This window comes from Mesoplodon bidens, assembly GCF_964165515.1.
Source record: "Mesoplodon bidens genome assembly, chromosome: 1".
NCBI lineage: Eukaryota > Metazoa > Chordata > Mammalia > Artiodactyla > Ziphiidae > Mesoplodon > Mesoplodon bidens.
Window position 1 is genome coordinate 97,001,562 of NC_138176.1, and position 72,089 is coordinate 97,073,650.

Below are 72,089 nucleotides of genomic sequence, written 5' to 3' on the forward strand. Positions count from 1 at the left end.
TGAATAACCAACTTGTAAAGAAAATGAACTAACTACAACCACTGTCAGTGATATATATGATTCTTATAAGTATAATATTAATTAAAGGAAGCATAACATAAGATATATGTTTCATTTATATAAAATTCAAAAATATGTAAAACTGTATTATTTTACCACATGAGTACAATTTTAAAGAAAAGTGAGAAAGTGATTCCCATAAAGTCCAGATAATCCTAGTGAAGAGGGATGAGGAAATGATTATTAAAGGAAACAGTGTATTTTCAGAGTGCTGGGAATGTTCTTTGTCTCCATGCAGGTGGTGGTTACTCAGCTGATCACTTAATAATTATTAATTACATTGCATATTATGTATTTTTCTGTACTTTTCTTATATTTCATAATTTTAAAGTGCTTTAAAAATTCATCCTTCACCACTGTAGTTGGTTAAATAGTGGTGTCCCAAAAGATATGTACACCCAGAAACTCATAATGTGATCTTATTTGGAATAAAGGGTTTTGTAAATATAATTAAGATAAGGATGTTGAGATGAGATCATCCTCGATTAGGGTGGGTCCTAAATCCAATGAGAAGAGTCTTTATAAGAGACAAAAAAAAAGATGCAGACGTAGAGTATGGACTTGAGGACAGGGGGAGGGGGAAGGGTAAGCTGGGATGAAGTGAGAGAGTGGCATGGACATATATACACTACCAAATGTAAAACAGATAGCTAGTGGGAAGCAGCCGCATAGCACAGGGAGATCAGGGGTGGGACAGGGAGGGTGGGAGGGAGGGAGGGGCAAGAGGGAAGAGATATGGGAACATATGTATATGTATAACTGATTCACTTTGTTATAAAGCAGAAACTAACACAACATTGTAAAGCAATTATACTCCAATAAAGATGCTAAAAAAAAAAAAGAAGAAGAAGATCAAACTCCAAGTTTCTAAATCTAAACATTAATATGAAGCTGGGGACCAAAAATTTTCACACACAAAAAAAAAAAAAAGAGAGAGAAAGACAAAGGAAAAAAAAAAAAAAAGAGGAGAGACACAGAAACATAGGGAAGAAGGCCATCCAAAGATGTAGTTGGTAACTCGAGTTATGCTGGCAAAAGTCAAGGAAAACTGTGAGCCACCAGAAGCTGGAAAAGGCCAGAAGCCGTTAGAAGGAACCAACACCCTGATTTTGGACTTCTGGCCTCCACAACTGTGAGAGAACAAATTTTTGTTGTTTTAAGCCACCAAGTCTGTGGTAATTTGTTAACAGCAGCCCTAGGAAACAAATATATGCATTCTGCAGACAACATTGTAGAGTGAGTCCTTTAGATTTCAGGCTGTGGAATTGGCCTTGGTTCCAATTCTGACTCAACCATTTACAAGCCTTGGACAATTCATAGTACCTTTTAACCTCAGTTTTCTCATGTGTATAATAAGAATATTATTATCAACTTGAAAATGTCACAGTAGGGTTTCCCTGGTGGTGCAGTGGTTGAGAGTCCACCTGCCGATGCAGGGGACACGGGCTCGTGCCCCGGTCCAGGAAGATCCCACATACTGCAGAGCAGCTGGGCCCGTGAGCCATGGCCGCTGAGCCTGCGCATCCGGAGCCTGTGCTCCGCAACGGGAGAGGCCACAATAGTGAGAGACCCGCGTACCGCAAAAAAAAAAAAAAAAAAAAAAAAAAGTCACAGTAAAGGGTAAATAAAAGTAATTTAAAAAGCTCAATATTGTCATATGTGCAGGGCCCACCACATAATTACACACATTTATACCCTCTCCTCACAATGAGCTACAAATAATGGACTGCTCTTGAGGTAAGACCATCGTATAAGGAGATGAACACATTAGATAATTGTAGTGATGCTATAAAATTAAATTCAATTAACTTGCCTTAGACTCATTTCAGGAACACCAAGCAACTGGTCCCAGCAGAAGCTTAACTCCATGAAATAAAGGGGCTTCTCTAGTCTAGTTTACACTTATTTGACCCTCTAGTGTAATAACATGGTTCTAAAGATTAAAACTGTCAGGTGGTTTTAATCCCTGCTCTGGTATTTAGCAACTCTGTGTCTCAATTTAAGTTATTTAATATTTCTGGCCTAAGTTTATTCACCTAAAAAATGAAGATGGTAATAATACCTACAGCAAATGGTTAGAGCATAGAAAAGCATTCAATTCAGCATCAACAGCATCACTTAACAAATATTAATTGGTCATCAGTCTTATCATGTCTTTCATTTTTGACTCACCTCAGCATTTTTTTTTTTTAGCTGAGTTTCAGTCTTGGAATTTATTTTTTAAACAAGAGAGGCATATTATATATTATAAGAAAACACAATATGTGAAAATTAAAAATTCCAAATTAAATATAGAGAAATACAGCATCTTACAAAAAGATTTGTTATAGAGCCTTTTTTTTTTTTTTTTGGTGGTACGTGGGCCTCTCACTGTTGTGGCCTCTCCCGTTGTGGAGCACAGGCTCCGGACACACAGGCTCAGCAGCCATGGCTCACGGGCCCAGCTGCTCCACGGCATGTGGGATCTTCCTGGACTGGGGAATGAACCCATGTTCCCTGCATTGGCAGGCAGACTCTCAACCACTGCGCCACCAGGGAAGTCCTGACTCACCTCTTTCTTTTCTTCTTTTCTTTTCTTTTTCTTTCTTTCTTTCTTTTTTTTTTTTTGTCTGCCTTCTTGGGTCTTCATTAGGGCAAGCAGGGGCCCCTCTTTTTTGCGGTGCACAGTCTTCTCACTGCAGTGGCTTTCTCTTGCTGAGGAGTACAGGTTTTAGGCACGTGGGCTCAGTAGTTGTGGCTTGTGGTCTCATAGAGCACAGGCTCAGTAGTCGTGGCACACGGACTTAGTTGCTCCATGGCATGTGGGATCTTTCCGGACCAGGAACCCATGTCCCCTGTATTGGCAGGCGGATTCTTAACCACTGCGCCACCAGGGAAGTCCCGACTCACCTCTTTCTGAATTCACTTTACTGTCCTATCCCACAAAACCTAAACTTTGGGCCTACTGTCCTATCACTCTCACCTTTCATCCAAGCTTCTTGAAGGATTTGTCTCTGTTTCTCTTTAGCACCTCACCTACCATTCATTGCTCAATCCACAAAAATCTGACTTAAAAATAGGTTTTTAATACACATGCTGTGGTTCACACATATCCATATTTCCAAATGCCATCTATATGTCAGTCACTTAATTTAGGACTGTGAGATGCATACTACAGTCGCCATTCCCTTATTTTTATTTCAATATAGAAAGCCAATTTTTAGCCTGCCACATAACCACACAGAATAAAAGACCACATTTGCAGGGCTTCCTGGGAGCTTGACGAGATATGACTAAATTGTGGTGAAAGAGATGTAAACAGAATGGGTTGGAGGTTGACTAAGTCTCTTTCAAATGGAGGAGCTATGCTATCTTCCTCTCTTCCTCCATTTTGCTACTGGAGACACCACTGTGACAAAGCAACTACATCAGAAATGTTGGATTCTGTGGGAGGAATGCCACACCCTGGGATGGCAGAGTGGAGATCTCCTCAATGACGTTTTAGTGCTCATTTCAGCCTAAGGTGCCTTCCACCATGCTCTTCCACATGAGTGAAATAAATTTCTTATTTAAACACCTGTGATATGGGAGTATTGCTGTTCTGTGTAGATAAGCTAATCCAGTCGATTCTATATATTTAGACCAAACCTCTGTGATGAGCTCCAGTCCCTTATTACAGGTTGCTATTTAATATTTCAAAAGAGCCTCAAGGTTAATGTATTCAAAACCAAATTCAACATTTGTCTCCTCCAAACTTCTATCTCAGTTAACCATGCCAAGATCTGTCTAATTCAAAGTCTTCATAGTCAAAGGGGAATTCCCCAGCCCATTTGTCTGCAAGAGATTAGAAGACTCTGCTCTATGAAAATTAGCCCAGGATAGATGATCTCTACACACTGATATTTAAGAATCCCCAATTAAATGACTCTCCATAATGTGAGGGAAGTACTCCATTCTCATGTTGACCTTTGCACACTGAGCATCCAGTCAACCCTTTTATTCTGAGCATTAAATCAACATGTTAGTTTGGCTTTAAAACTGAATGGATGGAGACTTCCCTGGTGGTCCAGTGGTAAAGAATCCGCCTTACAATGCAGGGAACACAGGTTCCATCCCTGGTTAGGGAATTAAGATCCCACATGCCACTGGGCAACTAAGACCACACACCACAACTATGGAGCCTGTGCACCTCAACAAGAGAAGAGAAAACCCACAGTCCACAACTAGAGAGAAGCCCATGTGGCAACAAAGAGCCCACATGCCAGAACTAAAGACCTGACGCAGCCAAAAATAAAAATAAATAAAAATCTTAAAAAAATAACTAAATGGATGAGCATTACAGAAAAAATATCCCTCTCAAAGAAAAAGAGTGAACAAAATCAATAAACAGAAATCAAAGAGAAAAGCAAAGGGGATTTGGGGACAATGTATGATGATGAAAGAAAGTTCTCAATTGACAGCCATTGCAGAATGGAATAAGCAGCTGACAGTTTAAAAACAAACAAACAAACAAAAAAACAACAAAACACCTAGATTTCAATGTGTTCATACTAAGAGAATGTTATAGCACTTTTGGAGAATTTGGAGTGATAGGGATGTACAAATTAAACACATAATAAAACCAGTGATTAACTCCAGATAAAAAGAGTTGCATAAGAAAGCAATTATATTCATAGTATATAGCATTTAGCTCAGATAGAAACGAACTTACTTACTCATAATAATGTAACAGCTGAATAATGTTTTAACCAAAAGTTATGATAAAAATCTAATGAAATAATGGAGGTAGAGGATATGTGTTTTTATAGGTATGAGCAGATTGTTAAAAAAGCTTCTACTCTGGGACATTAATGGATACCTATAGTGTAAAACCGAGAAATCAAGAAATAGAAATATCAATAAGCCATTTAGATATATAAGTACAAATACCAAAAGAAAGAGCTTCCAGAGTTCAGATACTTGGCCCTGATGATTGGGTATCTTGGGCGGGGAGAGTTGGAGCAGAGAGCTCAAGTTTTTGCACATTGTACTATTTGGTTAAGATGTATGCTAATTTATTACACTGAAAATATTAAATTAAAAAACAGTTATTTTTAAGAAACTGTAGTAACTTGAAATATGTTTTCAAAAACAGACAACTATTTCTTAGGAAGATAAATGCTATAATTAATAAGTGAGCTGAAACTGTCATATCAAAGTGATTGAAAAATAATGCTTTGAACGTTTTCAACTATTTTTAAAACTTTGAAAACTGCTTGGTCTCTAAGTGTGTATACTTTTCCTATCTAATTTTTTATGCTATTTATTTGTTTGGCATGCCTTTTTCCACTGTGTCACAAAAGTTCAATGTTAGACTCACATTTTCAGAAATTCTAAATTAATAAAGTGTGAATTAATTTATGATACATGCTAGACAGCATAATTCCAAATGCTGGCATAAATTCTGCCTTTGAAACAATCACAACTGTAAAGTAGCAAAACTGAAAATAATCTCCGTAAAAGTCCAATGTTCTACAACATAAAACAATCACTATTAAGACAAAAAAAAGTCTTCACTATCTATCTGAGGTTGAGGTAGGAAACACATAAGCAAAATGTTCCCTCACTCTATCACTTATGCATTATCAAGAGACTTCAGTTCTGCAATTTATATACCCCCGTTGTGTGTTAATTTTACAAAGTTACTCTGGTTTTTACTAAAGTGAAAGGGAAATGAAAACCTTTCTGGGACTGGCCTAGTATAATGCATTTGTAAAGGTGAAACCTTAAAGTGAAGTGGAATGGGGCACAGGAAATCAAATGAGTTTAAGGATTTAACTATAACCAGGGAATAAAAGGTTATTCATTTCTGCAAAACTCAAAGCAGTCTCTGACGAGTCTAAGAGTCTAATTAATGAATAAAATTCTTGTTTCTTTTACAATAGACCTTTAAACTATTTCTACTCAGCAGTCTCAAAATAATTTCACTAGGAGGTACCAGAGTTATTGAGCTGAAATGGCAGCTGCTGTTTTTCTCAGTTTCCTTTATTCCATAAAAGGATTGGTAACTTACTTTTGGCTTCAAAACACTTCTCCACTGGCAACTCCCCTCTGTTTTGTCTCTCCCCAAAAAGTTTAATCTAATTTAGAGTATTCAAAGAGGAAAGAATTAAGTTCCTTTCTAAAAGTAATTAAAAGCATGATGCCTTTTATTCACTTGCTTCTAAATTAGGACTGCCCTTTCAAAGAAATATTAAGCTGAAACAGATAAAGTTCATCTTAGTAAATACTACAGTCATCTAGGGAAGGAAGGATCTATTTGTGAGCCAAGCTCTCCATACCTGTGGTTTAGCAATATCCACATGAAAAGAAGATTAAGCAGCTCTCAAACTGCATTTGAACTATTCAATAGATGTCAGCATATTAACTTCCTTACTCTTAAAGATCAACGAGATATATTTACATATTTGAATACTTTCTTATCATAAAAATACATTCAATGCCTTGCTGGTAACAAAACAGGATTGATATTGATCCTAGATTTGACCACAGATTTATAGTCTTCAATAAAATATTACTTAGGAGAAATTATATAGTCTGGAATTTTTTAGTGAGTCATTTTGGAGAACAGAACTAAACCAAATAAGTGAGGAGAAATGTAAAAAGTGGAAAATACTCTGAGTCAACTAACTAAGGGAAAGCTCCCTCAGACTTTTCACAACTAAAGATTCCTCTGAGGATACAAGTAGGCTAATTAAATAGGTACCTTTATGCTTCTTAATTACTTTCATTTCTCCCAGAAAGGTATTATATGAAATTTCATAATCATTCTATAGAAACTACAATATAAAACTGAAGAAACTAAAACATTCCAACTCTATGGGATGAAATTTAGTTAGAAATTAGACATCCACAGCTAAGTATGTATAAAATAATTCTATATATGTTGTACAAAAGTAGAACTCATTGCATACAGGTGGAAGAATGATTTACACATCATTCTTTGAATGTTTAGAAGGATTAGATAATTAATTGCATTGCAACTCTATAAAGTATAAGAAATTCTTCACAGAAAGAAAACAGGTTTGCAGCAAACCAGTAAGATAAAATATACATGGAACAATTAAATAAATAGATTGAATAAAATCTGTAATGATATAATTTATCCATCCATGTCTAAAAATAAAATCATCCATTCAAAGTAATTTTCTTTACAAAAGAACTTTAAAAACTTTACAAACTACTTGAATATATAAATGTGAACAATTATTATCAATAATGTAATTTGTTTTTAATTTCACATAAAGGACCACTGTGTTGAAATAATTCTGAAATGTATTAAAATGCCTCTGCCTTATTAAGAGGAATAAAAACAACAGCATGTAACATTTTCTCTTTGTCATCATTATGACTGTCACATGTGTAGCACCTAATTGAATTAATCCAGTTTCTCTGCTTCCAAACCTAGTGACACTACTATCTATGTCTTCACTATCATCCATCTCTCCTTTCTTAATCTATATACAGCTATAACCTAGAACTAGCGGTTCTCAAGTTGCGTACTGTGACTAACAATACCACAGTCCCGCCTTTCACGTGAAAACATTTTTATCCAGATCTCTATAAGTACTTAGCACAATGTCCCAAACATAAAGGAGTTCAGTTCATATTTTTCTTAATAAGTGAGTAAATAAATGTGTGAAGTTAGTAAGCAAATAAATAAGCTTGGCAGATAGGCATACTGGTAAAAATCAAACAACGAAATTTTAGCAGGAGAAAATCATCCAGAGCACTACAAAAGTGAACATTTTGCACTTACACGTTTTGCAAGGACAGAGGACATTACTTGTTCTAAGACCACTCTTCGTCTAACTATATAACAATGAGTTGAGAGAAACCCTATAAAGTGTGTACAGGCAGAACAACTATACTATTAGCAGATAGCACATTCTAGAAGAGTCCATCATACTGACATTTAGCATGTTTAAGCATTTTCATTACAACTTGAATGCAAGTCCTATTTTTGCAAAGGTCAATGGAGGTAGGCTCTTAGAGCAGTCACATTTGACAAAGTTGTTTATCATCGGTTTCCCCGTGAAACGTACTTGCTCAAATAACAGCCACTAGATATTTCTTTGCTTTAATTTCTTTATTGTTATAATTGTTTAACTATTCCCCATGGAAGATAGGGGTTTTATCGAGGCAACCAAGAAATTCTTCTAAAGTCTCTTGCTGGGGACTTAATATCCTAAATCCAAGTTTTGCTTCCACCAACACATCTGCTTAAATCCTGCCTTATGTTTCTGGTGGGGGAAAAAAAAAGCAACTATCAAAAAACTGAAACCAACTCGACATCCCACGTAGATATACCTTTACTTTAAAAACCTTCTTGTCATTAAATGACAGAGTTGTTTTAATGGTTCTCCCACTAATTCAGTGTTAGGGGCAAATTGCCTAGTGGGAAAATATTCAGTTTAGCAGCTAATGAGAAATCTACTTTAAAGCAACTCCTGAAAGAAAACTTTAAAAAAAAAAAGTAAAGTTGTGCTTGTTTTCTCTTCTCATGGTGAAACAAACATGGGCACTTAGTAATAACCCACTCTACTTCATGTCGGAGTTCTATTACTCTCACAGATTTGAGGGGACAAAAGTCCTTAATTTTAAATTAAGAGATCCTGTTAAACCGTTCTACTTTTCCTATTCTCCATGGAACTTTTCACCTTCTAAGATACTAGACTATTTATTTATTTATTTATCACACACACACACACACACACACACACACACACACACACACACACATACACACGAAGTGGAGAACATCTGTCTATTTTATTCATAATGTACTCCAAGCACTAAATACTAAGGTACATGGGTAGGTGCTCCATATGTATTTCTTGAATGAATAAATGAATTAATCAATCAACCAAAAGTTCTTGCCATTTTTCATTTCAAATTCAAGTTACATGGTGCATTACACATTATTAGCTTCTGGAGGACCCTATAGTTAATAAATGTGAGTGCATAAAAAGTAAAAAGGTCTAAAATCTAGATTATAATATAGGTCTATGCAAGCACAACCTAAAGAAATGATCATTTTTTTCTCTTAGACCCTAGCCAAATATGCAAAATAAGTCAGCTGTACTTATATTGCAATACCCACATCTTGAAGATGTTTATTTTTTATTAAACCTAAGCATCAATAGTGCGAAGGATTGAGATCTCAACCAATATATTCTTAAAAACATTTTAGGAAGACATATCCAGCGGGATTAGGTTAGCTCTAAGCATATTTGTTTCAGGTTAAAGGATACTCATACTTAACTTCCTATTTCACTCAGAAGCTATCCAGGAGAGTAAATTATTCAAAAATAGGGAGGATAAAACCTGGGGCCCACTGCATTTCTCCAACCCAAAAAGGAGACCTTGGGTTAGTCTCCTATTTTAGCAGATTTTCATGGCTTCACTTTATTTTAAAGATGAACTTAGCTCAATACATTTAGCCAAAGTCTCCTTGGGTTTCTAAAGGTTTATTCCTTTTTTAAACTCCAAATGCCTAAGAGCGTTCAGACTTCCGAATGCTGGAGAACTTATACCTCATCAAAAAACAATAAATTTCCTTGGAAAGCACTTTAAAAACATTCAAGCTTAGAGAATTTATCTTATTGACCTTGGAAAAGGCAGTAAAAATGACATCTGAAGAAATAGTTTCTATCTGAATTTCTTTTTCTGCTTATTTCATATTGGAATTAATCATGCTTATATATCAGCTTGAGAGAACCAAATGATCCTAAAACAACTGGCCAGCAGTAATGCGAGCATATGCAAGCAAGCACATCTATTTGAAAATTATAAGCTACATATGGGCCAATAGTTGCAAAGTAATTGAGTGCATTAAGATGAATAAACAAATTATGATGGCAAAGAGGAAAAAGGCAACAAACAAATAAGAAATACAGGAGAAAACATAAATAGGAAGTTAGGACTGCTTACTTATCCATGGTAGTAATGTGTAATGTCAGCCCTACACTGAAAATTACTGACTTGTCTCTGGGTAAGTGTCTGAATCTACTCAGCTCTCAATTTTCTCCTCTATACCTGAAGAATCTGGATTAGATAGAAGGATTTTAGTTTAAAAGGGAAAGGGGTGTGGTATTTCACAAAGTTCAATAAGTAAAACAAAACAGGAAAACTTGCTTGCCTCTTGGGCTCTCACTTCCACTGTCCTTGCCCATCCTCCACCCCTCCCCCACTTGTCTGTGGGTAACGTTAAGGAAACCCTGGGTGCACCTTCTGAAAGTCTCTGGAAGGAATGGTTTCAATGTACTGCTGTAATGCCTAACTTTCTTATTCTCCATGAGATGCCACAGTATGGCTATCGATCATCAATTTAACGTTTATTGTTTTGCTACCTCATTCATAATTGTATTATTGTTCTCATGAATATAATGCATTTAGAGTAGATAGCAGGCATGAAGAATAGCAATTTTGTACTTAACATTCTCAGAGATAGCTATCACACCTCAGGACATTAAATCAAGAAGGTATTGCATTTTTACCACTTAGCAGTCAAATCATATTTGCCTGTAACTTTTAAAACAGAAAATGTAAAGAGACAGAATAAAAATTTCTCTGTCTTCGGTTTGAGATATAATTCTAAAATTCCTTTCAGCTTTAAAATTCTGATTTTAACATTAAATCAACTGGTCAGTGAATACTCTTTCTAATGTATCTTTATTTAATAATGTTAAAAAGATACAAACTTCTTAACAATGTTTCAGAATAAACCTGGTACTTAAAATACTTCACAAGAGCCCTCTCTTATCTAAGGGAGTTTATTTTGATGTGCTTATATTAACAACAAAAAGGAAGGAGTAGTTTAAAATGGGGCTAAAATGACAAAAAGCTTAAATATAAAATTGTTAACCAACTGAAATATCTTCTATATACTTGCAATAAAACATGGAATTTAGCTGTGTATACTGCCACCTATAATTCACTGAAATATAACACATTCTTCTCAGATAGAAGGAAATGCACAGATGTTCCTGAACACAATAAAAATTCTACAGGGACTGTGTAACCATCAGCAATTTAATACAGCAGCACCATATTAAAATGATGTCCTTAAATGACATAGCCTTTATTTTTTCCTTTATCTATTTTATTCATAATTATTAAAGTTGAAATAAAACTCTAACAGCAATAACATTTCTGCCTTTACATCTAAAGCTCATCTTCATATGTGGGCAAAATTTAAGAGCACAGAAATAAATAGAGGAGTTCTTGTTACAGTCTCTGATCTACGAATTAGATCTCATGTTCCCATGCATGTCTTCAGTTTAAACATAAAAACAGTTCATAAGTTATGAGAATGCCAGCTAAACCCAAACTACTCACTTTATGGAGGAAGAAGAAGATCAGTTTTTTAAAGGGGCATTCATTTTAAAATTGTAAATAAATTTTCTCATCTCAACAGAGCTTATTTCAGATGTGCTTTCAAAAAAGAATCAGGATAACGAATAATAGATTTCAAAAATAAATCATATGTTCTAGGTTGATATCTACTCACTTTCTACCTTTCTGAGATAAACACAATTTTAAGAAATACAGTGATCAAATAAGGAACAATATACTAAAACATAAATTAGAAACAAAAAACTTTTAGAAAAATCCTAATGTGAACTTCAGTAAGAAACAACCATAAAACAACCAGTAACTTAGTTTTTTTTTTTCCCCAATCAGAAGAGATTGTCAAAACTATCTATGCATGTTAGAAATATGTCAGCATTCCAAAAGGACTCTCCACTTGGAATCTGAAAAACAGGTCTCATTATTTAAGGACTCACCAACTGAAAGAAGCCTCTTCCTAGAGTTTCTAGAATCTCAATAACGAAAATAAGGATTTTTTTTTATCCTGCTAGTGAAGAATATACAGAAAAGCTAACAATCCTAATTCCCCCTCTTCCCACACCAATGTCAAAAGGGACTCACCTTGCAGTAACATAGATGTCCAAAACTTTCAAGCCTGGATTTCTCCTTCTAGACTCTCCATCTGTTGCCACCATCAGCAGTTTCAGTTGGCGGATGCTACCTATAGGAGTAGGTCCCGACTACTTTCCACTTGACGAGCTTCACATTTCTGCCGTTTGTTAGGGTTTTTTTTTTTTTTTTTTTTTTTTTTCTGCTTTCTGGAGTAGACCTGAGCAACACAATGTTAAGCTCTTTTAAGAAACCTATCTGGATGGGTGTAAATATTCGACATGTGAAAGTATATTAAATGGAAAAGGAAGTTATGAAAAGGATAGTCTCACCAACATGCCCTCAGGAAAATAGAACATGAGTACTGAGAGACTGATTTCCCATAAACGCCTGATTTGCATAAGACGGAAACATCTCCTGGCCAATGAACAGCCGCCATCAATCCCCCTCCATACTCAAGCTAATGAATTTACAGCTTGGACTCTGGTTGGACTCCCGCTCTTTGCGCTCCTTGCTCGTAAATGCGTCCCGCTTAAGACCTTCAACAGACATCCCTGTAGGTTGCTAAGGTCTGTGTTTTCCAATAGTAATCCTCTGCTATTCCCAAATGAACTCAATTCCTGGTAATTCAAGCTTGCCTCAGTTTACCTCTTTATTTAGGCTGCCAAATACTATTACAGATCTAGTTATGCCATGGGTTTATACTTAGAGTTAATTCTGAAATCCATCTGCTGTTCATTTTTGTATATTGTATGAGATGAAAAACTTTAACCTTTCCTTTCACAACAGACATGGAACTTTTCCACTGTAAATCAAGCAAACATATAGTATCCTTCAACTTTGATCTATCCTGTTTCACTGATATGTTAATATATTTTCTTATACGAAAAACATGGTTTTAACTACTGTTCTCTTTTTTTTCTTACATGTGTGAACCTGTGTGTGTACCTTATATTTATACTTAAACCCTTTCATTCTGGTCAACTAATCCCGGTTTTATTAGCCTGTGAAAAACCTCTCAGATTACTCTGTTTGTTTGTTTTGTTTTTGTTTTTGTTTTTTTTTTTTGCTGTACACGGGCCTCTCACTGTTGTGGCCTCTCCTGTTGCAGAGCACAGGCTCCGGACGCGCAGGCTCAGTGGCCATGGTTCATGGGCCCGAGCTGCTCTGCGGCATGTGGGATCTTCCCAGACCGGGGCACGGACCCGTGCTCCCTGCATCGGCAGGCGGACTCTCAACCACTGCGCCACCAGGGAAGCCCTCAGATTACTCTGCATGTATAAAATAATTACTAGCCTAATTACAGAATTATTTCTAAACTCCATAATATCTAAACCACAAACAATACAGGTCTGTTAGTTATGAAAAAGGAAGCTGGGGGATAAGAAAAGAAAAATATATGTATAGTATGGTGATCAACAGTCCTTTTTTGGAACTGACATTCCTTCATTTCATGCAACTGAAGAACAGAGAAACTAGAATCAAGACGGTGTCCCTGGCTTTCCCTGGTGGCACAGTGGTTGAGAATCCACCTGCCAATGCAGGAGACACGGATTCGAGCCCTGGTCCTGGAAGATCCCACATTCTGTGGAGCAACTAAGCCTGTGCACCACAACTACTGAGCCTGTGCTCTATGAGACCGTGAGCCACAACTACCGAGGCTGTGTGCCACAACTACTGAAGCCCATGCACCAGGAGCCCGAGCTCCGAAGTAAGAGAAGCCACCGCAATGGGAAGCCCGTGCACCGCAACTAAGAGTAGCCTCCACTCGCCACAACTAGAGAAAGCCCTCACGCAGCAACAAAGACCCAACACAGCCAAAAATAAATAAATAAATTTATTTATTTAAAAAAAAAGTGTCCGCTCTGGCTGAAAATTCAGGACATTGCTTTGAATCTATCAAGTCAATCAACCTTTCTTTTTAACTTAACCCTGAAACACTTCTAAATTATATCTCCTGATTCTACCTAAGGCAGCAAATGCCCTCCCATATCAGCCATATTTACTTTTAACATCTAACATTCTAATTGCAGAAGACTCCTTCTTAGCTTGTCATTCTGACCTTATAAAAGGAATAAAACAATTCAGAATACTGGCCATTGTACTTACTCTGGTCATAGTTATACAGTCAATATAGTATATACGAAAGAAGATGAAAACTAGAAAACAAAGAACATTATAATATGGTACATCACTTTTGAATACTAGCAGTTCAGAGAGAGAAGGAATGCATTTCATGAGTTGTAAGTGAGAGATCAAGTGTTTTGAACACACTTGTAATGTACAGTGGATTTTCCATTTTAAATAAGGTTTCTTTGAAATAACCAACTTAAAAGACCTTTCTCAAATACAGATTATTAAAAGTATAGCCTTTGGAATTGAGTATAATATCTTAGACATATTTTTAAGATGAATACTAGTGGAAAGTTAAAAAGTCACGCATTCATTCATTTAGTCAGCACGTCTTTATTAAGCATTGATTATGCAGCCAACAAATCTATCAAAAGTGTGACTGTTCACCTGAATGTTTGTTAGGTTCATTGGGCTTAAGCAATACTTCTCTCCCTTATTCTGCCCAGCAGAATGAAAATATGATCTTGTTACATTAGATACTTGGTTAGGTAGTCTAATCAGACAAGATTCTAAAAATATTTTGAGAAAAGCAGCTATCATCACTTCACCATTAAATTAGAAGCAGCAGCCAAGATTCTCAAATATATATGCTAATGAACAAGCAATGATATTAGGTTTTATCATAATTCTAAGGCTGAGCATTGGCCGTTAGCCCAATCCATACCAAAAGTATTACTCAGGTGTGAATGTTAAATGAGGATCCCACCCATCTCTGCTGACCTTAAATCTGACCACGTTCTTGAGGGGGAGGATGGGGAGCAATAACTACAATGAAACAAAATTGAAGCCGCCTAGCATCATAGATTTAAGTAACTAGGTCCGAAGTCAGGATATTGGCCTGTAATTGAAAAGCTTAATTTGCTGTTCTTATGATCTCCATAGAAAAGCTTTTTGCTATCACTGTTTTCACTTCTTTACTGTGCAAGTTCCTTTAACCTGTTTCAGATATTTCTTTCTGCTAATCTGTAGTACTATTGCCCTTAAAATCGTTAACACAAACTGCCCTTTTCTGGAAATCTTTGCTTAATTAAATGTTTTTATTCTAGTCTTTTCTTTACTCCCCATGCACTCAGCATTCATAGTCATTATATGTTTAAATGTATTTTCCATGCTGTTTAATGAAGTTATTAAAACATTTTATGCATATTCTTTATTTATCAAATTGAGGATGAATTCTGGAGAAATATATCCATGATTTACCTTGTTTTCCATTCTTTCAGTATCCCTACAGCTAGCTGTGCTCCTATCACAAAAGCACCAATGCATGTTTTTGTTTCTAAAAGTATAAGAAGCTACCAAGGAGAATACTAATAATGGCAATGCTAGACAGAAATATAGCAAAGAGGAGAATGCTGAAGAGAAAGTCAAATACATTTGAGGCTTGAGGCTCAGAACTGGTTATTCTAATAAATTCATTCTACTTTAAGTGATTTTCACCAATTCGGTTTTTTTGTTTGTTTGTTTGTTTTGTTTGTGTGTTTGGTTTTTGCAATATGCGGGCCTCTCACTGTTGTGGCCTCTCCCGTTGTGGAGAACAGGCTCCGGACGTGCAGGCTCAGCGGCCATGGCTCACGGGCCCAGCCGCTCTGCGGCATGTGGGATCTACCCGGATCGGGGCACGAACCCGTGTCCCCTGCATCGGCAGGCAGACTTTCAACCACTGCGCCACCAGGGAAGCCCCAGGGAAGCCCCACCAATTCGTTTTTAATTTTGAGAATTTTAGTACTCATCAGCATGAACATAGTAGTAGGCATTAAGACTCTACGTCAAGGAATTGGAGGAAAAATCATGAATATGTCAAATAAGAGTCCTTTAATCCTAAAATTTTGATATAGAAATTAAAAAATGGTATTTTACATTGAAACACCATGTTTTCATTAAAATGATTTTATAAACCTACACATAAGTTTTATCATACAAATTAAAACTTACAGAAAATTTAAACTTACCTAGAAGAAAATAAAAGTGTTAAAGCAACATGATTATGAAGAAAAGCTCATTGATTTTTATGTTTTGATGCTTAATTAAAATTTAGTTAGATTGGTCTTCTTCGTTTATTACTTACATTCTCTTTAAAATTATAATCTCCTGCAAAATAAGGACAATGTAAAGTTGTCCTCAAAGTAAATACTTTAGTTTGTGTTTCATGAAGAAAATAAAACCACCAGGAAAATCAATACTAATTATTTGCAAAAAATATCTTAGTTAAGGACTATCTCATTCAAAAAATCTTGCTATGATAATAGTTAATATTTATTGAAAGGCTACTATGGGCTGAGAATTTTACTTATATCATTTCAGTTTAAGCCTCACAATGACTCAACAAGGTAAATATATCATCATATTCTAACAGATGTTTAGAGTGTTTAACACACTTTGACAGTGTTTCAAAGAAGTTAAGTAATTTGGCCAAGTTCAAATATTTGGAGAAGCAGGGATTTGAGCCCAATTTGGTTTAATTCTTCATAATTTAATGTATCATCAACTGCCACAGTTGGGTGCCTTCAGAAATGAGTCAGATATAGAACCTAACTTACAGGGCCTACATTACACATATTCTGAATAATTGGGCACACTTCTAGAAGAAATATGATATTTTTCTTCTGTCAGTACTTACTACCAAAACAATAATACATATTTTACTTATAGTAAGTAAATAAGATTCCATAATCATCTTCCTTTGGTTAATTCTTTCCATATTTAAAAATGTTTTTAAGTCATTTCCTTTCATTTCCTGCTGGCACAAGATCGTCACATAAATTTAATTGTTTAATTTGCAGCAATTTCAAATTAAAACAATTTTTTCAGAGCAACATTGAAGAAATTAGTATAAAATGATGGTTGAAATTTTGCTTAACAAAACAGTTTCCCTTTTAAAGACCAGTTCAGAAATATATTATAAAAACACTAATATTTGCTTTGTGTAAAATGGGTACACTTCTTAGTTTTTGCTGTTAACAATCTGTAATAAACTAAATGAACAAGTCAATACTTCTTGGGCCATTGATCAACATGGTGTGTTTCAGGAATGGATAAAGCAGAGGTGCCTTCCTTTTGGACATGTTTGTTTTATCAATTTCCATTTTCAGTCATTAAAATCCCTATGATTCCCATGCCAGGCACTTCAGCATGAGAAAGAGATGGATGGTTTGTAATCTCTTTCACTTGTAAGAAAATGTATTCAAGTTTTGGTTTCTTAATAAAACCTCAAAAGAAAAAAAAAGAAAAAAAAAAAAAAACCTCCTCAAATATATTTATGAATTCCTTCATGGCTCAACTCAGTAAGGTACCAGCCATTTTGACTAGCATAAAATCAGTACTTCTGTTAGTACAAAAGCTGGATGAACTCCATCTTTTTTTTTTTTTTTTTTTTTTTTTACGGTACACGGGTCTCTCACTGTTGTGGCCTCTCCCGGTGTGGAGCACAGGTTCCAGACACGCAGGCTCAGTGGCCATGGCTCACGGGCCCAGCCACTCCACGGCATGTGGGATCTTCCCAGACCGGGGCACAAACCCGTGTCCCCTGCATCGGCAGGCGGACTCTCAACCACTGCGCCACCAGGGAAGCCCTGAATTCCATCTTTAATCTCTAAATTAATTCATTTTTTGTTTTACCTCCTAAGTAAATTCAATCAGATAGACTAGGAAAACATCATGGTGTAGTAAAACGAGACTCAACCTGAGCATCAAAAGGCCTGGATCTGAATTTTGTATTAATTTGGTGAGATATTTAAATTCTGAACATCCTAGTATCCTTACCTATAATGTTGGGATGATATTACCTGTAGACATGGGGGAAAATACTACAACTTATCTAAGAATGCTTGGCATATACTAGCTGTTTAAAAACCATGAGTCACTTTCACCTAAAAAACCCCAAGAAACTGCAACCAAATAAAGCATTTTACAGTATAGCATTGCCAAGTCTATTTAAATAAGACATCATAGAAATCAAGTTTCTTATAGAGTTATAGTAACTAGCCAAACTGAGAGAGATACCTTTTTTAACTGAAGTATCTGCTTTACTATTTGTTCTGTTTACTATCGTAATTCTAATTACTAATGTAATTCTCACTCTATGTTGCATATTCTTTCCATGGTGCCTGTCTCCAATAACGTTTTTCAAACCCTTCAGAAAATAATGCTATAACTTGTAACCCTAATCACGATTTGAGTAATCTCATTCTGTATTCATAAAATCAAGGGGCTTCCCCTTAAGAAAACAATTTATACTTTCCAGACAAACACTAGTATTATGTTGACTGTATCACTGTCAAATAAGAAGCAAACTCCCTGGGGAAGAAAAAAGAGAGATTTCTAGACATCTTTTCTCTTAATCATATAAACTTAAACAGGGCTTGCAATTAATTTTTGAAATTGTTCTATATCGACCTTAATGTTTAAAGCTTCATTTCTACCTCTGGGCCCCATCAGTAAAACCCATACATCATCCCTGTTAGCAAAGCAGCTGGCTTTTTAAATGTGATGTCTTGTAGTTCTTATTTACAATCCTAATCACATCATTGATTTCAGTAATCTTCAGTAAGAGTAATTATTAATTCTCTCAAAAGCAGAGGTTGGGATTCAATTTTTTCTTTTCTTTTTTTTAATAAACCTGGATCATTAAGATTAAGGCTAATAATGTGACTCTAGAGGCCTCTGGGTAATTAGAAGTTTCCTCCGGTTGAGTATGTAATACAGTAAGGACAATGTCTTCACTTAAAATTCTACACACACCCAAAATATTTAGTTATATAAGCCACAAATGATTAAATAAAAATGCTAGGAGTAGTCACTCATCATAACACAGAAGTAACTAAAATTTTTTCAGACAGGCACTACACAAAATTTTATCTGATTGAGTATTTTTCTGTAATTTAAGACAGCCATAGATCTATTCTGTCTACTAATGCCAAAAAAACTAAGGCACATGACATTTTTACTCACTCAGGTGTGTCTTTAACACACTAAGGAATTAAACAATGTTCTAAAAAAAAAAGACAGGATAAACCAATATGAAGAGGATAAGAGACATTTTGGAGAAATCAGATATTTCACTATCCAAAGCAATTTTTAAGAAAAGGATAAGATGAGGTAATGCATTTTGATTTTCAGAAAAAGAGGTCATGATGTAATAAAGATTGTCATTCCATATCAGATCTCTTTATTTACATGTTGAAATAAGGTATGGAACAAAACATAAGTTTCCAAAGGACTACCTATTTGTCACTAAAAGACACAATACGTTAGGGAGCCGACAAGAATGTTACTGTGTCAATGTTGATCACCCACCCCATACTAAGGAAACATATATGTATTTGGAACCAGTATCAAACACCGTTGCCTAATTTAAAAATACTCCTGGACTTCTTACTGATCAATATCTCTTATAGAAAGGATAAGAGTATAGAGCATCTGAAACAGTATTATTAGAAAATGATATCGTGAGCATTTAGGATGTATAATTCATGTTGCTTCCATTTGCTCAGACCATTGTAAAAATCCATAAATCATTTTCTTGTTCATGTATTGCTTAAGTGCAATTTGTCATTTTGCATTAAAGGGCTGCTTCAGCTCATCAGTGCTTTTAATTCACTGGTTAGAGTTTAACAAAATGCTGGCCCTGTCTGATAATCGAAAAGACACTGAAATGTGAAGCCACACCAATATTAATAAGGTTAAACAAAATGGAGAAGAACGGTTCTACTTCAAATATCAAGTAACACTTAAGAGCTGGTATTCTCAGCCCGCGAAACGTGGTTTGGTTTGTTCTGTTGGGTCCAAAGGATTAGAACACAGTAACAAAAGAGTTACCTGAGTGCTTACAATAGCATGTATATGCTATAAATCTTTTCCAGAAACTCTAGTCAACACTCACTCTACTGTAGATGAACAAGAATGACCAGTGTGGCATTGGCTCCAAAGCCTTGCCTCCCCACCTCTTAAGTTAGGTTACATTACTACAAATAAACTGATTTCATGGTTACCCATTCGAGATGCAATACACTCCAGGTACTTTGCATTTGCTCTCTGCACTGTGCTTGCTGGGAATGACAAGTGCCAGGAACCACTCAGCTCAACCCTGGCAGGGGCCTGGCATTTGAAAGACTCCTTATTGACAATTTAAATTTTTTTCTTCCATTTCTTAAAAAAAAAAAAAATGTTTTTCTCTCAAAGCTCTGGGCACACTGCAATAATAAGAGGATTTAGAAACAAATTGCTTTCAAGTCAAATTAAATCACTGCAAACACTCATTCATCCAAACGCTGGTTAACAAACTTGTTTCCCTCCCGCCTTTTACAGAAAAGGGTAGGGAAGAAAGCAGCCCGGTTAGCTGCTTTCAAAGTTTGTAACTATGTACTTAAAACGCGACGGTGAGATCCTTAGCGCCCCCCTCCCCATTCGGCTGCCCTTAGAGGACAATGAAATAGACGAGGGTGCATAATCACTCACACACCTACCAGGAGTTTTTATGAAAATTGATTTTGATAACCCCCCTCCAAATAATAATAGCTACTTTCCCCATCTGCTTTAGGATACGATTTGTCTGGGCCCAGATGGTTGGCGCCCCTGGAGGGGGCGTGGGATTTGGGGGAGGGATACGTTAGGAATTGGTTCTCCAGGGCGGTTTCAATAATTTGGGGGGAGGGGGTCGAAGTACGCTGCATTGCACTGTATTCTGCACTTCAAAGAGGTCGTCCACCCCCCACCCCCCACCCCCCACGCCGAAGCTGCTATCTAAGTAATCACGGCCTCACTACATTCTGGGTTCCACCGAGTGAAAAAGGAGAAGGGGGGAAATCTGCTGGATTGACACAGCAAGGAAAAAAGTACACGGGTTTCGTTTCAAGAGCATTTTTAAAAGGCAGATTTAAAGTGTGGTTTTGTTTCGTGGGTGAAGGGGGGGTGGGGGACGGGCTGTTTAAGGTTCCAGAGTAAGGAGGCAAGTAAGGCAGTAAGGGTGCTGATGCCAACGTCTGAATCTTGGCCCGGGACAAAATACTCTTGCAATTGCCCTTGGCCGGAGCTACCCAGACGGAGGCGGACGGCCAGGCTCGCGTCTGCTCTCCCAGGCGGAAGACCCCGTCGTCACCCCGCCGATACCACGGCGCCTCGGAGACTAGAAGTCAGAGGCGAGACCTCTAGAGGACCCCGGCCGGCGTCGCCGGCGTGAATGCAGGCCTCTGCGACCCAAGAAATCCTGAAGAGCCCCCAACAGGCCAGCCCTGTCGAATGAGAGCTCCAAAGCCAAATTCTCCGGCTTGCCCTGTGTTGCTTTCGCCGCTAGGAGACGCCTGTAACCCACGTTTGCGGCGAGAGTTCCCCTTTCAAACACAACTGCTACCAAAAAAAAAAAAAAAAAAAAAAATGCAGCTCAAGCGTTAACAGTGGATGTAGTGATTATTTACAGGCAAATCTGGCCATCTCTCCACGTTCTCATCTCCACCTCGGGAAGCCCTCTGGCTCTCAGCGAACGTCCAAAGTTGGCTCAAACTTCATCTACATCTTGAGAGCACAAACCGTCTCCCGTAAACAATTTCCGGATCTGCACTGTCATTCAGCCGCATGTCTCTCACACGCAAACATGCGCGCACACGGGCACACACACAAGTGTTTCCGTATGTACAAATGAAATATTAGAAAATTACCGTCATTTAAAAAATAGTCCAGGATTCTGATGAGTCAGCTTGAAGACCTCAAAACGTGTCATTTCAATCCTTCAGATCTAAAGAAAAAACAGGGAGGGAGAGGGGTGGAAAGTACAGATGCAATGCCGTTATTAATATTCAGATACACTATAATCTCTTTTTCATTGATCCACAGGTCCTTTTATAAACTGACGCTCCATTCGCAGCCGCAGACGTGATGCTAAAGTCATTTCAACTGCAGCGGTATTCGCTTGGCTTTGGCCAGTCGTCAATTTACTGCAGCTGGAAAAGGATTAGCCATTTTTGCTGGCATCCTTTCCTTCTAACAGCTCAAAGGCAGGACCCATCTCCATGAAAGAGCCAAGGGGGCGGGGGGCTAGGGCAGCAGACACGCACTCGCAGGGGCATGCCTCAGTCTATAATCACGTCCATGGCCACTCGCCCTCCTTAATTCCCCGCCAGGAGGAAATGGCAACGTACCTCGGGGTCGGGGAAACGACTCTCCTTTTCCCGCAGGTTGTGACGGTGTTGCTCTCAGGTCATTCATTACCAGGAAGCCCCAAGGGACCTTCCCATCCTGTGGCATAAGAAGGAAACTGAACAAGGGCTGCTTGCGTTTGAATAAACAACCCCTTACAGCCCACTAATTAATACAAAATTATGTTTTGTGGGTTTTTTTTATCTTTTCTTGGAGAATTAACATTCAATCCACTCTCTCGCATTGAAGAGTTCGCGCTCTATTTCAACTTCACAGGAACTGGGTGCGTTTACGCGCCGCTTTGCCCCCGCGCCTCAGGAGTGAGCCCTCGGAGCTCGTCAAGCGCATCCTTCGCGACCAGGGAGGAGGGGTGGAGGGTACTCCGTTGGGGCTTACACAGCTGTGCGCTGGACCAGGAAGGATGGATGCGAGCACCGTGAATGTGCAAGCGCGTTCGCAGATACCCGCAGCGACACACACTCTGGCCCCGCGTGTGCAGCGACCCAGCCCATGAACCCACCCCCGCCTCCGCCCGCGCCCGCGTTCGCCGCCGCCCAGCTGCCCTCATCCAGCGGTCTTGCCCCAAGCTGGGCAAGAATCAGTGCTCCGGTCTAGCAGAGGGCGGAGGGGGAAGCTCTCCTATTGTCAGAATAAGCAGAAAAAAGACTGTGCGCGCCGCCGCGGCGTCGCACTTGGCCGGGGGGACGCGCAGGGATATCCGCGGCGCCTTGCAGCGAACAAGCCAGAGGCCCGGGAGGCCGGCGTTAGGCGGGCGGGTTCCAAAGCTAAGCTCAGATGAAACTCCTCAGTCACTGATCAAAGCGTTCACAGCTCAAACCGGGTCCCCAAGCGCATTAATCTATTTGGTAAGAATATTGTGGATGTACATTTAGGAAGGGAAGAGGTAAGTCTAACGCGGCCGCACGTCTATAGCAGCCGCCAGCCCTCAACCCTGGGCTTGAATCCCGCGGCTTTTCAGAACCTACCTAAGCTTCACTCCTTCCTACACGGCCCCTTCAGACCCTCACACTTAGTTTGACACAGTCCTTATCGTATCTGTTTTTTAAAAGTCCTGCCAATCTCCACCAGAATCCTTTAATTAGGTAACCCCTGCCAATTAGTGGCCCCTCTGCAACTTTTTCCTGTTCTCGGTGACTTATTTCCACGACCAGTAGCAAGGAAAATACCTTAAAGGAAAAAGAATGCTAGCGTCATTGGAAACCCCGCTCCTGGGAGAGGATACCGCTGCTGCTATTATGTTTTCGCATTTGCTGATGCAAACAGGGGAACCTCTCTATTCCCTCGCCATTACCTGCGGCCGGGGACTGGGAACTTTCCGTGGCAGAGTCCCAGCTAGCGCCTCGGGACCTGCCGGGCTGTGGTCGCGCTCACACTCACACTCAACCCGGCAGCCCGGCCGCGGGTTGCATCCCGCCCGGCCCGGTTGCTTGCGTGACGCGCCTGTTTGACGGTCAGGTTGGCCAATTAGCGGTGGCTCGGTGGGTGGTGCTCCTCAGCGATTGGTTGGCAGAATGAGGGCGCTGCGCAAAAACAGAGAAGCGGAGCGCCCGGAGCTCAGAAACTGCCAGCAGAGATCGCAGGCTCTGGGGCTGAGGCAGGAGGAGGGAAGGACTGGAAAGAAGAGAGACGGGTTAGAGGGAAGAAGAGGCTTGGGAAGGAAACAGCAAGAAAGAAACTGCTCTTCACACTTCCAGAGAGGCAGACGACGGTGGAGATGAGGACAGAGAGAAAGACTATGAAAGCCAAAAAATACAAATGAGCGAAAGAGGAAAAAAAATGCCAAGAAGACCATCCATCCGGAGAAATGAAGAGAATGAAAGTTTTATGCTGCAGAACCGTTCTATGCTTTTTCGGCACAAAATTCTCTCGCCGTTTTTAAGCTCTTTTGCATTTGCCAGCCGTTGACGTTAAGAGGCATGTTCAGCGGTGCCAACAGCATCTCCTCTTCCTCTTCCTCTTCCTCCTCATTCTTCTCCTCCCATCAGCAAGAAGACAAACCGAGGACAGTCTTGAAATATCGAAATTTCCTCTTTGAGCTTTGCCAGCACCGCGTTGCGCCAAGACTGTCGGAATAAAGGACGCTGACTATTGTTATTATTTTATTAATTGGTCAGTGGGAAGATTACAGATGAGGAAAGGGGACGCCTGTCACCCTTCCTGCGCTGACTGAAAAATTAGGTTGAACTGGGGGAAACCCTAAAATGAGGCAAAAGGAATTAGATTTTTAAGGACAGAAAGCCACAAGACAGCCCCCCCCCACACACAGCGCACTTTTATTTGAGATTTTTTTTTTTTTTTTCGTGGTGGCTGGGGAGGCGATTGGGTGGCTGGCTGGCTGCGGGAAGCTGCTTCCTTCCCCTTTGGAGATGATTGTGCTATTATTCTTCGCCTTGCTCTGGATGGTGGAAGGAGTCTTTTCCCAGCTTCACTACACGGTCCAGGAGGAGCAGGAACATGGCACTTTCGTGGGGAATATCGCTGAAGATCTGGGCTTGGACATTACAAAACTTTCGGCTCGCGGGTTTCAAACGGCGCCCAACTCTCGGACCCCTTACTTGGACCTCAACCTGGAGACCGGGGTGCTGTACGTGAACGAGAAGATTGACCGCGAGCAAATCTGCAAGCAGAGCCCCTCCTGCGTCCTGCACCTGGAGGTCTTCCTGGAAAACCCCCTGGAGCTGTTCCGGGTGGAGATCGAGGTGTTGGACATCAATGACAACCCCCCCTCCTTCCCGGAGCCGGACCTGACCGTGGAGATCTCTGAGAGCGCCACGCCGGGCACCCGCTTCCCCTTGGAGAGCGCATTCGATCCAGACGTGGGCACCAACTCCTTGCGCGACTACGAGATCACCCCCAACAGCTACTTCTCCCTGGACGTGCAGACCCAGGGGGATGGCAACCGATTCGCCGAGCTGGTGCTGGAGAAGCCGCTGGACCGAGAGCAGCAAGCGGTGCACCGCTACGTGCTGACCGCGGTGGACGGGGGAGGAGGGGCCGGAGGAGGCGGTGCGGGAGGGGGCCTGCTCCCCCAGCAGCAGCGCACCGGCACGGCCCTACTCACCATCCGAGTGCTGGACTCCAACGACAATGTGCCCGCCTTCGACCAACCCGTCTACACTGTGTCTCTCCCAGAGAACTCGCCGCCGGGCACGCTCGTGATCCAGCTTAACGCCACGGACCCAGATGAGGGCCAGAATGGCGAGGTCGTGTACTCCTTCAGCAGCCACATTTCGCCCCGGGCGCGGGAGCTCTTCGGTCTCTCTCCTCGCACTGGCCGACTGGAGGTGAGCGGCGAGCTGGACTACGAAGAGAGCCCGGTGTACCAAGTGTACGTACAAGCCAAGGACCTGGGCCCCAACGCCGTGCCCGCGCACTGCAAGGTGATCGTGAGAGTGCTGGATGCTAACGACAACGCGCCGGAGATCAGCTTCAGCACCGTGAAGGAGGCAGTGAGCGAGGGCGCGGCGCCCGGCACGGTGGTGGCCTTGTTCAGCGTGACCGACCGCGACTCAGAGGAGAATGGGCAGGTGCAGTGCGAGCTGCTGGGGGATGTGCCGTTCCGCCTCAAGTCTTCCTTCAAAAACTACTATACCATCGTGACCGAGGCCCCTCTGGACCGAGAGGCGGGGGACTCCTACACCCTGACCGTGGTGGCTCGGGACCGGGGCGAGCCTGCGCTCTCCACCAGCAAGTCGATCCAGGTGCAGGTGTCCGATGTGAACGACAACGCACCGCGATTCAGCCAGCCGGTCTACGACGTGTATGTGACCGAAAACAATGTGCCGGGCGCCTACATCTACGCGGTGAGCGCCACAGACCGTGACGAGGGCGCCAACGCCCAGCTAGCCTACTCTATCCTCGAGTGCCAGATCCAGGGCATGAGCGTCTTCACTTACGTATCCATCAACTCCGAGAACGGCTACTTGTACGCCCTGCGCTCCTTCGACCACGAGCAGCTCAAGGACTTCAGCTTCCAGGTGGAAGCCCGGGACGCCGGCAGCCCCCAGGCGCTGGCTGGCAACGCCACTGTCAACATCCTCATCGTGGATCAGAACGACAACGCCCCTGCCATAGTGGCGCCCCTTCCGGGGCGCAACGGGACTCCGGCGCGCGAGGTGCTGCCCCGCTCGGCGGAGCCCGGTTACCTGCTGACCCGTGTAGCCGCGGTGGACGCGGACGACGGCGAGAACGCCCGGCTCACCTACAGCATTGTGCGGGGTAACGAAATGAACCTCTTCCGCATGGATTGGCGCACCGGGGAGCTCCGCACGGCGCGCCGGGTGCCGGCCAAGCGCGACCCCCAGCGGCCTTACGAGCTGGTGATCGAGGTGCGCGACCACGGGCAACCTCCCCTGTCCTCCACCGCCACCCTGGTGGTGCAGCTGGTGGATGGCGCTGTCGAGCCCCAGGGCGGGGGCGGGGGCGGGGGGTCAGGGGAGCACCAGCGCCCCAGCCGCTCCGGCGGCGGGGAGACCTCGCTGGACCTCACCCTCATCCTCATCATCGCGCTGGGCTCGGTGTCCTTCATCTTCCTGCTGGCCATGATCGTGCTTGCCGTGCGTTGCCAAAAGGAGAAGAAGCTCAACATCTACACGTGTCTGGCCAGCGACTGCTGCCTCTGCTGCTGCTGCTGCAGCGGGGGCGGCTCGACCTGCTGCGGCCGCCAAGCCCGGGCGCGCAAGAAGAAACTCAGCAAGTCGGACATCATGCTGGTGCAAAGCTCCAACGTACCCAGTAACCCGGCCCAAGTGCCGGTGGAGGAGTCCGGGGGCTTTGGCTCCCATCACCACAACCAGAATTACTGCTACCAGGTCTGCCTGACCCCCGAGTCTGCCAAGACCGACCTGATGTTCCTTAAACCCTGCAGCCCTTCGCGGAGTACGGACACTGAGCACAACCCTTGCGGGGCCATCGTCACCGGCTACACAGACCAGCAGCCCGACATCATCTCCAACGGAAGCATTTTGTCCAACGAGGTAAGGCTGAAGCGCCAGGACCACCATCTCTCATCTCCTCCATCCGAAAGCCTCCTCTAGGCCGGCCCATGTATCTCTGGTGCACTGTGTATTTATTTTTAGGATATTAGCTCACTTGTATTTTTATGGAGGCAGGAATGGGGAGTCACCTCTCCCACCCTTTCGTGTGTAACTAAAACTTCTTGTTGTCCCCAATTTTCTGCGCTCCACCCCTCCACGTTTATTTTCATTCCCCTCCTTTGGTGCTTTGCCATCTTGGACCTTCCCTCTTCCCTCTGGCATCTTTCCTTTAAAATCCCAGCCCCCCTCTCAGTCTTCTCCCTTCTTAGAAATCTGGGGGTAAAGGGGAAAGTGCGCGGCGGGGAGAGGGAAATGCGGTGGAGGGACCTTTTGGCGCTGGCAAAGGTCTTTTATTTTCTCTTTGCATTTGTCCCAGGCGTTAATAAAGTTCATTGTTTTGCTTTGTTTATCGATGCTTTCAGTCGCGTGTAAAAGTAAGCTATAGATTGTTTAACTTTGCACAGTTGTCTAAACTCGAATGCATGTTTTAGTGAATGAGTTATCAGATCTTTGTCCTTTGAACTCGAGTTGCAAAAAAGCCTTCAGTTCTGCTCTGGACAGCATTTACAGACGCTCTTGAAGCCGAACGCCCACACAGTGTGAATTTGAATGAAGTTGCTTTGGCACAAACCCCTGCAAGCGTAAACTAACGAAAGGCTTAAACAATTGTTGTCTTGAGTATATCTTTTAGCTAATAATTACCTTCTTGCCACCGTTTTGGATAAATCACTGCTGTTGGCTTTCTTCATCCAAGAATTTGGCTTGTCAATTCCGATTTCTTTTTATAAGATGGAGAAGTAACGAAGTTGAAAGGAGGGAGGGAGGGGGAGAACGGAGTTGATTTCTGTAAAAGAAAGTTTGGACCGGGAAAGGCGTGTGGGTGCTGGAGGCGGGGAGGAGAATGCAGGGGGAGTTTGGACGGGGAAAAGAATTGGGGCCAGGAGGGAAGGGAGGATTATGAACTCCTTTCTTGGCAGGTTATTTCATTTATTTTGAGTCTTAGATATTATTAATTGACTTTCATGAATATTTGTACAGCTCATTTGTATCTTAAGCACATTTTGAAAATAAACAACAAAATAATTCCATAAAATATCCAAACTTTTTGCTTATTGAGCGTGCTGTTTTTCTTGTGTCAACGAGTATGCACCTAAACACTTTTTTAGACCACTGAAAAAGAAAGACTGCAGCATATATAACTAGGTTGACCCTATTGGAGACAATAGTTTATGAGCCCCAGCTATGAGGTCATTTGCGTTCTCTCCTTAACACACACACACACACACACACACACACACAATTAAAATTGGCCTTTTATCTCTGCATTTTTTTAAAACCTTTACTGAAAATCTAGATTGAAGTGTCTCTGCATATCTTCTTGCCTTTACCTAGCAATCACTAGTCTGAGGTTTTAGGACAGCTTAGAAATGCATAAAAATGTACACAATTACTTAAGGTAGAATTAGTTCCTAACTTCAAAAGCAGACTGTTAGTTAAACCCTTAGCATTCAAATGCTCTTGATTTATTTATTTTTTTTCTAGACTAAACACCAGCGAGCAGAGCTCAGCTATCTAGTTGACAGACCTCGCCGAGTTAACAGGTATGGACTCCTTTTTTTTTTTCCTAGCTTGGTGTATGGACAAATTACTACCTACTAAAAGTAGGAATTAGGTATATTATTCAATATCAAAATAGAAAATGATAAAGTATTTCCAATTAGGGCAAGACATAAATACTGATTGTGTGAGGTTTCCTAGACAATAAACTTTAAAAATATTGGTGTGTTTCATTTACATACAACCACTACGTATACTTGAATATTTTGTCAGTTTACACTCCTACACTGCTTCTAATAATCTTCTTAGCTGTTCCAGGTATATACATATATATATCTTCTATGAAAATGATATAAATATATGCTTAGTTCCAATCAGAGAATAATGGCTAAACTTTACATGCCTTAACGGCTCCAACTAACTGCTAATGTTTAATTTTAGAGAGTTAGGCTTAAGGTTATGAAAACTAGCTTTAAGCAGAAATAAAGCCACCTGAGAGCTCTAGGCATCTGTAGCACCATCAGTGACCATGTGGTGGCAGAAGAATGTTTTCTGTGTTTCATCACCTTTTTTATTCTAATATTCACATTTTTGTACTTCTAGTTCTGCATTCCAGGAAGCCGACATAGTAAGCTCTAAGGACAGTGGCCATGGAGACAGTGAACAGGGAGATAGTGATCACGATGCCACCAACCGCGGCCAGTCAGCTGGTAAGTGTGATCAAAGGGCAATGCTGACTTTTATAGTGTTTTTCAAAAATCAATCCTGAAAGGATGATGTTCTAGGTAATTTTTAGTGTTAGTAAATCTATAGAAGAATGGTGCCATCCTATGTCGACAATTGTATACTCGAAGAGGGTTGTAATATTTAATGTTCCTTCAGAGAATGAAAGTTAGAAGTTCATTTTGGAATATGTTAGACTATGAAGCATTTCTTTTTTATGTAATGTTCTTTCCTGGAATTATACTGCATACAAAAGCCATGGATTTCTCACGTGGTCCAGTCCTCAGTCTTCAGTCAATTAAGATATTATTAGACTTGCTTATGGATGAGGTAACTGAAGGTGAATGAAATTGGTTGACCTGCACAAGGTCACAAGAGGATGAGTGGATGATTGGGGACCAGAATCCAAATTTCTCCATTTCCAGAGCAATGCCTTTTACATGTCAACAAATATTGAATGAGAGAAGGAATGGTGATTAAAATCATGAATAGGTTGAAAGCAGGATTTCCAATCCTGGGTTCTTAGGCTTCAGGACACTAGTTAACATTTGATAATGTGTATTTTCTGAAGCATCCTAGGTTCCCTCATATTTTCAATGGATCCATGTTCAAAAGTTGAACTCTAGGCATATTTGTATGCAGGCTTAATGGTATTCACTGATGGGGGTTGCAATGTGATATGTATTTTTTACTTTGTTTTACTTTATCTTACTTTACTTTTTCTATATAAATTTACCCTTTAAGTTTTATAAGATCCTGATAACTCTAATTACTAATAATTAAAGAAACTCCTTAAAATAAATAAAATATGTACCTTAAAATAATGAAAACAATTTCACAAGGTTTGGGTTTTCTTTCCACTTAATTTGCATTTCAACCATGAAGGGTGCTTGTTGATTTTTTTTTTTTTTTTGCTTTTGCTTTTTCAATTGAGTTTTGTGTTTATCCAACACATAAAAAAAGACAAAGGCAAGCTAACTTTTATAACTTCTAAGACGCCCATCATTGGACTGTCTCGAGGTCCAACTTCATTCACTTGAGCTTTGAGCTTTATTTTGGTTAGTGATTAAGTGTAGGGTGATAGGGTTCTCATTTTCAAGGTACCATTGATCCTCGAGAGCACCCATTCCTTAACACGCTCCCTGGGCCTCTGAACGGTGCTGAGGCAGTGTGTCAAAGGGCAGTATCAGCCCCACGGTCGCCTGGCAGCAGTGGTGGCTGCAAGCCTCTCACTTGGCTTATGTGTGCCGTGTCTGAGGCTGCCTTAACCTTGGGAAACGCAGGCAGGAGGAGGGGAAGAAAAGGCTGCTCAAGGGTCTCTTTATATTGCTGCAAGTCATTAATATGCAGACCTAATGAGACTTGAGAACTGCCAAGAATCCCCGGAGGTCCCTGCCCCTTGCGGGCCTTCACGCTAAGTGAACAGAGCATCTATTTAGTGTCTGGGAACCTGACAACAAACCAGATCTTGCCAGAAGTTTATATTTGAGTACAAAGTCCCTTTCATTTTTGGCCTATATATGACATATGATTTATTGTTATCTTTTAAAAGGTATATGTTTTAATTGCTCATTCCTATTCCTTTTTCAGAGTTTCTAATTTAATAGTCTGCCTTTTAAAACTTTTGAAACAAAATGTTTAATATTAAAAAAAAAAAAGAGTATCCACTGCTGCGTGTTTCCTTGGGTGCACTTTATTCCTTTCCCACTCCCCCCTACTTTGTTTTTTTTAGTTTTTTGGGTTTTTTTCTGTAGCACTCCAATCTCAATGAACACTTCAATTAGTTTAGTTCCCTCAGACATAATGAGCCATAATAACCTAACCGAAGAAAGAGAAATGAATAAACATCTGCAAAAAGTGTTAAATTTGGAACATAGATGGGAATACATTCTTATCAGTGTGCCTTCCCACTAGCTCTTTTATTTCACAGGCGCTCAATGTTGCCATTTTGGTAATGTTTGTTTTAAATTATTTGAGATGTCAAAACATTAAAAGGAAATTTTAAATGCTAAATTGTGTTCGGAAAACATATTTAAAAGCAGGCAGTTTTTCTTATCAAAATGGCAAATTTTTTTTTCTATCTTTAAGTTCTTAAACATGTAAAAGTATTACAGAGTTAACAATCTACTTCATTCGCAGTTATAGAGCTTCCACCCCATATTGGGCACAATGATAGCTGTTTTCAAATTGTAATAACACACTCGTATTAAGAAGTAATTATACCTACGTGTGCTGAATTTAAGTCAGATTTAATATGTCTAATTTTATTGTAAAAATGGTTTTGAAGTGTTTACCTTGTAAAGTATAAAACCCTAAATGCAGAGAATTAAGATGCATATACTTAATGACTTTTTCCTGTCCATTCTTTGTTGTGTACTATAAACTTTACACCAAGTAGCTACAGTATTTCCAAAAAGTTAAGCCTATTTCAGGTAAATAAGTATATCTGCTTTATTTCCTTCTAAAACCAGGTATTGTTGATCTTCCAATTTTGCAATATTTAGAGAATATTCTTCATAGCACATATATTTCCAGGTTTAGAATATGAAAAACTTTTGTGCTAATAAGCAGATACCACTGAGCTAGGTTTTATAAAGGGGGAAAGTTAGACTATCAAGGAAAAACAGCACTGAAAAGAAATAGATTCTGAATTCTTTAGTTTGTACCTCATTTCATATTACATTATATACACTGTTTAGCTTAGTGCTTCACCTGTTTAAACTTCCTAAGTTTTTATTTATTCCCACTTTCTTTTTCTATGTTAACATTAGCTTGTATTTATTTATTTGGATATTCCTTCTATTTATTCTTCTATGAATAGTTTTCCTTTTTGTTCTTTCTCCTCCCTCTCCCCCTTGCTTTTCTCCTTTCTAAGCCATTTGCAGTCACCAATCTTGTTCATAGAAGGGCTTTAAACACGGAGGCAGCTGCACAGAGAATCACATAAGCTTTTTCAGTTTTCCACTGCACCTGGCTCCATGTGTGAAATTCTTCGGCTTGACCACTGCTCTGTGGCACTTACTTTCTATAGCCTTGTCAAGGTGCTTTCCGTTTTTTTCAGTGCACTATTGATGTATTGGTTAGATATGGCAGAAGTCCAAGGAGATGTGGTAAATGCTTACATAAACCATCACAAGGGGAGAAACTGATTAATCACAGCTTAAATAGCAAAACACAAAAAAGATAAAAGAACAATAAAATGAACTTAAAACCAATATATTTTCAATTTTATAATACCATTAGATTAAAAGATAGAATTTTTGTCTAATTTAAATACTGATACAACATTTTTAGTTGTATATTCTTAAACATTTTAATATTATGGAGGTAGATCTAAGGCAATCTATTTAATTGTGAGAAATGTTTTTCCATTTATTAAATACTTACAATGTGCATACTAGGATTAATTATGAATTTATTTTTAATAATTGTGCCTTCTTAAAATATGTATTGAAGAAGAAAACCCTAGTAAGTGATGATTCAGTTAATGTTACTTGTTATATTTACCTGAAAATTTTCAAATTTTTCCTCTTGTAAATTTTTCTTTTAGTTATAAGGGAACTTAGCTTCAAAATGTGTCAATTTCTTAACTAATTATCATGAGATTTATACATGACACATGGTCAAAACTTGGCTATAAATTTTAAAATTTAAGTGATTCGTATTATTGATATTTTCATACTAGTAGATAAAAGTATATCATGAAATGCATTAAGCCACTGCACTACTACTACAATGTCAATAAGAGAATTCTTGGTTTATCATAAAACACAATTTTCCCTTTCCTGACTCCAATAAGAATTTAGATACTGGCAATTAGTTTCTGGCTTTATAAATAAAGTGAATTCATACCATTGCCTGAATAAGCAAAAACTTTCTGTTAAGGTTTCTGGTGAAAATGTGAGCTACAACTTGATAATAAGGAGACATTTACAATTGGAAAAAATATAAGACAAATGTTAAGAGAAAACGGAGAAAACTATAAACATTTTGAAAGATAAGTAAGGAGAAAATTTTGATGTTCATGTTTTGATTTTTTTCATGGGTGAATTATGTTGTTAAATCTCTGCTCTCAAACCAAATTTTCCTAAAACTTATAGCAATTTTTATGGTTAGAGTTAATAGTTCTAATTTCTCCAGTGTTAAATAATTAAAGGAAGACTTGAAATTTCCTCCAAAACTTGAGTGTTGATTTTTTAAATTATTTATCATATTTGGAAAAAAAAAGCCCACATTTTTTCTGAAGGCTTGGTACGTGAGAGAGGAATAAGCATGTAACTTTATAGTATTACATACATCAGAAAACAGCACAAATTGAATACAGATACATTTTTGGAATCAGTTTGTTCTCAGTGGTAATATCAATGCCTCTGACTGTAAGGGATCAAGTTACTTCCCAGTTATAAAAGATGTATTTTAAAATTTGTCTGAATATATCTTTGCATAACAGGCAGTCTATCACTTCAGCTGTCATGCCTTGTAGAACAGACATTTTTGAGAAGTGGAAAAAATAAATAAATAGCATAAGAAATTGTAAATAAAATATGTATGTTGAAATGTTTCTTAGGAATTACCAAAACTTCAAAACTCAGGCTTGGCCTGTATTTGTCTGCTATACAAATCCCACAGGTTCTAAAGTAAGGGCATTTGAACAAGAAGAAAAAAAAAAAAAAGAAGTTAAACTTATTTTCTCTTGGGATTTCAGTTTGCGCTGTTAAAAAATTCTGAAAGCAATGTGAAAGGTATGCATTTTTAAATGTCCCATGTACTGAAATAACTGACATTCCTGTCCTTCGTGCAGTCATTTACCACCACAAAACTTAAATATGCCTCTGCTTATCTGGTCATTAAAATAATATATTTAGGGGCTTTCCTGGTGGCACAGTGGTTGAGAGTCCACTTTCCGATGCAGGGCACACGGGTTCGTGCCCCGGTCCAGGAGGATCCCACATGCCGCAGAGTGGCTGGGCCCGTGAGCCATGGCCACTGAGCCTGCGCATCCGGAGCCTATGCTCCGCAACGGGAGAGGCCACAACAGTGAGAGGCCCGCGTACAGAATAAATAAATAAATAAATAATATATTTAATGGGATTAGTGATATATGAAAAAAGATAAAATAATTTTAGTCAATGGCTCCCTAAGGTGAGGACCAGTAAATGGGCAAGATGTATTTGGTTCTCAAACTATATATCTAAGACAAATGAAAAAAAAAAAAAAAACATTTTCAGTGAATGTTTCTAAAACTTATTTGAAATTTATTGATGTACTATTTATATGATTTTTAAAAATTGTTTCTGTGTCTGATATTTTCCTCATGAGAAATTAGTATACTTTTTTTAATCAGTAAAAGTGGTCAAACATCTACATGCAGAATGTGTGCCATATTCCCTTTCCTTGTAGTCATATAAAGCTGTGTTATCACTATGGGGATCCCACTTTAAAAGGAGTAGCTCATAAATTTATTAAGAACATTCTTTACAAGTGTTGTTACCCTTTCAGGTAAGTAACAGTGTTCTTCCAACAGAAAACTTTATCATATTCCTCACTTTTCTTGTTATGCACATGATATGTTTTGTTGTACAGGTTCTCAATTCATGAGGATTTTACTTCATCATCTAAGGGAATTTTAACTAGCCTCTAATAAGTCAAAGAGGCAGAAAAACAGATACTTTGAGAGAAGAAAATGGACACAATTGAATATAAACTACCCATAAAAACAAATTCTACTATAAGTACCCTCTAACATAGGTAAACGTCTTAATGATAATGTTGAGAGACTAGATTATTAAAATTTTTCTCTGTGATTATCATTTTCAAAATTATAAGAATACTTGGGTACAGTGCTCAAACAGATGTGAAAGATTGTTAATGGTCTCAGGAGGTATATTTGAAAGGGTTTGATCAGTTATGTGATGAAAAACTGTATTAATATCAAATTTTGCATTAGTACCCATCTTTATCAGGATCCAATAAAACAATTCTATCTTAAAATTTGAATTTTTTATCAACTTCAAATTTAATGACATGCATTTATTTTTAAAATATATAATTGCTCATCATTTACTATTAATGGTAGTTCCACCTATCAAAAAGGCAATTTATTCCTTTTCACACTATAAATACGGAGCATTTAGAGTACAGTGCCTCAAAAAGAGATGTCTCTGGTTCTCTAGCTTCTACCTAGCTCGTATGTCAGTGTGCATCAGGGATATTCTCCTTCCCTTCCTCTTTTTTTTTTTTTTTTTTTTTTTTAATACCTATCTCCTTACAGTCATAGGATAACTGAACTTCCCTGGTGTCTAGAGAAAAATTGACATGTTTTACATGCTGTTCTTAGTCTGATTCCTTATCTCGGCTTCAGCTCATGTTTACGTTCCTCAACAGTTCACTGATCAGTAATTTACTTCCAGGCTTATGCATCAATTATCAATGGAATGTTAGAATTGAAGTCAGACTTAGCATTATACATAGTTTAATTTAAAATAAAAAAGTCATTATAAAGTGAGATTAATATATGATAAGAAGCTTGGTGTTATTTCTTAAAACATAATATATATAATTAACTGTTCTTAACTCCAAAATACTTGAGGATAATCTGGCTGGAGGGTTAATAATTGTGAAAAATTGATTTCTTTATATTATATAGAGAGATGTTAAAATATACACACAAAAACTAAATTAGTACTAGTAGAATACCATTAGGAATTTGCAAACTAAAACTTGCTCAAGAACTCAAATCACTCATAACATTTAAAGAAAAAAAAATCAAGTGTGTTCATGACATAAATATTACTCTGTTGGTCAAAAACATAATCCCTAGTTTTTCCACACCAGGCATTTCATGCATTTGAGAGTTTCTGACATATGGACTAATCACACTTTGGTTATTTCAAATTGATCCTGTTTTTAAACATATTTAATAAATGCATTGCTCTGTTTAGAAACACGTTAAAATGCGATTTTGTTTATGTACTTATTTTTTCACCTACTGCTAGTTATCAAAATGAATAACAAATAGTATTCTATAGTGCCCCCAAATTGTTACATTTTCTTAAGAAAGTGAGTGAGATTTCTTGAGTCATAAATAATGTGTTTAATATTCTTGTCAATCTATGGGAGACAATGAAACTTGAAGATGTCATTTGAAATCTTGGTATTCTGTCTAGGATTAGTAAGCAAAGAGTTCTGTGCTGTCTAGGACAAGTGTTCTCCAATATAGAACAAGTAATAAAGTATTTGTCAATAGCATCTGCAGTTGACTCACATTGCACTTGTTACCTTGGTTTCACTAATTACAGTCATTTGTTCTGGGCTTGTCTAAGGTGGTAAATGATAAGTGGTTTGTAGTAATATGGACTATGAGAGTGTCACTGAAAAATAACTTTTAGGAAGTCATTGTCTAGGAACCTAAGAAAGCATGCTCTTGGCCGCTCACGAAATCTTATTTTATTCTTGTTATTTACTGATGTATCAGTATGTATGCCATGTTTCTGTTGAATTTCACTTTTTCTTTCATGTCCAGATTTTATAATCTAAATGTCATCACTAGTACTTCCCATATTTCTTCCCTTTTTGTCTCTAAGAAAGAAAATATCAGATGACAACGTCATTAGAGATTATGGATAATGAAGGCTTTCCACTTCAGTTTTTTCTCTGTTATGAACTTCATGAGAGATTTTTTAAAATATTCATTCTCACTATTTTCTAGTTATTTAAATAATTTAGAGCCAACATTTCCCCCACCCCGATATCCTGAGTAGTTTAGAAACATCTATCTCAGAGGCCTCTTTGCCAAGAGTCTTACCCTTTATAAAATAATGTAAAGCGATTTTTGGCTCCTGTCAGGTTAAAACAAGAAAAAGTTTGTTAAGATACCTTCACCCATTACTCTTTATGCTGCCTGTAACTTTTCACTTCTAAGTAGCTGGTCATGTTGGTGAAGCCTCCCTCCATAGCTTCTGTGTTTTCTGCTCGCAGGTATGGATCTCTTCTCCAACTGCACCGAGGAATGTAAAGCCCTGGGCCACTCAGATCGGTGCTGGATGCCTTCATTTGTCCCTTCTGATGGACGCCAGGCTGCTGATTATCGTAGCAATCTGCATGTTCCTGGCATGGACTCTGTTCCAGACACTGAGGTGTTTGAAACTCCAGAAGCCCAGCCTGGGGCGGAGAGGTCCTTCTCCACCTTCGGCAAAGAGAAGGCCCTTCACAGCACCCTGGAGAGGAAAGAGCTGGATGGACTGCTGTCTAATACACGAGCGCCTTACAAACCACCATATTTGAGTAAGTATTCCGTAAAAGGCTGTAGCAAAGTATTCCCTTTCAGGAAATAAAGTTCAACATGCCATTCTTCTTAGTAAAAAGAGAGTTCAGGTTGTTTTCAGAAACAAGGATAAAAGTGACTCTTGGATGCAGACAGCACTTTACAATCGAAAAATGGATATACTTAACAAGAAGACAAATTCCTGGGTTAGGACATGGTTGTTGGCAACAATCAAAGATAATTTTTGATGTTGAAAATATTTTTCAAATGATCTCCCTATTTCCTTTTAATACTGCTCACCTGCTGACTTGATTTCCATGTGTTTTGAAGGGCTTAATTAAGGTGGAAAAATATCTCTTCACAGTTGTCACCGAGAGATCTCGTTTTCTTATTGATTACCAGCATTATCACTTAATCATCCTTTTCCCACAATGACATTAAACACATTAGGCTAAATTCAGAAATCATTGCAGCAATCAGTTTGATCATTCTATGTGATTTAGTAATATGTTGGCATGGATACACGTTGCTTATCAGAATCAGAGGAACTACGTGATGAAAGCATATCAACACAGCAATATTATTCATTTATTTAAAATAGTAGGTTCTTCTAACATTGAGACATTGATAATTGTAGTCAGCTCTTTCGATATTGGGACCATAGTCTCGAAGTGAATAATTTTATACAACCACTCTGAAAAACAAAAATGCTTTGAGATTTTTTAGTATATATTTATTAAAGTAGCCTAAATCAAATTTTAATAAATAAGGACTATGATTCAGTCTTTGCCCCTCAAACGAAATTCTGGATTTAAAATTTTATTCATTCTTTCTGGATTTAAAGTTTTACTTATTATCAAAAACCAAACTTTTCCAAATTTTACACAACAATATTCTCACTAGTGTTTCACTTAAAGTAATAATATACATTATAGAAGTACATTATCAATAATTTCAAGGTAAAAATTCAAAGGGCATATGATTCAGAGTAATTCAAATTTGTATTTTTAAATAAATACAAATATTTCCTGTTAGCATATATTAACTGGTAAATCTACATCAAATATAGTGAAAAATCAGTTCAACCTCTTTAACTCTTAGTACCAACCTTGATGAAATTTCACTTACATTATAGAACTGAAATTTTGAACATCTACAAATGTCTTTTCTCTACTGACTAGTTTTTCTTTTTAATTTTAAGAATCATGGTAAAAATTTTTGTTGATAAAAATATTAATGCTACATATATTTTAATGCAAATTTCTCTACTTTTTAAGAATCTAGTATTTCATTTAGATCCCTGATTTCAGGGATTATAAAATATGTTATCAAATATATGTGCTGCTAGAAATCAAAGAATGCATCTATTGTTTTACCAAGAAAATTAAGATTTGTGTGCATATTATTCCAGATGTGTATTATAATTAATTAATTTTGAATAACAATTACCATCTTCTGTTTTAGCCAGCTCAGCTCATACTGCTCAAAATTTAGGGTTTGGGATAAAGTGTGGACGGGATGAAAAAGAAGCAGAAAAATAGTATTTTGTTGTTTTTATTTATACTCTCCTCAGTTCTTCATATAACTTTAATCATGTCTGAATTTTTTTTTAACTTCTAGTGTTTAATGTCATCTTAGTCTTACACAGTTATCTTTAAAATTACTTCCTAGCTCTGATTTAATAGGCATAGTCAATTTTATGGATAATCTAACTGTATAAGCTAAACCAAAACCCTCCATTCCGGACAATTTTGCCCCCCAAATTCACATGGTGGTAGTTGTTAAGACGTGTATCATTTATCATCAGGAATGGAAATATTCTCATCTTCTAAATTGAAAAGCACGTCCCTTATGTAATTAAAGAAGCTAAAATTTAGCACTAATTACCTTTATTTAAAATCAGAATGTTTAAATAATTATTGAGGAAACAGTTTTTCTTTTGCTAAACATGCATTTTGTTTTTTAATGAACATAATGCACATTTTAAGAAAAGTAACTGTATATGTAGTTATTTTTGTAAATCCCTAATAAAAGCCTAATGAGGATACCACTGTCATTTATAAAATGATGACAGGGAAATGGTGCTACGCTTAATAATACAAATGAGATCATTGTCTACACCCAAGAACTTTCCATTTCTACACCTCTGATTGCTAAAGTTAAACTTAAAAATTGTAAGAAAACAACTTTTACACAAAAGTGCGTGTATGCACATTAAGAACAATGTACTTTGTGTTTCTAAAAAAATACCTATATACAATTATATTTCTTCTTTTTTTAATGTATAAGAAAAGATCCATGAAGAATATACATAATGCATTTAATGAAATGGAACTTATTTTTTTAATCAGGAGAAATTTTCAGCGTATCTCTTAAACCTTGTCTCATTAGTCATGAGCTCTTTACAAGCATGCCTCCTCTTATTTTTGTCATAATGTTGTATATTGCTAATACTCTGCTAAGGACCAAAGGGATACACTGAAAGATAGAGGAAATAAATTTAAACATGTAGGATATGGTCATATAGTCAAAATATAGTGTTTAGGTTTATCTTAAAATGTTAATAAATTTTAGCTTAGCTTTAACTGTAATTTTTATTAAAGTAATAAAAAATATGAAAATACTTTGTCTTAATAAAAATCAATAATTGTTTTCAACACATTAAAATGAACTAAAATTATTCTCTGGAGTTTAAAAATAGTTATATTTTTCATACAGGATTCAAGAATTTCTTTAAAATTACTGACATGTTATTTAAAATTACTGAGTCTTTCAACTGACACAGTAAGTTATACATAAAACATCTAGATAGTCTGAAAAAATAAGATCATAAAAATAATTAAAGTTCAAGAATATAACTGGTAAAAGTTATAGCATTAATGTAATTTAGAAAAGCCCAAAAGTTAAAACAACATGTTTAATATTATTTTTGTAATCATTCTTGCTTATGATTTTGGTTTCACATTTTGTACATTATCTCTTCAGATTTTTTTGTCTGGAAACAAGCATATCTTTCTGTTTAAATCAGCCTAAACAATACAGTACTAAAGGTATGAGAATTTGTTATTTGGAAACCGATTGATTTCTTGTCAAAAACTTAGTCATTCCCTAAGAATTGAAGACAATCATAAGATAAAAGGCCAATGAAATTTCATCTAAAATGTATGTGTGAAATCTTTCTTTCATTTGTTTAAAGGGTCATACAATAATAACTTCTATTGAATAAAGTGAAAAAAACCTACATGGACATCATGATTTTTAAATCCTAAATCCATGAAATTTTCTACAGTCATAGGACTGTAGGAAACCATTTATAGAAAAGTGTTACAATTGATTCTGCTGTCATAGCATACAACATTTAGACTAGTCCAGGTGTGTCAAAAAATCAGCTGTCTCCTGACCTAACTTTGTTTTTGCCTACTTTTGAGCCATTTTGAAATTTCAACCCAACTCATACATATCATAACGTAAGAAAAGATGTCAGAACTTTGAAACATTGCATTTAAAATGCTGCTGACACTTTAGACAGACTTCTTTTCAGTAACCCTCATTTTAGGAACATTCTTTTTGGCATCTATATTATTTCTACCTAACACTTCAAGTTTTTACTTGTTTGAAATCATAGAGTGTGTTTTGTTGAGTCACACCTCTTCCAATTCCTTCATTATCTTAGTCGGCCCTCTAAGTTTTCATAATTTGTTGAAGTCAAGATAGTATTGGAGCATATACAGTATTCAAAATAAAATGACTTTTCTTACTGGTACAGATTACCCTCATACTTATGTACCCGTGTGTAGTGTTTTCTCTGGAATTTGTATATTCCTCTAATGTCATAAGCATAGCATCACTTTATCGAATATTAAATTCCACAGAAAGTATTTTTATAGGTGGCCTTTTAACATTTTTGTCTGTTGGGTCCATATGTTACTAAATGAATGGACATCTTTTTCAGTATTTTTCCTTTTTTAATAGATATGTCTGTTTCTGTTCACTTTTTATCCAAGTTGTGCTACTTTTTTTAAAAAAATAATATCCTATTTCTGAGATTTTTGTTCTCTCACTTGTCTTTATAAGAATACCTCTAGATTTGTGAGTCTAACTAATTTTCTTACTTTTTTAGCTTATCTCTTTGTGAAAAATCTCTGGTTTTTGAATCACACCAGTACTTCTATTTTTCCATTAAATTCTTTTATTCTGTAATTATGAATTAATCTCTCATAATCAAAATAGTTTACTCACATCAACTCTGTGAGCAAGAAACAAATGACAGCTCAGGATCAGAAAAAACCTGACCCCAGTTCATATTCTCCATATATCTACTGTTAGAATTAAATGTTCACTGATCTTTACAATATTTCACTTCTTTGAAAAATGGTAATCTATTCACAATTTATGTGATTACTCCAGTTAACTGGTGCAGTAGCTGGCTGGAACCTTTGTATACTCTAGATAAATGAGATATCATAAGACTATCTTGTTTCTTCTCCTTTAGTTGTTGAGCAATGGTCTTCCTCAACTAATAGGATTTAAATGAAAGCTATAAAAATCTTTCTGAGGTGAAGATATGAAACAGAACTGTTCATTTTACATCTATACATCTGGCAATTTCTGTAGGCAGTTTGTGTTTTACTTATTCAGACAGCAGTGCTTCTCTGTGACTTATCACATATCATTTAAAATTTGTGCCTTTGGGTGCATTGAAACTAGTTAATATCCAATACTCTCGACATATTTAGACTCATTACCCAGCCATGCGTATTATAAACGAAAAATAATTATGTGATAGAAAATGAATTAATGGATGAATGAGTGTTTTTAAAACACCCAAACTTTCTTTAATGCTGTCATCATACTTTAATTTACACACACATCTACACACAGTTTTTGATATCTCTAGGCAAACTCTCTTCTTTTCTTCCAATTAAAAATACATGTTTTAAATTAGTTGTATTTCTCTCTAGATAGTACCTACAAGGTTTTATGAGGGAAGATAGATATTGAACTCATTCAGAATATTGAAATACACCTAACCAAGATGTTTTGTGAAATATGATGGTGTTTTTCAGTACTTTAAGATTTTAAACTTTTGATTTTTTTTTTTTTTTTTTTTTTTTTTTTTGCGGTATGCGGGCCTCTCACTGTTGTGGCCTCTCCCGTTGTGGAGCACAGGCTCCGGACGCACAGGCTCAGCGGCCATGGCTCACGGGCCCAACCGCTCCGCGGCATGTGGGATCTTCCTGGACCGGGCCACGAACCCATGTCCCCTGCATCGGCAGGCGGACTCTCAACCACTGCTCCACCAGGGAAGGGAAGCCCCGAAACTTCTTTTGATTTATTCAAGGGACTTACTTCATATTCTAAGGGGGAATTAAATTTGTTTTTAATTTCTTAACTCTCTTAGAATGTTAATTGCCCACCTTTCTTACCAGGTCTGTAAAACAATCTTTTACATGTTTTATTTACTAATAAAGCTTCCATACTTTAGCTCTCATCCTTCACATTTTTATAAAGCTAATATATATACATATATACATTTTCTTCATTATGGTCACTTATATTTCTTATTTAGTTCCCAGATAGGAGTTATTTATTTGTATGTTATTAATTACATTTTTGAGTTCATGGATACATGGTTAAATAAAACATTTAAGGTCATATGGAGAAGACAATTGGTTAAAGTAATTTATATATTTTTCAGGGTTTTACACTGCTTAGTAAATGATTCTTCATCTACATAAAGCAGTTTATTTTGTGCACACTTTGCATTTTATTGAATCAACATTTAGCATATTAATATATTTATATACCTCATTTTATATTACAGATCATTTTCATCCTCTTTCTTATTTTGTACATTGGAAGTAAATCCATATAAGCATTTGTGCATCATGTGAGCCTAACAAAGGAAGATTATCAATTAAAATATAAATAGAATTATTCAGTGAAAAGAAATATCTACTTGGGAATTTTTCCTGCCTCATCATACTGAAGATTTTTGGGTCAAAATTTATAAGATTATAAAGGTATTGTAAATAAGTCTGGAATATACAAATTCAATTGCTTATAAATATTATTAAACATTGTTCAATACTCAATGTGCCAGACTTTTTTTGAGTGAGTCTGAATCTTCTGAAATCCTTTAAATAGGAATTAGTATCATTTAGACAATATAGCTTGGAAACTGTTTCGGACTCTAAGGTTCATTGTTCAAGATTAAATAATACTACTGAATCAGGACTAAACTCAGCATAATGTGAGTCCATTTAATGTTTCCTAAATTATAATAAAAAAATCTTAGAAGTTTTATATCTAAGTCTAATAAGACTCCCTAATTACTGTGTTAGTGATTTCTAATTAACTACATCAGATTAGGTGGAGACAGTATAGAAGATTTGAAAGATTGAACCCCAAAATATAATTACATACAAAAGGACATGGATAAAAACAAATTGTAAGCTGGAAAATTTACAGATAAAAATCAGGATTTTATTTCTGATTTTTTAATTGTTACAGTATATGACATTATATTTATACATTATGTCTAGGCACTTAACCATATTCTTTTTCCTAGAGATACATTTCTTTTAACTGTAGGGATTGAAAAGATTATATGTGAAATTTATTTCAATAAAATTTTTATAACCTGTACTTTTAAGTGTTTTCTAAATTATCAAAGGTAGTTTTTAAATCATTGAGTTCAACAAGTGATTATAAATATATATTCTGTGTTCTATTTTAATGATCCTGTTGTATGGATAGAGTTGTGCATATATGCAACCCATAGAGAAGCATTATGTTTTTAATTTAGTTTAATTTTTAATTATATCTATCAATTACCAGAGAAAGAACAGACAGAGATTATGCTTAACATAAGAGTAAATTTATTTAACTAACGGCTACTTCATTATCGGAAGCTGTTAACATGATAATATGGTGCTTTTTGAGAAACCGATAAGTAATACAATCAATTTTGGTTGTTCCTTTATTTTTTGGGGTCCTGGTTGTACTTTCCGAGGACGAGTTCATATTGCATAATATAAAAAAATTAACCATGACACTGTAGAGGAAATAGATTTCTGTATTATGAGGAAGACATTATTTTTACTGCTTGTAAAAACGTTGTAATCAGTAGGGCTTTTTTTCTCTTTTAATGTTGGTGTTAGCTGGAACCCTACACAAGATTCTAATATTACTTGTGTTGGACATTTAATTGTATATTTTACACAAATTGGAAAATTGACATTAGTTTGTCATCAAGTGTTCCAAGGTTCATATTTATGCCAATAACTATGTTTCAGCTGAAAGTTGGATAATTACTACATTATTCCATAAAAAACATATCTGTAAATGTTTTTGTCAAAATAAGTGTTTGGAAAAATAAAAAAGTCCTAAGCCGAGAAGTAATACATAAATAAAATCAATATCAAACGTATATTTCCTGGGTTAAATTTTGAATCACCCTGGATAAAGAAATAGCCAGGGCAGAAAGCTTCTCTCATATCTCACTAAACATCACTGGGCTTTGTCTCAAAGGGCAACATATTGGTAAAAATTTCTGAGTCAAAAAATGGCAACAGTAGATAAAATAAATGTAATAAGTTGTCTTGATGATGTACACCTGATGGTGTGTTTAAAATGAAATAATTCACATGTAGGTTTAATCAAAATGGTGGTAGGAGTAATAAGTCCATAGATATGAGAGTTAACACTATAGTTTGACAGTTGCTATCATTTTATTCTAAAAAATATATGTGGAAAACCTTAAAACTGACCTGTAAAATTAGTATAAAGTTATTGTACCTTTTTCTTTCACTATTAATAATTCTGATGCCAGAACCAATCCCCTTGCTAGTCACTAGTACTGTGGTTTAAATGTTTACTTGCCATAGAATTATTCGTCAGATGATTACATTGGAGGTCATGAAATCTAGATCTGTTTTGGTGAATATATATTGAGTCTTGACTTACATCAATCTTTTTGGTAAGAACAACAGTAATAGGGAACAATATTATATACAGCACATACATGCTACTAAGTTATATTTTTAAACATTTTTTAAATGATGGATAATTTCAAGCTTATTCAAAAAAGAGAATAGTTTACTAAACTCTCCACTTAAACAATTATCAATTCTTGACAAATTTGTTTCATCCAAAAGCTAATACACTTCCTCTTCTTTCATATTTTTAAAGCAAACCCAGGAACCCTACTGCTTAATTCATTAATATTTCAGCATGTTTATTAAAGATAAATTGAACATAACCACAGGAATAATATTCCTCCTAAAAAATTTTTCTTGCTATCATTGATTTGTTATTGTTCAAATTTCCATAATTTTCTCATAACTATTATTTACAATTAATTTGATTCATGATTAAAATAAGGTTTGTTGATAGCAACACATTTTTATTTTAAAACTTTTGATTAATGTACAGTACGCATATAGACAAGTGCAAAAATCACAAACGTATAACTCAAGAAATTTTCACAAAAGGAACACACCTGTGTAATCAGTGACCACATTAACTGGGTAATGTGTCCAGTAGCCAAAACATTACTAGTATCTCAAAAAGTCCACCATTCTCTCCCCTTTCAGTTACTACCACCCAAAGTGTTACCAGTGTCCTGGGCTCTAACCAAAGATTAATTTTTCTGGTTTTAAAAATTTATATAATTTGAATAAATGAACTAGTGCAATATATTTGAGTTTAACTAAAATGTAATGGCTGGTTAGTCTCTCTGATAATATAGGGAAAGCAAATATCATAGCTAAAACATATCAGTGTGTAAGCTTAAAAAAGATAATTCAGTTAGGATGTGTTCTCCTTGGATATGATTTCTCTTACTATCTTTGGAGTTCATATAATGTCTAGTATTTCAGAAATGCTTGATACTTGTCATTATATCTTCTCTTTGATTGAAACATAATCTTCTGTTAACTTAGTGGTGTTTTACAGAAACAAATACTTAAATATATTGATTTGAGTACCAGATTATAACAAAAGAGTAGAAAAATTGAAATGTGTCTATTTCACATTTCTTTGAGCCTAGATTAGAGGATTGTGGAAAACTGGATACTATGGTGCTTGAAGGAGACTCTGAATAAAGAGATTAACATTGTGGAAAATAACGTATCTGAAGAGACTCTAAAGGATTGAGGGACTGTGAATTAAGAAGAAAAGGGGAAAGGTGACAAAACAAATGTTAAGTGTTTAAACAAATATTACACAGATAAATATTCTGACCTTGACATTGGTATTTGCTCCTAAGAGAAATGGAAGCACATTACCTAGAAAGCTTTACAAACTACAAACGTATGCATATGCCAACTGTAATTTGGTGGAATAGCACTTTCTAGGCCTGTGATGAATTCCCACAGAATGCTTTTCTAATACTGGGGCTGATTTAAAGGAGTGAAGGAAGGGGCTCAGTTTTACTAGGGGAAAAGGAAAGGCAATTGAGAAAGCTTAGGTTTTTATATATTTCCTTTCCTTCCTGTTTCTACACGGATGACTTCTTATCTTTCATATTTTGGAATTTGGGGAAGGAAACATTTGGTTTCTTAAATCCTTTTTTTCCCTCTCTCACACTGAATTGCAATGGATGATTAAATGTCTAGGAACAGAAATTTAAAAATCCTAGTTTTAGAAGGAAATTTGGGAAAATATATATAGTGCAAAAGCTGAGTATGAAAAAGTCTAGTATATTTTATATATGCAATAAGTACCATAGAGTATGTCTATTAAAAGTATGCATTATAACTTAAAGATTTAAGGCTTCATATTATATATAATAATTTATAAAAGACATGACTATAGACTTTAAATATCTATATGAAGATATCTTAAATATTTTAAATATATTCATCAAATATTGAATCTTTTCTTTATTGAGTTGGCTTATTTCTCTTATAATAAGAATTTTCCATTTTGGCATCATATTATCCTCTGCTGAATTTTAAGTAAAATCCTTGGTGTCAGTTACTGTTACATGACTTACAAATAAAAATGCAGCAGTCATCATTAGTGATTCAGGGTCAAGTGGCCTACTTTCCTTAAACCTAGTGGTGATATATGCTTTCTTAATTATTTTGGAGGATATAGCAAATAGGCTATATATGATGATTATATCTTGGATTGATATTTTGGAGAGTAAATTAAAGTGTAGCATTAGCTTGGTAAGGGTGGAGGCATGAATTAATCACACACTTAAGAAAGGGAAAATAGTCAAATGGGAGAATGCTGTTAGCTAAACATTAATGCTTGATTTAATAATAGTAGCTACTACTGAGTGCCTATTTTATAGGCATGAGAAGATGAAATGACACACTACAATTTCATAAATATACAACCAGTGTTACAAAGTGATAGTTCTTCTCATCAATTAAGGGTCATGAAATAAGCTCTATGAATTTCAGATTATAGTAAATAATTTTAGAAATGTTTGAGAATATTTTATGATTATATAAATATACTCAATTTTATATAGGCAAAGGGGTTTTTGGTAGTAGACAATGTAGAAATGCCTTTTATTGATAAGCTGGAGTGAATTTTAACTCCTTTGAAGTTGAATTAAAGCTAAGGATTTGAGAAATCTATATTTTTAAATTATATTATGAAACGGTGGGAAGATAATTATTTCTCAAATTATAACAACAAAATATTGACTCTATTGAAATGTGACTGGGAAAGGTATATTTTTTTAATGCAGGCTTACTTTAGAATTGTTTTTAGGCAAATACTTGACATTGAATAATTTTATTTTCGTCTCTCAGACTTAAAATTGACCTTGAAATCTAGAAACATAATCCTTAAGAACTTAAATTGCTTGCCTTGTAGGAATTCTTCAGAGGAATTGTGATTTCTTAATGCTTATAAAAGGTGTGCTAAAATATCCAATATGGGGGAATATTACCTTTGCTTTAAATAAAAGTATTTAACATAATTTACAAAGGGTATATTATATTATTTTGAAATTAATTTTAAATCTATGTCTTTTAAAAAATCTATTAAAGTTTTTCACATTTCAACTACTTTCTAATTCTGAGGGGTAAATATCAATAAGTCCTATTGTTTATAATACTATTCTTTATTGTAAAGTAATGCTATGGTAGTTTGAAACTGTAAAAAGGTTTTTAACCAACTGTTTTAAACAGGCCTTCCCAAGGTACTGACAAATACAGTGTGACCCACATTCAAGAAAACTTATTATTGAAGACGTACTATATTGTAGGCATGGTGGCCTTCAGTTTTGTTTGCCGTAGATCTAGATTATATAAATGTTCTCAAGACCAGCCATATAGGAAAATGATTCTGGCTCATGAACTTATCACAGACTGATGTGAAAATAGGATCAATATCTTAATTTAAAATACAGATGTAATAACAATCAACTGAAATACTCCTGGAGATATCCAGGGGAAAAGTAGAAATACTATGAGAACTCTGGTTGAGAAGGTGTAAAGGACATCAGATCAACTTCATTACTAGTAATCACACAAAGCCTCAGGCATCCTCATCCTATAAGGATACTATACCTCCTGCACAGATCAAAACAACTCGGATCAAGTCATCTCAGCATCATCTGATCTGGCCTGTGCTAGAAACATGCAAAAACATTTTCAATTATTGATATCTCTCCACTCCATACCTCATAATATCTATACAAACTTCCTTTGAAATAGTTTTGAAAAAAATGAAGAAACCAACCTCGGACATATTACAATACCAGTGAAAAGTTTTCCTCTTCCTTTACGATGTATATGGAGTACAACCGGCTTGCCTACTTGGATTGTGGTGTCCTTAGTAAATATTTAAAAAAGACTCTAGTCATTATTTTCAGGATAGGTTTTCCTAAGCATCACTAATTTTATTCATTTTGACTTTACGATAGCTTGGAACATTTAATTTCACAAGACCTCATTTTCTGATTTTGTTCTCAAAGTATGCATATACTTCCTTTGGACATATAGCCTGCTACAGAATAACAAGAGTGAGTCTCTATACCGGTCCTCACATCAGAGAAGTGATGTGTAGTTAAGCGCTCCAGTTATAGAGCCAATCTGCCAATCTGCCATGGTTCAAATACTGATCCAGTCAGTTACTAGCTGTGTGACCTCTGTAATTTCTTTAATCTTCCTGTAACCCATTTTCCTTATCTGTGACATAGATCCTCAAAAGCTCATTGTGGAGATTAAATTATTTAACATATTTAAAGCCATGAGTGCTTGGCCCAAAGGAAGCACTCATTAGGTGTTCAGGGCAACCATATATTCAGTTAAAATTGGAACAATGACATCAGCCTGAGTATGGAGAAAATTTAAATTCTGGGTTTAAATAGAACTAATTATGCTTTCTTTTACTCCCAGAGAAAAATCAGACTCCAAATGTTCTTTTCATGATATATCACTATTTTACATCTGCAGTGTATATTCTTTCACATAATACATATGCTTTAAAAGTACGGTATCCCTATTTTTCTTTTTCATCTGTGAAACCAATGAAATGGATAGATGAGAACCAAAGTTATAATGCCCAGTAAAGACTAAGCTTTATTTGTTTTATAAGATGTTAGTCATGAAGCATGATTATAACTTTAAACATTTTGTATTCTCATTATTTTACTTAACTTGTGCATGTCCAATGAGTGGAGATATTTGATTATGAGCAATAAACAGTAAAAATAAACTGATAAAGAATACTCTTTTTTGAAACAACTGATTTTTATTTCATATAGAAAGCAGCATATTATATTTGATGATTGTAGAAAAATAAAGACTATTTCTTCAGGTCAAAAATTTTAAAAAGTGATACAAATAGATGTCCATATCAAATTTGACTTAATCTACATTTTGACAATTGTACTAACCCTTTAGAGAAATTCTGGCCTTAGGCAAGATATTGTTACTCCAAAGAGTTCTGATATCCCTGTGTGAGAGACACAAATGCCCTAAAATTATCACAAAAAGTAAATGTAAAGAGTCTATTAGTCTATTAGACACACAAATGCCCTAAAATTATCACAAAAAAGAGTCTATTAGTGTAGAAAATTGGTTTTTTCTATAAGATATACCAAATATATCTATGTCTGCCATAAATCAGTCTTTACACGCAGAAGCCCAAAGATTTTTCTGCCTCCTTTTACTTCCCTAAAACCCTATTATCTGATAAACCCGATTCTTTCAGTTAGCCTTATATTTATATTTTTGTACTTTTGTCTTTCACAGTCAGAAAGAACTAGCAAATGATGTCACAAGCCCTTTTGAGAAACGCCTGAAAAACTGCCCAAATTTTACTTTTTTGTTTATGCCTTATTCATTGAACTCTCTGAGGTGTAATTCTCATGATTTTATGATGCTCTGTTTTCTGTCTTCTACCTTCCCATCAGTTCTGCATAGGTATCATGATTTTACTTAGAAAACAAGAGGCCTAATAACTAAGTTCCAGTGCCCAGTTACATGCATTATATATGCTTATTTCTTTTTATCTTTATGACTATTTAGAAGGAAGTCAGTAAGGATTTGTTACATGGGGTTAAATTTTTGTTTTTGGTTTACTAGCAGAGCATTACTGCAGTTGTCAATCTTTGTGGTAATAAGGGCCCAATGGAGAATGATAGGGGAAGGATCAGAGACATTCTGAAAAAAAAATTATAGTATTAGAATTATAAATGTAAGAATAAAAGGCAAAGAAAGTAGTTATCAAGGATGGTTCTCAGGTCTTGAGACTGGATGATTGGGAGAAGATTGCATCCCCAATCTCACAATTAACTGTGAGACAGTGTAAAAAAACAAGTGTGCTTTCTTTTTTAAAAGATTTTTAGAAGTGAAAAGTAGATACTAGGGAAGATGATAACTGAAAATACTAGTAGATCGATCTACAACGGGAGTTATTTTTGGATAGGGGAGATTTGATCAAATGTATGTGACATTTAATCATTTTAAATACGTTATTTTAAATGCCATGATTAAATTTGTCCCTGTGTCTTCACCATTTCTCTGAGTTGCAGACCAGATGTTCCTAGGGTGAGATTTACTTGTGAGTGTCTCTCTGTGAAAAAAAAAATAAACCCTGAAGCAGTATTTTATTTAAAAAAAAAGATTCATATAAAAATCTTACATAAATCATATATAAATCTTATACAGTGTATTTAATATTTGTGATCATTATATGCCTTATTTTTCTTTGTTAAAATTTGTGGAAAAAAATGTCCCATCTTTTCTACAGGTTCCTGGCTTTAATTGCTGCTGACAGAACCTGAGGCTTGAGACAGTGGGATAGAATCACTTCCTTGAGCAGCTCATATCACTGCTTTTTTTCTGTCACAATTATCCTTAGAATTGAGTTATCAACCACAAAACATCCAGGCAGTCATTTTGACTGCAGAACACTTTGTCACTTTTGGAAGATTTAGGGTGATGGAATGCAAACTATTTCCAGATGTGTAAAGTATAAACCCTGGCTCCTCGACTGGGCTGTGTGAGAAGACACAGGCGCACTTTCTTTTTTGCATCCCCAGAACCCAGTCATTTCTTCCTAATCCACCAAAATTAATGAAAACCCCTCTACTTCTCTGTCTGCCTTCCACTGTCAAATAATTAGAGAATTTATTTATATTCACAGACATTTGACTTTAATATGTTCCTCTTTAAAAATCTTGAAAGGCTTTCTCTTTCAGCTGCAATAACGTTCACACTTTTATTAGCTTTAAAAGTTTTTTGTTTAAACCCTGCCTACATTTTTTTAGTTTCATGCCATTCAGTGATTGTAGGCTTCTTGATACACTGTTTTGCCCAGGCCCTTGCACTTTGACATTCCATTCTCCTTATGGAATGCTCTCTCGCTGAAAAAACCACTCCCACCCCGTCTGCTTGGCCATCTCCTACGCATCCATCAAGATTCAAGTCCTTTTACCTTTAATGGGAAGCCTTCCCAGACAAAGAGATATATACGATCTTCTTGTAACTTCTTATAGATTTTATATGTAATTGCTATTGTTACACTATCCTATAAAACAATTGTTAGCCTATTGGACTGGTAGACCTTTTAGAGAAGAATCCATGTGTATTCATTTTACAGTTTCAAATCCCAGAACTTTGTCTGGAGCAAAGTAAATACCCATAAAGCCATACTAGACTACATCAATTAATCAATAAATGAACCATACTGAAACCAAGGAAACAAGTGCATTTTTTTTTCTCCTTAGTTATTTAGGCATCTTCCCAATTTACATAAATTAATATAATTATAGTAATCTCTGAATGGCAAAACAAACAAACAACCTCCCAAAACCTAACCATTACCACTCCTAACATACACTCTCCTGGATTTCATCATCTTTCAACCTTCCTTGATTTTCATGTTCTTTTATTCTGGCCTTACGTCTACTTACTATTAGCTCTTTTATTTTTTATTTATTTATTTTTTTCTGATTGATTGCTTTCTCTTTAATAACTCCTTAATCCTCATATTTCAATATCACCAACTGCTAATTTCACAGTCTATTTCTTTTCAGTTGTCTGTCGCATATAATTCACAAACATATACATAACCATTAAGTAAAAATGAGGTAATCTTATACATGAACATAAAGTGGGATCCACTGTAGATATATGAGTATAAACAGGAGATTGTTGTAATACAGGATAACTATGGCTAGAGGTAACTTATCTGGCTTTCCTTTGGGTTTCTGGGGTTTTCATGTAACAGTTTTTAAGCCTTTGGTATTTTTGTTTATCATCAGTATTGCACAGGTTATTTTCAGATTTTTTCTTTATGGCATTAGGGCAACTAAAGAGTATCTCAGATGCTTTCTTTAAAACAAGGATACAACATTTTTATTTTGTTCTGTGAGAACTTTATTACGAGACATGTAGGTACATTTGTACTTTAGTCATATTTTAATAATGATGTAGATATGTTATATATAAATATACATTGTCAATACTATTTAACCTGGTTAATTATTTAAACAAATACTGGCCTTAACAAAGGTTAAATATTTAAAACTTGAACTTTTCCTAGATTTATTGTGATACTTTTCATAAATAGTAAATGTATAACATGACTTTTATTGACTTTATTAGGTGGTTAAATATTTGCAGTAATTAGGAAAAACCCTAATCAAACACAAAGTTTAAAGTTATGGAATGTAATATAACTGTGTAAGGATTTAACTCATTTAATTAGAACATAACTAAAATGATTTTTAATGTTTTACAAGCATGGTAGTGACCTTATTTTAACAATTTTGCATTTTTGTGATGTTTTTAAAGCTGAGTTTGATTCACTGCTTATCGGTTTTCAAATCTCTAATTATCTGATTCTAGATTAAATTGAAAGGCCAAGAGGGAGGTGGTTTAATGAGTTGCTACAATAGAACTAAAATTAGAATGTATATTTAGATTTAAATTTTAGAATAAATAATTAAAAATTATGGTTCTTATGCAAAGAAGAAAGAACATTTTATCAAATACGCTATATCTACCTCACAAAAACAAATGCTTCAATCGAAATCAAGGTTAAAATTTAATCATAATACAAAAAAAATTAAATGACTAGATTGTGTTCATCTATGATAATAGATAACTGATTTTTTATATTTTATTTCCTTTTGAATTCTTACATCTTAATTTTAAAATCATTTTACATGGAAATATGTACAAAATTTATTATATGAACTACAGTTCTACAAATTAATTAGAGAATATAGTGTAATATATTTCTAGGAAAAACAGCATAACATTCTCCTCAGTGGTAACTAGTATCATCTGTGCTATCAGGTAGCTGATATCTTGAGGATAGGGTTGCCAGGTTTAACAAATAAAAATACATGACACCCAAATGTTACATGGGGGGTATGTATACTAACTAATTATTCACTGTTTATCTGAAATTCAACTGTAACTGGACACCCTGTATTTTATCTGGCAACCCCACTTAAGAAGTTATTGGCACCTGTAGTCTTGGGTTCCTAACCTGTTGAGTGTGGGGATGTTTTTCTAGATACAGAAAACAAGTGGTTAGCTTTCATTTTTCAGTGTGTCAGCATTTCAACTCCCTTCTGAGCCTGCAGTTCCTGTTATTAATCTATTTCCTTTGACATAGAAGCAACTGAATGATGTTAGGGAAAGTCAGATCATCAAGTATATTAAACAAATAGCCATACTTCTACACACCGTTTCTAAGTCATGTGTGTTTTGTCTCTTTTTTGAAAATAACCTTGTAAAAATTGTGCTATTAGTATTTTATTTACCAGCCCAGAAGATTTTCCACTTATTTTCATGGCTTAGTTATCTAAAGTGTTAGTTGAATTATTTTGAAATCTTATCGCTATTTAAGTAGGCTATTAGTGGTTAATAAATTAGATACATGGCTATGTATGTTTTAAATGAAGATCTTATGTATTTATTCTTAAGTTTTCCCTATCTTTCATTGCTGGAATTTCTCTGCTTGGTTTTCATATAGAAGACAAAGTTGTGCATGTCACTAGTAGTTGGTTTAATATTGTGATACAGTGATGTTGTTTGTTGCAAATAAGTCTAAACAGGTATAACATCCCTATACTTAGAGGAATAACTAATGCCTTGCAGGAATTTTCCAAACCTTTACTTGGAAAATTAATGCTAATTTCAACCTTACAGGGAAGTAACTAATTTGATCTCCTTATAATATTGTTTTGAAGGAAACTGCTAGAAATATAAGTAACTAGATGTCAGTAAATATTATCAGCTCCATAATTCTCAAAGAAAAAGAAAGGAACCATTTATTCTTTAAAGAAGCATATGGATGCCTTGTTAGAATTTAGAGACACATAATCATGGTATTTGTCTAAGTTAAATGAAAGATCTTTTTTTTTTTTTTTTTTTTTTTTTTTTGTGATAAGCGGGCCTCTCACTGCTGTGGCCTCTCCTGTTGCGGAGCACAGGCTCCGGACGCGCAGGCTCAGCGGCCATGGCTCACGGGCCCAGCCGCTCCGCGGCATGTGGGATCCTCCCGGACCGGGGCACGAACCCGTGTCCCCTGCATCGGCAGGCGGACTCTCAACCACTGCGCCACCAGGGAAGCCCCCAAGATCTTTTGTCATTATTAAAGTAAGAGTTAAATGAGTGGATTGTCTTCAAAAGAAATTTCAAGGGTATTTCTTTATTGCCATGTAAAGAATGCAATTTTCAAATAGCTGTGGAACAAATCACAGTTTCCATATTTTAGTGCATTATGGTAAAGAATTCCAGAAATTTTTCAATGATATTATAAACATGGAGAGCAATATGTGTTAGAGAGTTCCATTTCCTAAATATATGCCAATGTAGGGGCAGAGCATTTAAAAATAATTCGGTCTCCAGACGTGATTTTAAGATACCATTCAGGCAAGGGGGTTTTGTTTGTCAAAGAGAGCCTGGATGGTGACCAAAGTGTTCTTGGTAGGGTCATGTCCTTTTATTTTTTTCACCCTCAGGGAAAATTTGTTAAGCTTACAAGGCATAATTTTTGACATTTCTAGGTAAGTTTGGAATACATCCATTCAATCTATAAAATGCAAGTACATGGTCATGCTAAGTTTTTTTAAACAAATATTTTAATATAAAAGTTTATTTTTTAGCATTTAAAAACAGATATTTAGAATATTGACAATTTTTGTGTCTAGATGATTATCATGTGTTTTTTGATATCTTGCTTAAATCAATTAAGATAATGATAATAATCAAAGTATATTGTCTAATTAAAGGAGTTAATATACTATCACTGGTTTTTGTTGTAGATTTTAAAGCACTCTTAATTAAAGTAATTAATTAGAGACAAAGATTTTTAAACCAAACAAAACTGAGTGACTATAATTACACCTACCCTGTTAATACACAGCACAGGGAGACCAGCTTAGTGCTTTGTGACCACCTAGAAGGGTGGGATAGGGAGGGTGGGAGGGAGATGCAAGAGGGAGGGGATATGGGGATATATGTACACATATAGCTGATTCACTTTGTTATACAGCAGAAACTAACACAAGACTGTAAAGCAATTATACTCCAATAAAGATGTTAATATATATATATATTAATGGTAGTTGACAAGGTTTCAGTAACCCATAGAGTAGATAGTTCTTGGTGAATGTACTATTGCCTTAATAAGAAGGTAGTTTTAAATCACACATATTCACATACACACAAACACATACAAGTATACAGAAATTTCTAAAAGCCTATGGATTTTCTATCTACAAGAAATTCATGATGTTTTGGGAGACACTTGCTCAAACAAAGCTATGTGAAGGTAATGGTATTCTGTCATACTTTTGGATTCTACTTGTAGACAGAAGTCCCTATTTTCAAGGCTATGAAGTCTTTTAACTAACAACAAAATGTGGTTTAAAAATAAGCTCCATTTGTAATACTAAATACTGTAATTTTCACAGGTGGTACATACAGGGCTTTGCACAGTGCATCAACACTGCTTGATCTCAAGGGTAACTTCCAGCTTATGAAATTAATTCTGTCTTTGCCCACACCACTCTTAGTAAGCAAATGAAGTCCAATTCATTTCTATTTTGTGACCTCAGTTCATATACAGTCTCCATCGCAACTAAAAAATAGCAGTTTTGGTAACTAGGTTCTTGAGCAAGGTCTCAGGGATGCCAGAATTTCTAGAGCTAGAATGTCTATAAAGAGAATATTATGCTCAATATGTTTGTCTCCTATCTTAGAAATGATCCATTTATTGATGTACATTTCTAATCCACAAAACTACACTTACTGATTTCTTATCCCTTAAAATACCCATGGATTTATCTTTTAATTTAATAGGCATTTAATAATTGCAAATTATGTTGTAAGCATTGTATGCATATATAGACTAAACTAAAAATAAACACTTGGTTTTACGATGTATTTCTTAGGTGAGTGGTCTGAAGTCTTGTTTGAGTCATTTATTTCCAAAAGTTTCCTTTCTAAAAAACTAATCAAGTTTACAAATAGGAATCACCTCCTCCAAATGAACTCTTGCTTTCTAGATATATTCTATAATCTCTTAACTCTGTCAAACTAGAATAAAAAGGCATATTGTTTGATGAAAGGAAATTGAACATGAGGATGCTATGAACATTATGCAATAAATATAAGAATGCAAGTTTATATTGCTCTGAGCTACTACTATTAGACAGAAAGACAATCTATATTATACTAACAGAAGGCTTTCAGTCTTTATAATTCATAATAAACCACAGCATGTAATTTTTAAAATTATATACATATTTAATTTCAAATATTTTTGTAATTTTTTGAGAGGAGGGAAACATTTACAATATGAACAATATACAACTATATTTAAAAATAAAAGCAAATATAAGGGCGTTCAAGTAGGAAGTTCAAAGACAAAGCAGCGACCCACTTTTAATAGTTAACACAACTATGCTTATTTCAGAACTTTAGGGTTAAACAGAAAAAATGTTCTTTAGAGACATTTTTGAAGAGAATCTTCAAAAATCGTTCAAGAATAAGACAGAGGAAAGTTAAAAGAACTGGTTATTCACTTGACAGGTCTCTAATGGGGCTTACTTTTAAATGATCTTTCAGTTTATGATGTGCTTTCACACAGGGAACAGAGAGTAGGTGTTTCTGACTCCTACAAGGGGTAATGGGCTTAAACTCTTGTACCGTAAGTCCACTTTATACATAAAGAAGTGTCCTGACCCTGAGACTCAGGAAACATTTGAATGACTTCCCGAGTAGCTTACTGATCTCAGCTTCTAGAAGTTTTTCACTGTAGTGGAGAGTCTCGATCATCTGGGATATTTGAAGGCTGTTCTTTCTTTCAGTGGCAGAAATAGATTAGATCACTTCATAAGCTTTATTTATTACTTTAGCTTCTGTGATTTATGCTGTCATAAAGTATAAAGAGTATTATGCTTCCTGCTACGCAAGTAGAGGAATGTGAATATTCAAATGATTAAATTGTCATTTTAATATATTATACAAAATTATTTTTCACCAGATTTTTAGTAAACTATAGTATGTTGAAGAAATAGAATATCGCTGGTGATGTTTTTCAATTATTTTTTGCAACATACATATTTACAGGCAGTCTTCTTAAGTCATTCATCAGAATTTTTAAATGTCCAACAGTTTAATATCATACTTTACAAATTACCAAAGGCAGTAACACGATTCCACAGTATAAGGAAAAATATGCATCATGGAACTTTCATTAAAATAGTATGTATATGCTGAAAATATACATACATATACATGTTAAATATATACACACATATATATGCTAAATTATAAAAGGTAGATATTTGAATCTCTTCTCCATTAATAGTAATTTTTCATCTGTAGTTCAGGCAGTAAGATAAATGTGTTAAATGTAAAATTTATATGACTCACTTTGAAGAATAAATGCAGTGAATGAATAAATAGAGGTAAAAACAAACAAACAAACAAATAAATAAATAAAATAACATTCCAGTAATCTGGAATCACAGTATCTGGAAAGATAGTCACAAAGTTGTTAGCAGCAGTTACCATTTTTGGGGTATTTTTGAGTGCTTTTATTCTTATTTGGCTTTTTCTGTGCTGTTTGAATTTTAAATTTTTAATGAATTTTATTTTATTTTTGAATTTTTAAAGTAAATATGTGTAATTCTACAAAATATATATATTTTGTAAATACTTATAAGTACAGCTTTTTTAAAACATATAATTAAGGAAGAATTGAAATAGTTTAAAAAAAGGAATGCTAATAGTCCTTTTTCTATTACTTTTGACTTGAATAAAAATAAAATATTTTATTCATATCAAGTAACAAAATCCCTATACATGCTGATGAATAGCTAAGGAAGAATGCATTTGTGAAATGAAAAAAAAAAGCAGAAAGTCTCCAACTATGCTTTGATAATTCCAAAACATATACAGAATACATGAGAAAGCATGAAGATTCAATGTATTTGACCCATACTCTCTAGCCTGAAATGCTTAACAAATTCATGACCATAATCGTTAATACTGTGGAATAATTGTCCTTGGTACGGACTCTAAAATGTAATAGCGTCAATTTTTCTCTTATATTTGTGTGCTACTTCCAACATTAATCCATATATCCCCCAAAGAACAATGATTTTTCAGTATTCAGACTCACCTTTTAAAAGCCTTGAAACAGGGGGCTTCCCTGGTGGTGCAGTGGCTGAGAGTCCGCCTGCCGATGTAGGGGACACGGGTTTGTGCCCAGGTCCAGGAAGATCCCACATGCCGTGGAGCAGCTAGGCCTGTGGGGGGGAAAAAAAAAAAGCCTTGAAACAAAATGTATATGACTGTAACTTTAGTAATAATATATTTTATTTTCTCTAGTTTGTCTAGCAATCCTTAACATTCAGGAAATTAGCTTTTGAAATAAAGGAAATCTTTCGTCTCCATTCTAATTTGTTCTGACCTTCAACTTCAGCCCTTACACTTGTCCTATTCAGATTTGCATTCCTGAATTAACAGATAGATGGGAAGAGGTAAATGTAACGAAAGGTGATTATATTATTCGGAGAACTACTGAAATAGGTGCAATTTAAATAAAATCAGCACACATGTAAGCCTAAGCAGTAATAAAATATACCTTTTAAGCTTGTGTTTATATTTCAGATATTGAGTATATTATATGCTAAACGTCTGTGTTCTTGTAACAGTGAACCACTTTAATAACACGATTTCTTTCTATATCCTAATTAAATCAAATGAACATATAATACCTATGCTAATAACTTATTTTATAAGTAATCTTTTAACCTAATTAGAAATATTTTACTCATTTAAACATGTGTTAGGTTGACTAATCTCTGCATTTACACTAAGAAGTAGCTTTTCAGTGTATTCATTTTTTTCACATAATGTTAGTTTATAGGTTGAGTATGGGTCATTCCTGAGTTTCTTTTTAATTTTGAACTAGTAGAATGATGTTTCCTAAAAATCAGTAGTTTCTGGTTTATACTGTTTAAGAAAAACTTCAAACTGTAAGTAATATCTCCAACTTATTTTGAAAAAAAATATATTATTTGTAAGATGATGATATTTTCTGGGTTGTCCAGAAAAGTGCAAGATTACACCTTGTGTAGTTATTAATAGTGCTTCCTTTCAGCTACACAATTGTTCAGTTTAGACAATACATTATTTGATCACTATAATTAGTTGTTCCAATTCATTTTATAAACCTGAGTTTCTGCGATGGCTAAATATTTTAATTTACTTGAGAATTTTAAATCCTGATTGATATAAACAAAATGTAAATCATTCATATTTATCAAGTTTATCACAAAGCAGAGAATTTGAATTCAAAGGCAGAGGAAAATAAGATTCGATTCTTTTAAAAGAGTGAAGTTCCTATTTGCTTATATATTAGAATACTCTTTGTAGCATTATGACCAGGTAAGTTATAATAGCTACCATGTGGTCCCCTGTTATAGCTAATTCATTTTATAATTCATGATATTATATGATATTATAAAAATATGTTTTGCTTATTTTCAGTACTGGTTACTACACAGAAGATATATATAGTCATTTTCACTTTGATTTCTGTCAGTGGTGATACCTGACTTTTACAATTTTAATTGATGTATCTTTGCTAAAAGGTGAACTAATGAAGAAATGCTTGATGGTCTGGTCAGAAACTGAGTTTGTGAGGAAAAATAAATGAGAGAATCAGGGAAAATAAATTTAAAAAATATATAACTAGAAAATCTACTTGAAATGAGTGGAAATACCGTAGGAGAAGAATTGAACTCATCAGCATGTTCTTACATTCGTAGAAAACAACAAAAAAAGTAACTTTTCACCAGTTTGAAACAATTCACTTATGCTACTTAGTGTTGTTCTTATTTTTTACAGAGATACACATATGTGTTTTTTAATCACAATTGAACCATCTTGATTTTTAGCTCATTTTTATTATACATCTCTTATGTCCCAGATACTGATCTAGGAGATGCAGTTTCTGTTCTCATTCTGCTCATCGTCAAATATTACAAAGATTATGAATAGGTGAGGAGAAATATCCTTTATCATTATAAATAAAATACTTAAAATCATAAATTCTGAATGATTAAATCTGGACATCCTGCTTCATAATTCATTTTATAAGACTGGACCACATTCAATAATATCTTTTTCTCCCCTTCGCCTATTCCCACCTTAGAAGAAAACTGATTCCTTTCAGGGGATAAATTTACCTTTCAAAATTATAGGTCATAAAAAGATTTGGTTTTTATGTAATTCTTAAAAAATTAGATAAAATAAACCTCAAAAATGTGAATCATCCTTTAATTTTTAACTACATGAACACTTCCTGGTACAGTTTTCTCCTATTATATGTAGATTTAATACATGTGACTTAGAGCTTGTTAAATTAAATATATAACCACTTATCAAATATATTCTAAAGACTTGTTCTAGAAATGTAAGGACCACAAATTTTTCCTCTATTCTGATTGTGCATAAATAGTGAAGTAGGGATTGTTTTGTAGATAACTTTAAAAAGTTAATCGCATAATTGAGGGTTGGTATATAAAGCTCACATTTCGCATGCAAAACTGATTTGTATAAATGTCAAAACTGTCATTTTCAGAAATCCAAACAACAGAATGACTGTGACTATTAGAAGCCAAGGTGACACAGAAATATCTTGCCACTACCTGGGTCTGGTAGGGGGATACAACTTGTTTCCAGCCGTATTTGCTTCTTTTACAATACTGTGCAATTCTAATCACCAACAGTCAGGCTGTTTCTCTTAGAGTATTTTTCTTTTCTTTTTCACAGCACGGAAAAGGATATGCTAGTCAATTCTACAGGACTTACCTGAAGCAGCATGATTTGCACAAAGTCGACCAACAAAAGCATCAACTTTTCAACTTCATTATCTTGGCCATCCAGTTAGTTGTGTGTAACTGAGTATTAGATTGCCAGCGGAGTCATTACGGCCAATTATAGGACCTAATTGCTCTCAGCAGGCCTGAGAAATGAGTTGAAATATGCAGAACTGTAGAAACTTTAGGCAACTGATTTTGCCTCTCCGATCAGTGTGTGCCTGTTTACAGCACTATATATCTTTCTCTCTCCAAATGTCACTGAGCCCTTTAGATGTTTATATTCACCACGAGAAGCCAGTTATAAAGATAAAGGAAATTTGTGCATTATAAATGCAATATCACTGTTTTAAACTTGACTGTTTTATATTATTTTTGTGTGATCAAGTGTTCCCCAAACTATTCCAACTTTACAAGAGAGATTGTGCTTATGTTCTTTTCACCTGTGGGTTATAAAAAATGTTGTATTCTGAAGACCCACAAAATATCAAAGACATTCTGTAGTTTATACACCGTGTTGCAAAGTGTTTACTGTACTATTTCAAAGCTTCTAAATAAATATAAAATATATATATTATATTATATAATTTTCCTAAAATGTGGTACAACTTAGTTGGTTTTTAAATGGATTCATACAGTCCACATCATATAATAAAGTAAAAGGTAATTCAGGGTCCCAAAGATAAACTTACTAAGAAAAAAATAATCATTAATAGTTTCCTTCCAGTTTTCGTATCTTATTCAACCCTGTTTTTCCTTGTTTAAAAGAAAATGAAGCTCTAAGCTGCAAAATTTTGTCAAGAACTCGTACTGATTTTCAATGCCAAAGATATAGCTGTCGATGTTATCAGAGGAACACTGAACATGTACTATCAAAATATCTAACAATCTACATTGTTTCGATTCTATTTCTATGGCTTTGAATTTAGAATCATTTAAAGATTTTATAAAGAATCTATAAATTCACCTGTATCTGTTGTTAGGAAAAAAAAAAAAAACACTGGGTGTCTGTACATTCTGTGGTGTAAAATATGTAATTGAAAATTACTATTTTAAATGAAGTCTTCAATTATATAATTCACACAAAGTTTTATATTTACATAGTTTTACATAGTTTCGTGACTTCTAATAACACATGCATATAAAATCTATAACTCTATATGAATATATAGAGGTACATAAATATCTGAACTGGTAAAGAATAACTATAAAATATAAAGGATCTCTAAATTTAAAACAAATTACATAAATTTGGAGACAGAAACATAGTACATTACTTTTAGTGTTATATGTTAAAATTTTATAGCTTAAATGTAGTCAGTGTTTTATTAATGAGAAAATTATTCATGAGTGAGCCTTGAAAAGTGAAGTTTGCTTTTTATGTTTATGTCAACAAGGTTAATTATTAAATTCAGTAAGATGCATTTTCCTTTCTCTTACATATTTTCCTTTTATTATACTGTTTGTTGCTTGTTGAAGTACAATTAAGAAAGAGAAAAATCAGAGGATGTGATAATATTCTAAGCAAAAACCAGATCTGTCACAGTTCCCCCTCTAAAAGCTCCCTCAACATTATATCTAAATGTTTGCCAAACCCAAATTGCAGACTGATTTTGAAATATTTCCCTTAATTTTAACGGATCTTATGTTCGATGATAGTTTGAATCATGCTATGTTATTAAAGAACAGACTAAATTTAACAAGTAACAAATGTTTTCCACCTAATTTTATGTCATCTAAATGGGAATATTTTCCTAGATTTAACATTAAAATGCATACATATATTCCTAGGTCCTTGATTTGTATATTTGAGTGATATCTTGGTATCACTCATTTTTCTTATCAGATTAGACATTAATATGTCATAATCCCAATTTATATATCAAAGTAATGTGTGTGATGTTCCAATCTTTTGGGGACCCTTTAAAAATAAATGAAGCTAATTGTCACATATGACACATAAAGCACACACACTCACTAGATCCAGCAGTAAAATTTTCTTAAAATTTTGGCATTACTACATTAATATTTTAAATGATAGACTATTTTAGTATGGAAACATTTTTATATAATTTAAGTAGAAAAAAGTCTGTTGGTTGTAACTGCTTTTAAAACAAGAAAATTATTTTCTTCTTGAATCACTCTGCTTTAATTAAAACTTTTCACTCAACATTTTACAGTTATGGGGGAAACTCATATCCATCTGCCTTATTACATGCACTGAAAATAAGGTTATACTCACTTCTTATGTAACAGCTATATTAATTCATTTGACTTAAAGAAATTTTATTTAATTATTTAATCCTTTATATCATTATGTATAATTTCCCTTGAACCAACTTCTCATACCATATATTTGTCTATTTGTTTTTTTAATATATTATAGTAACCTGCTATACTAATTTGCATTTTAGTTCTTAAATTTTATCAATATATATAAAAAAATTTTTACCTAATCTGTGGGATAAATAGAATGATTTAAACAAAAAATAATAAAAGATTAGCTATTAATCTATCTACTGCATCCAGAATAAGTCAGAAGTTACAACAGAGTAAGGATATGATTTTATTAAACATTTATCAAAATGTTATCTCCCAGTGAGGGGAACCTTGAGATGGAAAGATGCAACCAATCAATAATGAAGTTTTTCAAACAAATATTTATGAGATTTGTATGAAAAGGAATTTTAGAATAAGTTTTATAATTAATCTAGTCATCCTAATATCCAATCTTCCATAATTTTATACATATCAAAGGAAAATAATATCCAAATTATTAGACAGTATTTCATCAATGAATTATTTCAGAAAAGAATAATCATGACATTTACTTCTTGTTAACATGGCTAGTTTTAGAGTAGTAAAAAGTCAATATTTTTCTGTGGAAACAGTGTCTTGATGTTTCAGAGGTATGTCAAATGACAATTTTTAGAAATATTCCATCTGTATGTAAAATTCTAATTTTTAACTTGAGAACATAAGTTTGTGACATCATTTTAAATCAAATATTTAAATATCACATCAGAATTACTTTACAGATATAATGATGTCTGCATCATTATAAGTGTATCATCTTTCTTGGTAAATACTAAGGAAGTATGCATATTTTATTTTATGAAGATATTAAATGCAATGCCTTTATCAAACATTGCAAATTAAGTGCTATGGTAGAAGATTTAAAGATTTTAATTATTTTTTCTCCTGTTTCATTTCTTAATAGTGTTATAATTTGCTGTCGGGTCGTTTGTAATGTAGAAACCCTCCTGCATCTCCTGTAAGAGGTGGAAAGAAAATCCTCACAATTTTGATATAAACTTTAATAACTGTGCATTAATTGTACCATTTTACCTTCCAAAAGTTATTTACTGGAGTAAAGTTCATCTTTAATATAATTATTCAGTCAGAATGTTGCAAGTGTTAAGTAGGATAAAGAAAATTACTCATGTTACTGACTGATAATAGCACTGTTATTTGTCATTGCATGTGGTTTTTTTCTCCCCTTTATATTTCTGTGTGTGTGTGTTTAATACCCAAGGAGTTCAAAGATACTGAAAACATTGATATACTTGATAATTTTTCTGAAAATCTTATATTTTTCATATTGCAATTTCTTGGGTTATTTATCTTTTTCAACTCTAATTTTGTAGTGTTAAAGGCTTTGCACTTAACATCCTTTTTATGTTCCTTTTTAACAAGGAAAAACAGAAAATCACAAAATTCCATATTTTTTATGCCATGGAGTAGTAAAATTATTTTATATATTGTTAGCATTTCAAGGAATATCCCTCTGCTAGGTCAAACAAAAATCCTTAGACAGTAATTTGTGAAACTACTGTTCGGTAGAGTATTTTTGTTTTCTTCTAAAACTTGGCATAGGTTTTAGATTATATCATTCTTTGAGAATGCTGGTAGATGGGTGCCGCCAGAGTATTGCAGGCAATAATATGACTAAAATTCTAATACCTTTAGTGTGCATGCATGTATTTCTAACCACTGCTATTTTTTAAGTATTTGTAAAATTAGAAAAATGGCTTTTATTTCTTGAAAACTTGTCACATGCTCAGTTTGAAGTTTTACACTCCAGATGTTTTTGAGTTGCATGAAAATAATGCATTAATGATGCAAAAATATTGAATTTTCACATGAGACTCAAAAATTTCTGAATGATAGAACTCAGACTTCCAATACATCCGTACATCCTTGAGCTGAAAGTAAGCAGGGAATTTCAGCTCTAAACACATTTTTGAGACAGTTATCTGTGAGTGAAAACAGGGTATTATAACAAAAGATGAGTTTAAATCTTAACTATAGTGTTTGTTACTGTGAATGCTATAATGATACCTAAGTAAAATGAGTGTAAATGTAATATATTATTTTATACTGCTGTATACATATGAAATAAATAAAACTAGGATACATATTATGCCATTTTTCCATGCATGGATCTTCCACTTACGCCTGTGGGAGCTTTGGATAAAAATCAGTGGCAAAATATGGCTCTAAGTTTAAAAACAACTAATGCTGATTTAGTAATTTTAGTCTTAATATATCAGGTCTAAGGGGACATCTGTTCAAAACTGTCTCATTTGAAGCAACATATGCTAGGTTTAAAGGATTTCACTATATTTATAGCTTTGAAAGTAGGCATTTAGTTCCATATGATTCTCATGATACCCACAATGAATATTATATATATGTATATATATATATATATATATATATATATATATATATATATATATATTTCCACCTGATGTTATATTTCTTTTTAATTTTTAAGTGGTAGTAATACAAAGGTCCACAAGGATTAATACAACGTTTTTATATAGGATATGAGTGCCTTCAAGCAATAAAAGAAAAAACACTTTATCTAAAATTTAGAAACAAGCTATTTCATATTTAAAGTTGATAGAAACATAAAAAAATCATATGGGTATCGTTTCCCAAGACAAAAATATGAATTAAGGAATAGACTTTTCTCTAATGTGAAAACATCTGAATGAATCTTATAGAAATTTACATTCTGAAATAGCTAAAATGTAATAGAAGAAATGTATGCTTCTTAATCCCACGTGTGGATTGTATAAATTATTTTCTTGAGTTCAAACCACACATATCTGGACAGAGGTTCACTTTATGAAGCAAAGAAGGAGAAGATTAGGTATTTGAACAACTAATAATGCCAATGCTATGGTGGGAAAGAACTGAATAACATATACAGGAATGATAGTTCTCAATGAAACGTTAACAGCTATAACCACAAGTTGCTTTGGTTCCCCTATAGACCTGTATCTCCTACCCCTTATTATTATACTTTCTGGGAATCATATCATGGACTCTTCTATTTAACCCAGATTATGAATTTTCAGAGGTAAAATTAAATTTTTTATATTACAAACATAAATTAAGTTTCGCCAATGAGGGGAAGTAACATGGTAATATCTGTCTTCAAGAAAATTCTAGTTTGCTTTGGGAATCAAAGAAATGAAGAGAATATTAAATAATAAAATAAGCAAATAATTAAGTGATTACATTTGTGGTCAAAACCCAACAGTGGGTCATGAGAGCAATTCAATATTTTAAGATGACAACATTAAATCAAAAATAAGTAAATGGAATAGGAAAAAATAGCATAGAAAAGTATCAAAACTCATCACTCATGGTAAAAGCCAATCATTCTTTGTAAAACATTTTTCAGATATATGTGTGAAATAGGTCACTATGTGAAATGTATTTCTTGCTGTGAACATTGTCCTAAATGTTAGAAAAGCACTGCACCATATGATCTCTATTTCAAATTTAAACTTTTTGAATGCTGTGAAAAGACAGGCAAGATCTTTTTGAAAAGTCACTTCGCATCTGAATCTTAATCTTTACCTTTGCAAAATATGGAGAAGTATGCTTAGTTGTAGAATTTTTGTGAGAATTAGGTGAATTGATGCATGTGAAATGCGTAGCACAATGTTAACACACCATTAAGTGGCATATTTTATTATTAATATTGTTTTCCATTACTTTATTCTTGGTTACCTAAAGTATGGAATACAGTCTGAGAATGGAAATAATTCATTTCTCAAAATTCCAGACTGCTTTAGAGTTGTATTTAAGCAGTACTAATTTCAAAACCTCAAGATGAAAAGAGACCTGATTTTGATATCCACTCATCAGCTCAGCCCATGTGTGCCTCTCTATTTATTGGTGGTACAGAGTCCAGGAAGTCAAAATCACAGCTGCTGAGTTCTAGTCATCTCCCTCAACTCTTTTTTGCAAATCTCAAGTTGCCCTCTATCCCTACTAAAGAAAAATATATATGTATGTTTGCACTAGGCCATATTTACCTGATTTTTTGACCTGACCCCAATGTGCTTTCTGAATATCATTCTAGTTCCATGCAAATAAATGTGGGTTGGAATTAACTGCATATCTGACAGAATCACATTTTTTGCATATGACATTATAAATATTATAAAAATGAATTTGGGCAGCATTTACTATCTGCTCAGTGGAAATTGGATTTCTTTTTTAATGGTTCTGATTGTAGACTTCTTGAAGTTGTCCTTTCTTAGCCTGACAGACCCTGTTCTCCAGAGCTGTCCTTTGGCTGTGCAAAAAGTTTAAACATTTTTCTTTTTTCTATTTAATCAATTGGAAGTTTTATGTCCTTGTCACAAAAATAGGATTTAAATTTATCAGTTAAAATAAGGCAGTTCATATTCAACTATGACTAAGTTAATGTTTCTAAGGGAACATTTATATTTTAAAGGAAATTTATTAATCCATGTGAAAATTTCTATTGAGAATATTGTGTAGATGAAGATACTTTTTGTCTTATTTCCTTTTAACTTATGTACTTTTGAGAGCAGTTGATAATCATTGGGCAAGTCCTCAAGGAATCCACTTAGGAGTAAGGAGCATTTACTTAACATTGCCATCACCTAGTCTGCAGCACAACTCCCATTCCCTCCCCTTCCTGTATCAGTGTGAGTGACTCTCTTAATCATGACAATGGAAAGAATATGATTGTTGACAGGGTGAATCGCATAAACCTGAAATTCTGAATTTAATTCTAAAAGTGTGAAACTGTCATTCTCACTTGTGTTTCCTAATTAACAATGGAGTGAATGGCAACTTTCAAAGTTTTCTGGCAATTCTGTCTCTCAAAATTGATATCCGTGTGTGTGTATGTGTGTGATGGGTAGGTATTAATCAACAACAAAAGAAACTTATATGGGTGAATACATGAAGAGAAAAAATTGTATTATAGGCAAACAAATTCTGTGCCCTTCCATTAATTAATGTTTAGAATATCAAAATGCCTGGTTGAAAGGTAATAATATTTGATTGTCAACAAGCTGGCTTGGGCTTTTCCACACGTGGGCAATCAGTGATCAATTTTTTTTGACATTTTGTGAAAACCACCCTTATTTATTACTGGGCTACATAGACCACAAAGAGGCAGTACAGTGGTTACAGTAAAATACACTGAGTCAGGATGAATTAGAGAGAGAAAGTGAGAAACGAGGAGGGAGAAAGAAAGAGACTATGATCATCTTCCTTCATTCTGTGGTTTTAAGAGACTGAGAAGCAGTTTTGATTTCTGAAGTCCGTGTAGTCATATACATATGTAAGTTAAAACATGGTGAAAAGTAATAAAAATAAATGATTGTTGAATAATTCTTGTTAAAATATGACAAAGAATGAAAGAAGGTGATGCAGTACGCCCTAGGAAGTAGTAAAAAAGAGAAGAAATACATAAATTTTATTTCAAAATACAGTAATACCAAACTCTTTCATTGAGATGCCTGAAGAGATGCTTCCTTTGTTTCCATTGTTTCTTTGACAAAAGATGTATGGATTCATGTGCCCGTGTTTGCAAATATTACTCAGTGCAAAGATGTCTCAATGATGCTAAGATAATGTACTTGTAATTATAGGAACCAGAACAAGGGAAGAATTGGCGATACCATTAGCAAATCATGTGGAATCATGTGACACTGTCATAACATTTCATAAATCTATACAACAAGGCTGTAGCCCTGTGATTATCAGTTCAGGGTATAGCTGCTGAGGTGGGAAGCAAGTTTTCAACTGCAAATCAGTTACATGGAGTGAACAAGATGTACATAGTAGGCATTTTAAAATATTAGCCTTTAGATATTAGCATTTTAGATATTAGCACAGAGTTTTAGTTTAAGATGTAACATTTCTTTTAACACTCTTAATAGAAGAGTCTATTCCAGCATGAGATATAACAATTGAAAGATAAAAATAAATGCTTCAAATTACTACGAATTACCCAATTTAGATTTAGTAAGATAACTCATAAGGACAGACCGAAAGTTGTAAATCTCTAGCTAGACAACAAATGAGCACAATTAACTTCAGATTGGGCTAGTAAAAATGGAGGGGGAAGGACAGAATTGAGAGACATGTCAAATAATAGATAGATTGGAATTCCTCTCGGATTAGATGGTCAGCTGACTGGTGAGGGAGAGGGAGAAGTTATCACTGAGATTTTTTTTTTGCCTCAGTAGATCTTGCTGCCTTTAAGCAAGACAATACAAAAGAAAAAATAAAGGTTTATGGAGAAGGTAATCTTATTTGTAGAAGAGCTTGCTAACTTTCTCCTTATCATTCAAGCTTTATTAAGCTTGTTATCCAAATGGGACCTGATCTGCCTTATGTATTAACATTCCCAGAGAATTCTAGACTTTTATCCTTATGTCCCATGAAAGTCTTTCTACTGTATTCTACTTTATTCTTTGTGTGATAATTGATTATTATTACTATTTAAATTATACTTCTTAAGTTAATTTTTTCATTAATTATGTTTATTGGAAATCATTCTATAAATACATAATATGTAAATTATAATTTTTTTTTTTTTTTTTTTTTTTTTTTTTTGCGGTACGCGGGCCTCTCACCGTTGTGGCCTCTCCCATTGTGGAGCACAGGCTCCGGATGCGCAGGCTCAGTAGCCATGGCTCACAGGCCCAGCCGCTCCGCAGCACGCGGGATCCTCCCGGACTGGGGCACAAACCCGTGTCCCCTGCATCGGCAGGCGGACTCCCAACCACTGCGCCACCAGGGAGGCCCAAATTATAAATATTTTAAAAGTTTTTTTTCCTGTATAACTTTGGCTACTGTATATGCCAAAAATGGGCATGACCAATTTAAAGAGGATACAGATTAAACCAAACCCTCTGGCTCTTTTTTGTGACACATACATGACACTTACATAATGAAGAGGAAGCCATGTAAATAAAAATACATAAAAGACATAATAAGTGTAAAAAACTTATTTTTTAATCTTCCTTTTGCAGCTTCCTTTAGCAGCTATTTTTGAAAAAGTCATAACACTTTCATGTTTTTGGCCCATATTCATAAACTATTA

The 72,089-nt window shown here is 35.3% G+C and overlaps 1 protein-coding gene across 2 annotated transcripts; it reads left to right on the plus strand.

The window, feature by feature from the left end:
• Positions 1-24,647: 24,647 nt before the first annotated feature.
• On the plus strand, positions 24,648-43,725 carry PCDH10 (protocadherin 10; the record flags this gene model as incomplete). Of its 2 annotated transcripts, XM_081230536.1 has the most annotated exons (5): positions 24,648-27,257; positions 28,860-28,918; positions 29,478-29,584; positions 37,575-37,880; positions 43,685-43,725. In XM_081230536.1, 5 exons carry the CDS (start codon positions 24,648-24,650, stop codon positions 43,723-43,725), a joined length of 3,123 nt encoding a protein of 1,040 aa, XP_081086662.1. The 2 variants fall into 2 exon arrangements, with proteins under 2 accessions (XP_081086662.1, XP_081086661.1); XM_081230535.1 differs by lacking the exon at positions 43,685-43,725 and having other exon boundaries at positions 37,575-37,950.
• Between the last annotated feature and the right edge of the window lie 28,364 nt (positions 43,726-72,089).